Source organism: Pelobates fuscus, chromosome 1, assembly GCF_036172605.1.
Source record: "Pelobates fuscus isolate aPelFus1 chromosome 1, aPelFus1.pri, whole genome shotgun sequence".
Classification (NCBI taxonomy): Eukaryota; Metazoa; Chordata; class Amphibia; order Anura; family Pelobatidae; genus Pelobates; species Pelobates fuscus.
Genome location: NC_086317.1, coordinates 482,630,102 through 482,702,190, shown reverse-complemented (window position 1 = coordinate 482,702,190; position 72,089 = coordinate 482,630,102). Strand labels below are relative to the sequence as shown.

The 72,089-nt window shown below is 40.7% G+C and overlaps 1 protein-coding gene across 1 annotated transcript; it reads right to left on the bottom strand.

The window, feature by feature from the left end:
- Nucleotides 1-11,869: 11,869 nt before the first annotated feature.
- LOC134585904 (olfactory receptor 5AC2-like) lies at nt 11,870-58,428 on the bottom strand. The gene is made up of 4 exons (XM_063441390.1): nt 58,336-58,428; nt 18,771-18,888; nt 16,787-17,649; nt 11,870-11,947 (listed from the first exon to the last, which is right to left on the bottom strand). The coding sequence occupies exons 1-4, from the start codon at nt 58,426-58,428 to the stop codon at nt 11,870-11,872; spliced, it is 1,152 nt and encodes a 383-aa protein (XP_063297460.1).
- Nucleotides 58,429-72,089: the final 13,661 nt, after the last annotated feature.

The window sequence follows — 72,089 nt, the reverse complement described above, 5'->3', positions numbered from 1 at the left end:
ATGATAGGAATTGTTGTGTGTAATTATACATATTGATTATTGATATTGATTGTTGTCAACTTCAGGGAGAAGGCACGTGCTTTATCCCCCAGGCACTAAGCCACTGTGCCTAGCCAAGTAGTTGACATGTTTGTTTTTCTTTTTCTTTTTTTGTTTGTTTCTACCTTTTTTTCTCACCCGTATTCTGAAATTTGTGTTTACAGCATGTTTTGTAAGTGACTTTGTAAGTAGCGTTTTGTATAATTTGTATATATTGTACTTCATTTCAGAGCCTAGTGAGTGGCTCATTTTTCCCTTTCATCAGGAACCAAATTCATACATTCCAATTGTTAGAGAATTACTCTTTAACATGAATCCCACAAAATAAAATAGATGCTTACTCCCCTATAAACCTACATGCAAATCTATTTATTTAATGTTCAAAAATTGAATATCCCCATTAAAATATTATAGTCCCATTATAATATAGTCCAAGGAGCAGATATAGTTTGTCTGTAAGAGACACACTTTAGAAAAAATATTATCCCCTGTTTCTGTTCACTGATATCCCATACAATTTAATGCTACCTCCCTTAAGAAATCTAAAGGTGCATCAATACTAATCAGTATGAATGTGTCATCTCCATACACACCCAAGAAATTGATGATCAGGGGCGATACGTCTTTGTAGTAGGAGCCATACATTTTTAAACATATTGTTACTAATGTCTACACTCCTAAGACAAATCAACATAATTTCCTTCACGAGACTCTTCATAAACTTTCTAAAATCCAACAGGGGATGACCATCCTATGTGGATTGATGTAAAATTATTGACTCTAAGTTTGATGGGACACTTTCACAAATGAACACCAGTTATAAACCACTCCAATGCCTGAACAAATCATTATACTCAAAAAGAAGCCCTGCGTTCAGACTCCCACTAACCATTCACCTTGCTTGCTTCAGCTTCAGGCAAAGACATCTATAATGAGACAGAGAGGGGCATTTTGGATTAACCCTTTAAACATGTATTTTTCAATAAGTGTCAGCACTAATATTTTGATTAGCATCTGATAATTATTAAAACTTAAGTTTTAAGTTGGGGAAGGGAGTTCTATTGTAGGCCAAATAAAGAAAGCTAAAAACATAGCTGACTTTTTCAGTTTCAAATATTGTAGCCTAAAATGTGATATTAACTTTAAATTCATTTTTAATTTCATACAATTCCTATTTTAGTGAACTACGCTCAGAATTAAAGCACAATTTTGTGCTCACATAATTATTTACTAAAGTGATTATTCAAAGTAAATTTCAAATATCAGGCTAATTCTCACTTTAGTAAATCACCTTCCAACAATCTCAGTCACTATTTTTTCTCGAGATGCTTTCCAACAAATTGAAGCTATTTTATTTGGTTTTCACAGATTTTATAGGTTAAACATTTTCCTACTGTTCTGAATAATTTTTATTTTAAGAGATTCTGTCCTTATTCCATAAATGAGCGGGTTCACAATGGAAGGGGTTACAAATCCAGTAACAGAGAAAAGGACGTGTCCATGAATGGAGAGGGCATCGCTGTTAAGTCTGTAGCGCAGAAGAAGAAATAAAGTTGCAACCATGTAATTAGAAAAGGCAACCAGATGGGTTACTAATGTACGGACCGCTTTCTGATACGCTTCTTTGGAGAACTTCAGACAGATCCAAAATGTCTGTATATAGCAATAAATGACAATCAATACAGAAACAATATTTATAAGAAAAGCCTCCACAGCACCAAATATATTATTTATAGAAGCATCACCACAAGCTAGCCTTATCAGGGACATATTGTCACAAAACACATTGTTAATATTTGTTCCACATAAAGGAAGTTGTGCTGTCATTATCACAGGAACAAAGACAGCTATAACAGCAACAATCCAAATGACAGCTATATATTGCAGAGATTTCCCATGTGTCATTAATACTGGGTATCTCAAGGGTTCTCCAATAGCCAAATATCTGTCCTGTGCCATTAAAGTAAAGGTAAATAATTCTACTGCCGCAAAAGTGTGCATACAAAATGATTGAAGTAGGCACCCAGCCAAAGAGATGGTTTGATATCCACAAAGCAAGTCGATCATTAGTTTGGGGAAAAAAATAGTGCTTCCGAACATCCCATTGAGGAGGAGATTACTGGTGAACAAATGCATTGGTTCATGTAGTCTTGCATCTGCCCAGATAACGAGCACAACAGCAGAGCACAAGATAACAGTGATCAGGTATGTTCCAAGAGAAATCACAAAATACACAAATCTCAATTTCTCCATCTCCACAAGTCCAAGAAGTATGAAATTAGTGCTGGTTCTAGACACATTTTGCATCTTTCCACAAGGATTTTAAGTTTTTCGTGTTTTCCTATTCTATAATTTTGTTAGTGTAATGTTTTTAGACGTATCAAATTGTTTTTTTTAGAATGTTTATCAGTTTGCTACAATATGTTGCAGCTACTGAGTAGAGTTCTATATGAGGCCGGATTTTTATAGTATTTTTTCATGTTAAATTATCCACTCTGGGAATTTCAGTTAACCTTGTCCCTGAAGTAATTAAAGCAGCTCGTTCCATTGCAGGTTTGATTTTAAATTAATCCTTTTTTGTCTCTCTACTGCTCCCTGATTGTTTTTTACTTTTTAATTCACCTTATTGTTTTAGCTATACATAAGATGTATACATAAGAGTCCTATGGTGTGCATCATCTTTGACAATTTGGGGCAGTGGCAGAGATCAATAAAATACATTTTCAGCCTCAAATTAATTTAACCACAATCCATTAGTCAAACGAATTCCATTTAAGGGCAACCTGCAGGCATCCTAGAGAGAGGAGAACAAAATATAAAAAATCCATATATTGAGATCTGGCACAGAGAAGAAAAGATAATAAATATAAGTAAAAGCAAATGGCAAGGGGTAAAGTGTATTCCGTAATGCCGACGGCATGCTATACCATTTTGTGTCACTTGGGCAACATAGCACGTTCTAATGATTGGCACCCAACCCCGGCCCGGCCCGAATACTCACCCTTCATAGCGATTGCCTGAAAACCAAGTCAGTCCCCTGGCAAAATTTTCCCATGATCGTACTGACACTACGAACACATGTCTGTATCAGCTTGATTGGCAGGTTCCCTACAGGGGGACTTGCCTGGTCTTTCAGGCACAGCCCCCAACATTTAGTTAATAAAAATAAAGTAATTTAAATAATACATAAAATTGATTTGGAATAAAAAATAAATATATGTATATATACAAATATCCCCCCAAAAAACTGCACTCCAGGGGGCGTGGTTTTGACTGCCGACCGAGATGGCCGCCTAAACGCAGAGCTCCGCACCCGAGACCCATAAAAAAGCACTGTAACCTGCTACAACCAAGGCTGGTGACCTGAAAAGCGGCCTCACACACGACAGAACCGGACCCGTTCCCTGTACACGGATGTCCAACCGCAAATCGGCAAAGAAGGGCCAGAAGGAGGCAATATCTGTAGCGGACATGCTGACTACTCACAGGCCTACTGCACGAGGCTCGCAAGCCAGCACATCTCCCACGGAGGCGGACGGCCCTGCAACAATGCCCGATACTGTCAGAGATGCCTCCAGCACCGCAATATTAAAATCGCTGGCAGAAACTAAGGGGTTTTTGGCGGCAGAAATAGCCCGCTCCACGGCGGAAGTGAAAGCGGAGATTGCCGCCATTGGGGCCCGCACCTCGGCCATAGAAAAACGCATGGCCCAAGTAGCCACTGCCCACAACGGAGCAACGAAACTTACCAACGCCATGCAACTCCGGATTGCGGACCTAGAACTGGAACTGGAAGACCTCTCAAACAGGGCTAGGCGCAACAACTTACGGATTAGGGGCCTGCCTGAAACGGTGGAGGATGCAGACCTGGAAGCCATCTTGGTGGCATGCCTCCGCCAGGGACTGCCCAACATCCCTGATCAGCTCTGGCACGTAGAAAGAGTACATCGCGCCCTGAGAGCCAAGGGACCAAGCAACAGCCCACCCAGGGACGTCATAATGAAGTGGCACCATTTCAAAACGAAAGAGGCGATCCTTAAACAGAGCCGACAACAGCCTTACACGTGGGAAGGTACGACACTCCAACTCTATCAAGATGTCGCCCCGTCCACGTTGCAGCGCCGGAAGGAATGGAAGCCGATCACCGACTTGCTGAGAGAAAAAGGGGTCCGCTTCGCATGGGGCTACCCCTTCAAGATCATCGCGTTCAACGGCCCCAGACCGACGGTTCTACTTCCGACAGCAGACGCCAGGGCATTTTTAAGAGACCTTAACATTGAAGCTCCAGACGACCTGCAGGTGCCCACACACGGCGCAGACGACATCGCCCTACTGCCCGTATCCTGGGAAGAACTGAGCAATAGTTCCACTTGATCCCGCGACGGCGGGAGATAGACACTCCAGGGGACTCATATGCACGCAAGCTAACCATATCTTTAATGTTTTTCTTCTTTCATGTCCAAAGTTTGCATGTTATACCTGTTTCAGCTAGCATAGAATAGAATTGATTATTACTGTGAGTAGAAGCGGAGACCGATTATGCCTCACAGGGGAGGGGGACACGAAGGGGGAGGGGGAGGAGGCTCGGGGGACATGTTGCCACCGGGGACACTGGTGTGCCGGCCTGGAGCACAATAAATATGGCTAACACACCCAGTGAGCAGATAGAGAAGCCCGCCATGGGCCGTTTGAAAGGGGGGACAAGGTGGGAGGGCACGTCCACATAGTGGGGCACACCGACTGGGGCAGCAAGAGACCAGGAGGAAGGTACACCTCTGAGGCCCTTAAATGACCCACCACCCAGATATCAGGCCACACCAGACACCCGCACTAGCAACCTATGTAGACTCCCATATACAGCAGGGGCGACCCAGCGCTCAGACCGAGCGATGTAACTACCACACAGGCTTCTGGGCTCCCTGTAGAGGACTGGACAGACAGGGGGCATACCGGACGTTGAGGCATACGCACCCCATGGGATGACACCAGCAGAAGGAAAGACAGAGAGGGCACAAACCACCCCCCCCAAAAAATACAAACAAACAAAAAAAAGGGGACGGACATAACCTGGAGGTTGGGGCCCCGCTGCCTTGTGGGTCAGATGGGCAAGTGCTCAGAGAGGGATGAAATCAGGTGACAGTACTGAGGCTGACCCGCTTTGTGAACTAACATCCCACCACTAGCACCCCCCCCCTGCACAGGCTGACACCCTACCCCGGAACGATGAGGCACAACACATAACGAGGACACTGTGACACCCCAACACCCCCACCCCCGACAGGAGGCTGACCGATCAGATGGAGCAGCATTGGTTGTAAAAATATTCATATGGGTCTCGCCAGGGTGCTAGGCAGCTGAGCCTCCACCCCGCGAGAGGAACACACCTCAGCGCGGTGGGAGCACACCCCACTGGCTCCTGGCGATAGGTAAGACCCGGATTTGTTATCTAGAATTGTCAAATTATTGATAAATTTGCAGTACTAAGTACCTGAAGAGTACTACTTTGTATATAGTTCTCTCTTTTCTTTTTCTCTCACCAGATAGTGGACTGACTACAGCCTACTACCGTCCCTGTATATCTTGGACACCTTCCACCCAACCTACCCCCGTACCCAATCCCCCCCCCCCCTTCCTTCCCCCACCAGCCAGCGGAGGGATCGACACTCGCTGGGGACAGACAGTTGGTGAATCTCTAAAAAACACGCCACTGAACCACAACTGCCTCACCAAGAGACGGGTAAGCCGCAAATCGCACCCGACACTAACAAAACATGGAACTCAAACTAACATCCTTGAATGTTAACGGGCTGAACGCCCCTAACAAGCGCAGGCTCCTTTTAAGGGAAATTAACAGGCAACGCGCTGACATTACCTTCATCCAAGAAACGCACATACCACGCGCTGCAAAGATACAACTAACAAATCACATTTACACAAAGGCCTACGCATCCAGGGCACCATACAAAAAAAAACGGGGTAGAAACACTCATACACAAATGCTGTCCCATGCAAATCAACGAGGTACAAACAGACGCGGAGGGCCAGTATGTGGTGCTTTCGGGAACAATGCACACTAATGTTTACCACCTTATAAATATATACGCTCCGAACACCCCTTCCCCGCAGTTCTGGACAGATCTAGAAACATTGATTAGGAAGCTCCCGAGGGGGATACTCATCCTGGGGGGGATTGGAACGCCACACCCTGCCCGGCCTCCGACAGAAGTGGAGGACCCCGCCTCCCTAGGTCCCAGAACAGGGGGGGACAGGACAAACTCTTGCATAACTTCATGCGACACAATGGGCTGCTGGACCCCTGGAGACTCCAGCACCCAGGGGAACAGGAATATACATTCTACTCGGCGGCACACACCTCCTACTCCCGAATAGATTTCTTCCTCACAAACCAAATAGGCATGCATTGGATTCAATCGACGGCGATCAACCCCATATCGTGGTCAGACCACGCAGATATAGCTCTCACTCTCAAAACCCCAGGCATCCACACGTCGTGGAGATGGAGACTGAATGCATCACTACTTAGAAACCCACAGGTCAAGGACGAAATCCAAAAGGAAATTACACAATACTTCCAGACCAACGCTACACCAGACATCTCCCGACGACTCTATGGGCAGCCCACAAGACAGTAATCCGCGGACTCCTCATAAAAACAGCCACCCGACTAAAACGAGAACGAAGTAAACGACTAGCAGACCTCCAGACACAATTGCGCAAAATAGAACTGCGCCATAAACAAACAATCACCCACGCCACAACCAAAGAACTGAAAGACACTAGACACCTAATTAGGGAACTGATGCTTGACAGTGTCAGTAAAGAACTCACCAAAACCAAACGACTTTTCTACGAAAAGTCCAACAAAATGGACACACTCCTAGCTCGAGCCCTCAGGCCTAAGACCGCAACCACCATGATCACCGCCCTGAAAGACAAACAGGGTAAACTACTCACTACCCCCAAAGACATAAACGACGAATTCACGAACTTCTTCACGGCGGTATACAACCACTCTCCCATGCTGACAGCGCATAACGAACACTACACTACCGTTGTAGACACATTCCTAGACCGAGCCCTGCTCCCACGCCTACCGGCAGACATAACAGCACCGCTACAAGACCCCATCCACGAAGAGAAAATAGAAAGGGCGATCACAGGCCTGAAGGGAAACAAGGCACCGGGTCCAGACGGATATGACGGGGCGTACTACAAAATATACAAGAAGACTTAGTACCCCATCTAGCCAACATGTACACGCGGTGGACGGAGGGAGACGCGCCCATCAAGACTTAGCAACGGCAAATATCGTACTGATCCCCAAGCCTGGCAGAGACGACACACAGGTAGCCAACTATCGTCCAATTTCACTCATCAATTTCGACATCAAGGTCTATGCTAAAATACTTGCAAATAGACTAAACCCCATACTAACCAACTGTATACACGCGGACCAAGTGGGCTTTGTACCCACTAGGCAGTTATACGAAAACACAAGACAAGCCACTGACCTTATCTGGTGGGCAGGGGAACATCGGACGCCTTCTCTGGTCCTTTCCCTGGATGCGGAGAAGGCGTTCGATAGAGTCCAATGGCACTACATGTTTGCGCTTCTGCGCAGGTTGCAGATGCCTGAATTCTATATAACAGCGGTGAAAGCCCTATACACTAACCCGAGGGCACAGACCGTGATACCAAACGCAACACCGAGACTATTTAAGCTTACAAATGGCACACGTCAGGGATGCCCCCTCTCCCCGCTCCTATTCATACTGGCCCTAGAACCCTTGCTACACCTCATAAGGACACACCAGCAGATAACGGGCATCAAAATAGCCACGGAAGAGTTCAAGGTGTCTGCGGACGCGGATGACATACTCCTCACCCTCACTAACCCAGCCAGCTCGACCGCACTACTGGACGACTTCAGCCAGGTATCGGGATATAAGATAAACCTCGACAAGTCGGTCGGCATGCCGCTAGGGATGACAGCGACGGATATCACAAGACTCCAACAGGCGATGAACCTAAACATATGCCCCAGACCAGTTAAATACCTAGGGGTTAAGCTAACCGCCAACCCCAATGACCACCAAAAGAATAATAAACACCCTCATGAGAGATCTCGACAGGTGGCACGAAAAACCCATCTCGTGGATTGGCAGATTACACAGTGTCAAAAGGAACCTCCTCCCCCGACTGCTATTCATCTTCCAAGCACTCCTGATTAAGGTAACTAAGGGGGACTTAAAACCGTTGCAAACGGATAGACGACTTCATCTGGGCGCGCAAGCGGCACAGAATAGCAAGACAGACACTATACACCCCCAAAAGCAAGGGCGGCTTAGGCCTGCCCAATCTCTATCTCTATTACCTCTCCGCCCAGTTAGCGCAAGTCATAGAATGGCACTCACCACCTGACAAGCACAGATGGGTAGACCTAGAAACCGGGCTCATGAATACAGACCTCCCACAATACTGGATATGGGTACCCCGCACAGACAGACCTGCACTAAGCACAACCTGCCCAGCCATCCTGAACTCCATCAGGATATGGGACGCCACAACACATAAATATGCTCTATCCCACCCGACGTCTCCCCTCACCCCATACCTCAGAAACAAAGCTTTCCCACCCGGTCTCACGGCTAGGGACTTCCGAAACATTGAGAATACGGGCATTCAGAGGTATCATCAGCTATACCAGGCGGGCACATTCCGATCCATTGACAACCTAAAAACGCTGACCCCCTTAAACACCAAAGACTATTTTAGGTATATCCAACTTAGAGACTTCGCCAGAAAACCACACATTCGCAAAGCAGCTATGGCCAGAATGACCTTCTTTGAAACACTGTGCGTCGTGGAAGCACCACGGACCGGCCTCATAACGCAATTGTATACCCAACTCAGTGCACCAACAACTGACACACAGACACCCACGTACGTGGCACAGTGGGAAGCGGAACTGCAAAACCCACTAGAAAACGGGGACTGGCAGGACATATGGGAGGCGGCGGCGAAGTCCTCCATCTGCGTCCTACACCAGGAGCAATGCTATAAAACACTCATGAGGTGGTACACCACACCAGTCAAACAATACAGAATGGGGAAAACAACAACAGACACATGCTGGAGGGGGTGTGGGGAGAAGGGAACCTACCTCCACATGTGGTGGGAGTGCCCTAAAGCGAAAAGCTTCTGGGAAAACATCGCCACATTACTGGCAGCAGTACTACACAAACCTATACATCCTGAGCCAGGGACATTCCTCATAGCAAAACCATTAGACGACCTCACACACAGAGAACAAAAACTACTCAACAAAATCAACCTAGCGGCTAGGAGAGCCATGGCACAGATATGGCTGCACACAGATATGCCCCACATGGACAGAGTAACACAGAACATAAAGGAAGCCCATCTCATGGAAAAGCTCACGGCGCAAGTCAGGGACACCTACCCGCTATTCATAAAAACTTGGGAGCCATGGGAAGACTACACGAACCGCTGAGACCCATGAACACCACATCGAGACTCGAGTTTTACCGGATAGAACACACACAGTAAAACACTCTAACTACCTGTGGCAAACCCCCATGGGACAGTGGTGATCCCTCCCTGGTCCCCCTACCTCCCCCTACCACCCCACTTGACCTAGTACTACTTTTCGTCTTACCCCTCCCTCCCTTCCCCCCCAAACCTAGTGACCGATCAAGCATGCAACAACCCATCTTAGGGAGCAGTGGCCACACAAAAGTGAGCCCTAAAAACAGAGACACTAACCGCTCAACTAACGTACGCACAAGGCTTATCACAGAGACATAGAGACGATGTCTAATATTGCTGTTAGCACACCATAACACGCCATAAGAGCTACGTATCATCCCCTATACTCTACCCCCCTTAGCACGAAACATCCAACATGATCGAATCACTAAAGACATAGACGAGGTAGAAAAAGGCACGCATCGCATAGGCACTGAACAGCCACCTGCTCCACGGAGCAGCATGACCACCTTTTGAAAATTATATCACCCGAAATGTACCATGCACTACTTCTACATAAATTTCCTTTACCTCATGCTATGCCCTTATATGTTATTTAACAAAAAGATCTAATACACCTAACAAGCTGGTGAACCATTATAGCAATAAATTCTTCTTTGTTATAAGCAGATGAAACCATTTAAGCGTCAATGTTGAAGACAACTATTTAGCTACAGCATGATTTTTGTAATAGACAGTTTCTTACAGCCTAGTGCAGCTAAATCGGTTAGAACCTGAATAAACCAGCATAGAAAGAAATTTAACTGTTTAAACTATGTACAGCAACACCTTGCCATAATCTACCGAACTACTGATCTTATTTTATTTTGTTTGTTTAAAAAAAAAGTGCAGTACCTCTTGACTACATGTACCCAATGTTTAAAATGCTATGTAATGACGAACATACCACTGCTTACGCCTGTACCTAACTCTGCACTCAAAAATAAACAATTTTTTTAAAAAAATGCACTCCAGGATAGAATCTCTGCCTGGTGCTGATCTGTAATACATGTATGAAGTATTTTTTTGAGATAACACTCCAAGGACTTTCATCACAGTTGTGGAAAAAAAACAACTTAGCTTTTATTCAAACTTATACAAAATAAAATAGTCGGCTTACATCTTAAACTTTCATCAGGTTTTATATATATATTACACATATACAGGAAGGCTGAGCCTGTAGTTAGAGCCTGTAGTTGTGGGAGGTGTTACCCAGCCTATAAATACACAGGTCGACCCTTCCTTTGGGCCTATACTGTCTGGTTCAGTACAGAACCATCTACTTCCAGTTTAAAGCTCATCAACACAAACTACCTAAACTCCAAACAAGTTGATCTTGACTTCATGCGGCCTATGCAAGTATTAATTTGACTCCTCTCAAGTAAAGAACAGCCGCCACCCTCGAAGCTCATGGGCCAGCAATGCATCTGGCCCGCCCATGATTTTTCCTGTTAGTGTTCAAACATTTTTACAACAAAACCATAAGTTTGTTCATTTGGCCCACGTTAGAACATGCTATCAGTGACATTCAACATGTATTCGGCCCACATATGGCCTTTCACTAACTAGGGTGGCATTCACAGTTCAGTCCATATTCGTCCCTCATTTGGATATGTCAATTTTCACTACCAATGCAAATTCGGCCTATTGCAATCATACATAGCATCACAGTGCTAACTCATTTAGAGTCATGCATTTTCCTTACTGCATTCGACCCTCAATTGGCCATATCGATGTTATCATATGCAATTCAGTTAGATACCCTACATTTTAATGTATAATAAGTGCTATGCCATATTCACTTTTTCATATTTGCAGCTTATTATTGTTTTCCCATTTGACCTTGGTTATACTTGACAGCTTTGAGCAGATCAGCATTTGCCATTTATGTTCACCCGGCCTCTTCCAGCCTCCATACCTATATGTATTCTATATGTTTGCCCTCTGGGTATCCAGGCACTTATTGGGCCTACATTGTTTAGTAATTATGTGGCTAGGCGTTGCAAATGAAGGTCTAAACTTGGGCCTATACATGTGGTTATCATTTATGGTACTGTCCAACCATCCATCTATCCCCCAATCCAGCCATCCACCCACCCATCCAGCCATCCATTCACCCACCCACTCATCAATCCATCCACCCATCCATCAACCTATCAATCCATTTACCTATCTATGCACCCATCCAACCACCCATTCATACACCCATCTACCTACCGACCAATTCACTCATTTAACGACCCCCCATCTACCCACCCATCTATTCATCCATCCATTCACTTATTCTTCCATCAATGGTACGATGTTGCACAAATGTCTCAACATTATCATCTCTAACCTGTATATGACCAAGTTGGTCATATACACGTTATGATATGGAGCAGGTCCACCATTTTGGTTCACTGTTTCTGAATTGCAGCTGCCCAACAGCCCAACCATTAATCAACCCATCTCATATAATTTCATATACCCGCTATTTCTCATACTGCTATTTCTCATACTGCCCTGAAATGGCCACCCACTACCCATGAATCGCAATGAGCTATCTTGGCCTTCTACACCCATGGAATGATACATGGCCCTCACTAAGACTTCACTACATATGTTTCATATGGCCTTTGGTAGGCTTACCGCCGCAACTTAATTTTGTATTTCTGCCTTTTGGAAATGGCCCAGTTATAATAAGTTTAAGTATATCACTCAGTGTAAAAATATAAAAATAATAATACAATTTAAAAATTTAAAAAACTAAATATTAAAAGACAGATTGAACATCAGGTTGACCAGATCAAACACCAGAGCATCACTACTATCCAATGCACAGTCTATTTCTACAACCTTGGTATGATTAACCTTAATTTGTTCATCAATAGAAAAGAAAAAAGTGAGCTGTGCCTTTAAGTGATTTGTGCATACATTGATGTGCATATACTCATACAAAAAAGTTTTGCAAATGTGAAAACTTTATACACTATATAATGTATTAACAAAGTGACCAAGTGATACAAGTGACCAAGTGCCGGGCAAGGGGTTGACTTTGTGACATTGGCTTCTTACGCTCAAACATGTACTTGACAGACACCTGACTGTGGGTAGATGAGCAGGAACTGCTCAAGGCGAGAGACGGAGGGGCTGATGGTTGAGAGGGGGCAAGGAGGACAGCAGTGGTTAACGTGGCTGAAGATGCTGGACCAGGAGGAGGATGGCGGCTTTGAGTTTGTGTGCTGCTTGTACTCATGTGTTGATCCCATAGGCGTTTGTGATGTGCGATCATGTGCCTTCACAAAACAGTTGTACCTAGGTGGGTGTTGGACTTCCCACGACTCAGTTTCTTTTGGCACAGGTTGCAAATGGCATCGCTGTTTTCAGAGGCAGACACACAAAACAAATGCCACACTGCTGAGCTCTGCAATGACGGCATTCTGGTGGTGGCGTTGATTGGCGTGCTGTCTGGCTGACCCCTGGTGCCAAAGCATGCTGTCTGACTGTGCCACTAGCTCCTTGCGACGACCTCCCCCTTCTTCCAACTCGTCTCCTCTTCCTCTCTGTCTCCTCATCTGAACCTTACCCTTGTTCTTCTTCTCTTTTAGCGGGCACCCACGTGACATCCACGGACGCATTCACTTGTATCTGGCAACTCACCAAAGGAAGCAGCAGCGGGTACAACATCATCATCATCAAACCGTACGTCCATGTGTGTAATGCTGCCTGACTGAGACATATCCCTGTAATCTACATCCTCTGGCAATAATGGTTGCGCATCACTCATTTCTTCCAACTGATGTGTAAATAACTCCTCTGACAGATCAAGTGAAGCGGCCGTGGTGCTAGTGTTGGTGGTGGCGGCAGGTGGGTGAGTGGTAACTTGAGAGGTGCCTGAAGCTAAGCTGGAGGAGGATGGTGCGTCAAGGTTCAGAGCGGAAGCTGTAGAAGATTGGGTGTCCTGTGTTAGCAAGTCAACTATTTCCTCAGAACTTTTCGAGTTCAGGGTACGTGGCCTCTGAACACTGGGCATTATTCTAGGGCCAAAGGGAATCACAGCACCACAACCACGACGGCCCCTGCGGGGTGACCTGCCCCTGCCTGTAATTTTTTTTTCGATTGTGGTAGTGGTACTATGCGTGCAAGCTACTGTGACAACAGATATGAGTGGCACTGTGCACTGGCAGAAGCTGGCAGAGTAGACGCTGTAGGCCTGACACACACGCTTGCAGACAACTAAGTGCTTTTCAATCTATTACAGTAAAAAAAAATGTATTTCTTTTAAATGTACACTACTGTTACACCAGATATGAGTTGCACTGGTGTGACACTGTGCCCTGGATGGCCCTGAAACGCACACTTGTGAAGGAAACTGACCGCTATTATTTCACAGTCAAATTTCTAGTTTTTTTTTTAATGTACACTACTGTTACACCAGATATTTGTTGCACTGGTGTGACACTGTGCCTTGGCAGGCCCTGAAATGCACATGCGTGAAGGAAACGGACTGCTATTATTTCACAGTCAAAACATTTTTTTTTTTTTAAATGTACACTACTGTTACACCAGATATGAGTTGCACTGGTGTGACACTGTGCCCTGGCAGGCCGTGAAACGCACACTTGTGAAGGAAACTGACTGCTATTATTTCACAGTCCAAAAAGTTTTTGTTTTTTTTTAAATGTACACTACTGTTACACCAGATATGAGTTGCACTGGTGTGACACTGTGCCCTGGCAGGCCGTGAAACGCACACGTGTGAAGGAAACTGACTGCTATTATTTCACAATCAAATTTCAAGTTTTTTTTTTTAATGTACACTACAAGCTATGTTCGCCAGGAACTATTCGCCAGCGAACTATTCGGGACATCTCTAGTTATACTGCCGTAGCACACCTAAGGATTGTACACTAAGCACTAAATGCTCAAAGTGTGTGTCAAAAAGGCAGATAAAATAAAAAAAAAAAAAAAAAAAGCGAAAAAATGATCCCACCCTAAGGTTCAAAATGGGCCTTTTAAAATACCCTGGGGTGTCTTCTTTAAAAAATGGTAGGCCTTTGTGGGGGAAGTTTGAATAAGCAACCTGTTATTAGACCCCAAAATGAGAGATAAACCTATCACATTCATCTCTTAAAATTCTACTGTGAAAATTTAAATAGTCAGGTCGCCTATATGGCACTGTAGCTTCACGAAACACTGCCAAAGGCATACATTGGGGATATTGTTTTACTCAGAAGAGTTAGCTGAGCATAATTTGGAGTGTTGATCATAGTGGAACATATCAAATATACATAATGCCCAGCACAAACGTAATGCTTAAGTAAAAAAATGCAAAAAATATTGCTTTTTACCACAAACTTTGACAAATAATGGTGAAAAAATAGTGACATGTTAAGGCTTAATATATGCCATATGAGATACCCTGAAGTGTCTTCTTTCACAAATGGTAGGTCTTTGTGTGGTTATTGAAACAGTCGAACTGCTATAATGCCCCAAATTGAAACATAGGCCCTTCAAATCCGTGTCTCAAAATTCTACTCTAAAAACTGAAATGGTCAGGTTTCCTATATGGCATGGTAGCGTCGCAAAATAGTGTCAAAAGCATACATTGGGGGTTTTGTTTTACTCAGAAGAATAAACTGAGTATAATTTGGGGCGTTTGATCATGGTGGAACATATCAAATATACATAATGCCCAGCACAAATGTAATGCTTAAGTAAAAAATGCAAAAAATATTTTTTTACCACAAAGTTTGACATATAACGGTAATAAAATTACTAAATGTAAAGTCACAATATATGTTATATGAGATACCATGGAGTGTATACTTTCACGAGTGGAAGGCCTTTGTGGGGTTATTGAAACAGTCAAACTACTATAATGCCCCAAATTGAAACATAGGCCCTTCAAATCCACTTCTCAAAATTCTACTATTAAAACCAGAAATGGTCAGGTCTCCTATATGGCACTGTAGCATCACAAAATAGTGTCAAAAGAATTAGGGATTTTGTTTTACTCAGAAAAGTTAACTGAGTATATTTTGGAGTGTTTTATCATGGTGGAAAATAACAAATATACAATATGCCCAGCACAAATGTAATACTTAAGTAAAAAATTAGAAAAATGTTTTTTTTACCACAAAGTTTGACATATCACGATAAAAAAATGATGACATCTTAAGGCACAATATATGCCATATGAGATGCACTGGATTGTCTACTTTCATGAATGGAAGGCCTTTGTGTGGTCATTTGAACAACCAAATTACTATAATTCCCCAAAATAAGATATAGGTCCATCAAATCCATCTTTGAATTTTCTAACTGTAGAAACTGATATAGTCTGGCCTCTTATATGTCATTGTAGCTTCCCAAAATAGTGGCAAAGGCATACAATGGGGCTATTGTTGTACTCAGCAGATGTAGCTGAACACAAAGTGGGATTTTGACTAGGAATAGCACACAGCAGCTTTACAAAATACACATTGCAAAAACCTTGTTATATGTGTGTATGTCAAAAAACAGAAAAAAAAACAATTGTACTACAATATTTAGCAGAGATTGGTGGTGAAATGGCAATAAAAGAAGTGTCTACTTTATATAAATATATACTTGTGTGTAGCTATTTTGTTGTCTGTGATGGCTAATAAACTTACAAGTCAAACATACCAATTTCTAAAATTGTTTCACATTGACATTTTATATTACTCCTTGTATTTTGTGACCTGTAACTTTTAAAATAAGCTGAAATCCTAGACATACTATGCACTTTGTAAATCAAGAGATATAAATTAATTTATTTTGAATTACTTTTCCTAAAATGGATAAACTATTATTGCCAAAACTGTGAAAATAATTTGTTTTTCATGTTTTTGTCATTTAAAAAAAAAATGTAAATAAAAAAAATAGGTTTTATATATGTATGTCACATCAAATTAAAGCCCATTTTGTCCTTTAAAAAACTATATATAATGTGCTGATGCAATAAATGAGAGAGATGCAAATTGCAGTTGAACACAAACAGCAAAAAAGGCAAAAATAGCTTGTGTCCTTGAGGGTACGTCCAGCTTCTGAAGCTGCGTGCTTAAGGTGTTAATGACTACATAAGTTAGAGTTAGGTAATGTGTTTCCATATAATATAAATACATTTTAATCTTAGTGTTTCTGATCTTAACCCATAAATGACCGGATTTACAGCCATACAAACAATGCCAGCCGCTAATGCAAGGACGAGCTGCACAGAACTTGAAACGGGTCCACCATTTATTTTATACCGAAAAACAATAAATAATGATCCAATCATAAAAATAGAGAAAGCAATGATGTGAGTGGCCAAAGTATTGATTGCTTTCTGAGATGCTTGTTTAGAGATCTTCATACATATTAGAAATGTCTTAATATAGCTATAGATTATTATGAGAAAGCTGGGGAGAATTAAGAAAAGAGTCATGGTGGTTCCCCAAAGCATAGTTGCAAAAGCATCACCACATACTAGTTTATAGAGAGACATTGTTTCACAGTAAACATTAGAAATTTCAAATCCGCACATAGAGAGCATCATAATTCTTACTACAGGCACAGATTCAAAAATCAGGCTAAAAACCCAAATGACACCAGTGACTTGAAGTGCTTTTTTGTTTGTCATTAGCGTTGTGTACCTTAAAGGATTCCCAATGGCTAAATATCTATCATAAGCCATAATGGTAAACATAAAAATATCTACACAAGCAAAGCTCTGGATGGCGAAAGCCTGAACAAGGCATCCATTATAGGAAATAAGTTCCGAGTCAGTAAGTAAGTCATTCATTAGCTTCGGGAGAAAAGCTGTGCTCATACAATTTGCATTAATAATCAGATTACAGATAAAGATATACATCGGCTCGTGGAGACTCGGCTCAGTCCATATAGTGAAAGAGAGAAGAGGACACAGGAGCATTGTAGTTACATAAATCCCAAGACCTACCACAAAATACAGATATTTAAATGCCTCCATCTCCCGCAGCCCAATTAGTATAAAAAAGGATGGAGAAGTGGTGGTATTTTCCATTTTCCAAAGTTCTGTTTATCAGAGGATTCTTAAACAAATTATAGTATTTACAACAGGGTTTAGAACTAACACATACTTATTCTGAAACAGAGATTCAGTTTGCCTACTGAGAATGATCTACCTCGTCCTGTTCTTTTATAGCCTATTTCCGATGGACTAGATCTCTAAAGACTTGTCCTGTGCAGAAACCTGATCGTTTAACCACAAAGGATATGTATTTTAATTTGATTGCCTTTCTGTTCCTCGTGGACTTAATTAGTAAATTAAGAGTAAACGAGTAATGATAGTAAGGAAAGAATGTATAATATATCAAATTAATCAACGTGATAAAAAAATACACACACATTATAGCGCATTATACAATAGTTAAAAAAAGCAAACAGGTATCCGCTGTCATAAATATCTGATATATATTGTTTTGATAGGCATTCTGCTCAAACTAATTTACAGTTAATCCCAATTCCAAATTTGGATGGAATTTTTTCCAAGATATGTACAGGGGGTCAAAAAGTGATTTCTCATATATGTGTAAAACTGAGGTTCTATGAGTTTATGGGAAGAGAGGTCACGGTTTAGACCAGGGGTGCCCAGAAGGTAGATTCCCAGATGTTTTAAAACTAAACCTTCCATGATGCTTTGTTATTTAAAGGCATTCTAAAGGTATGGAAAGCATCATGGGAGTTCTACAACATCTGGGGATGTACCTTTTGGGCACCCCTAGTTTAGTCAGTTTTACTTTAACCGAAAAACAAACAACTAATCTACTGCAAAGTTCTTCCTGGGACATATGTGAGTGTATATAGAGAGTTATAAAGTAAAGGTTTTACAGAGTTAATCTAACTAACTTTACTCAATCAAAGTAAGTAACTTTACTCAACTCAATCAAATATTTTTTTCCAGCTTAAGAGTAAAAGATTGTGTTTTTAACATTCTATTGGTGAGCATGGAAACAATTCAACCTCGCGAGAGGAACCTGGTGGAAACAGCAGAGCTTCCTGGCTTTCTCCTCTCTCCCTCCCCTGGCAGCTGCCAAAGTTGAATAACAAAGAACCAGGGAGGAAGATCTTTGATTTCCCCACCGTTCTATCATAGCACACAGCAGGGCTGGTATCGGGCCTTGTATAGCACTGACCCTGCAAAGGCTGGCAGGGGAGATCCTCTGATCTCTCTTGCCTGCCCATGGCCATCGGGGTCCACCGGCATTTGCCCAATGGCCAGTTGGGCCTGCCATCATACCAATTCCAGGCTTCCTGTTGAAAAATGACGCAAAAAAATAAGGATAAAAACAATAGGAGGAGATCAAGTGTCAGAAATAATGTAGAGCGGGCCCTGGTGCAAGAAACCTTTTTGGTCCCCCTATAGCACAAGGGTGGCCAAAGGATAGATCCCCATCTGTTGTACAACTCCCGTGATGCTCCCGTGATAACTTGTGATTGGATAACTCGAGACAAGGTGCTACAGCTATTAATGAAAATTAATGTAAATAAAGCTCCGGGGCCTGACGGTATCCACCCACGATTACTTAAGGAGCTAAGTGGGGAAATAAGTGAACCTCTGTATTTAATTTTTCAAGATTCTTTTGGAGGAAGGCAGATGTTGTTCCTATATTTAAAAAGGGTTCAAAATCCTTGCCTGTAAATTATAGACCTGTGAGCTTGACTTCTGTGACTGGGAAATTATTTGAACGGCTATTAAGGGATAATATTCAGGAATTCATTGGGAAGAACTGTGTTATTAGCAATAATCAGCATGGTTTTATGAAACATAGGTCATGTCAAACTAACCTAATTGCATTCTACGAAGAAGTAAGTAGAAGTATAGATCAGGGTGTTGCAGTGGATGTGATCTACTTGTATTTTGCCAAGGTATTTAATATGGTTCCTCACAATAGGTTAGTCTTCAAACTAAAAGAAATTGGTCTAGATGAATATTCTTGTTCTTGGGTAGAACATTGGCTTAAGGATAGAGTACAACGAGTTGTCATTAATGGTAAATTTTCAAGCTGGACAAAAGTGGTAAGTGGTGTCCCTCAGGGTTCTGTTTTGGGACAGCTTCTATTTAACATATTTGTGACAAACTGCCCTTTGCCACTGGGCATTGGAGAGGATTGATCGCTAGCCTCCTGCCCTGCGACTATGGCCCTGGAATGTATTGCCCTTTAAGAATTGTATTTGGGCATCATGGATTTTTATTCTACTGTTTCTGGCCCTTTAACTGTGTTGTACAAAGAAAGGGTTTGTACTTTTAAACTGGCACTTCGGATGCAGTCGAAGTGCCGAAGTAGTCGAAGTAGTCGAAGTGGCCTCCATTAGACAGTCGAACACGTGGCGGTGGCCATTTTAATGCAGTCGAACGCAGTCAGCGGTGTGTGCCGTCAAATCTCTGGAACGGAAATCGGACACACATTTGAACGAATACCGCTGACCTGTACCTTTCCCTGCCCTTCGACACTGCAGCTGGAGACTAAGTCCCGTTCGAAGATTCGAACACACGTTTGAACGGGACTTTGTCATTTTGGCGTAAAATAGACCTCCATTATACTATTGAACACTACTAAAACGCGACCCCGGTTCCACTTCGATACTTCGACAGAAGTCGAAGTGAGTCCGACGATTCGAACGCCGCCTTCGGATGGGACTTTGTTATTTTCAGGGCAGAAATAGACCGACTGCACAGCCTGAATCTGTGGAACTGTTTTGGGCATGCAAACAGGCGTGCGGTCGGTCCAAAGAGACTTTTTAATATTTCTGGAACCGCTGAACGGATTTTCACGAATTTTGAATATGTTGTTCCACAAGTTGTGTTGTTCATAAAAAATAAAGTTTTATTCATGTACGATGTAAAATGAGAAAGTTATAAAAATGTATAAAAAGTATAAGTTTTAGCTTGGAGATAATTGAGTAGATACAGTAAGAAACTCAATTATCTCCCAAGCAGAGGGGAGGGAATTTGTGGGTTGTAACCATTGTTTGATTGGGTAACGTCTCATTGGTTGTGAGTGTCTCCCTTGCAGGGGAGCACTGCATAAAAGCAGAGTACCTGCCATTAAACAGAGATCTTCTTGACCCTCAATACGTAGCCTTGTCTCGTTATTGGAGGGAACTGCTATATCACACTGGGGATTGCTATGCTCTGCATACTCCCTTGAGCTTTAATCACTTAGCTCTTGTTCCTGATACGCTCTCCTGGAGGAGAGTTCTTCCCCACACGGTCCTGGAGGACAGAAGCTGATTGCAAGGTGGACGGAAGACGACGCGGCTCCAGTTAAGCTACGGCGGTTGTGGAGTCTGCGGTGGTTGTGGTGTCCAGTGCGGTGCTTGTGGTCCTCGGCGCAAGCTAGGAAGCATCCATTAACCCCTTAACGCCGTTACGGCGTGCTATGCCGTCACGGGTTAAGTGGGCTTTAACGCCGTTATGACGGCATAGCACGCCGTAACGGCTTGCAGCCCCAGGAGGTAAGTTATACTTACCTCCGCCGCGATCCGCTTCGGGAGGACTGCCTCACAGCCCAGGCAGCCCTCCCACGGCAAATGAGGCCCCCGGGGGCCATGTGATCGCTCTCAAAGAGCGATCACATGGCCCCCTATAGCTGGCTGTGGATATGCCAGCAGGGGGACTGTTTGAAATATCAGACAGTCCCCCTGCTGGTGGGAAGAATTAAAAAAAATAATTAGACATGTGTAAAAATAAAATAAATGCATTTTTATATATATATAATATGTATATATATTATATATATAATATATATACATATTATATATATGTAACGTCATACAAAGTGTATTTTAATATTAATATAAGTATATATATTAATATTAAAATACACTTAGAATGACATTACATATATATAATATGTATATATATTATATATATAATAGATGTACATATATATATTATATATAAATACGTATAATTAAAATAATAAATTAATTAAATAATAAAATAAATAAATTAAATATTGAAACAAAATTTAATATAAATTATATATGCATATGTAATTTCATTCTAACTGTATTTTGTTATTAATATATATATATCGGTAACAAAATACACTTAGAATGACATTCTATATATACTATCTATATATAAAATGCAAATAACCGCAAATATATATATATAGATAAATACATACAATTACATAAAAGATTACATCAGTATACACGTAGAATTTAAATACCTATAAATGCATATATATTAAAATTCTACATGTATATTTAAATAATCTTTTAACATAATTATGTGATTTGATTAATTAAAATTTGATTGACATGCATGACAACACAGGGAGAAAGTGCAGAGAATTTAATTAGCAAGCACTATATTTGACCCTGTAACTCTCCAAGACACCATAAAACCTGTACATAGGGGGTACTGTTTTACCCGGGAGACTTCGCTGAACTCAAATATTCGTGTTTCAAACTGGTAAATTGTATTACAACGATGATATTTTAAGTAAAAGTGACGTTTTTTGCATTTTTTACAAGCGAACTGCACTTTTATGGTCTATATTATTGTTGTAATATGTTTTACTGTTTTAAAACACTAATATTTGTGTTTAGTGAAGTCTCCTGAGAATAACAGTACCCCCCATGTACAGGTTTTATGGTGTTTTGGAACGTTAGAGAGTCACATATAAGGCTTGCATTTCATTTTTTTCACATTGAAATTTGCCAGATTGGTTATGTTGCCTTTGAGAGCGTATGGTAGCCCAGGAATGAGAATTACCCCCATGATGGCATACCATTTGCAAAAGTAGACAACCCGAGGTATTGCAAGTGGGGTATGTCCAGTCTTTCTTAGTAGCCACTTAGTCACAAACACTGGCCAAATATTCGTTTTTTGCTTTTTTCACACAAAAACAAATATGAACGCTAACTTTGGCCAGTGTTTGTGACTAAGTGGCTACTAAAAAAGACTAAACATACCCCACTTTCAATACCTTGGCTTGTCTACTTTTTCAAATGGTATGCCATTATGGGGGTAATTCTCATTCCTGGGCTACCACACCATCTCAAAGGTAACATTACCAATCTGGCAAATTTCAATTTGAAAATGTAATGTTCTATATTTGACCCTGTAACTTTCCAAAACAACATAAAACCTGTTAATGGGGGGTACTGTTGTACTCGTGAGACATCGCTGATTACAAATATGTGCATTTTTTTTGCAGTAAAACCTAACAGTATTATGACATTCACAGTTAAAATGTCAGACGGAAATGCAAATTTAAAAAAAAATCTTATTTTCTCACATTTTTTTTACTTTTATTCATAATAAATGATGTTCCATATATGAATAGTTAATGATAGATTAAAGCCCTGTTTCTCCTGAACAAAATGATATATAATAAGTGTGGGTGCATATAATTTGAAAGAGGGGAACTACGGGTGAACAGACACATAGCGCAAATTCCAGTTTTTGTTTACGTTTTGTTTTGATCAGAACGTGCACTATTGACTCCGTCCTGAAGGGGTTAATGGAAGGTGTCCGTTACAATATTTATAAATGATCTTGAAATGGGCATTACAAGCCATGTATCAGTGTTTGCAGATGACACAAAACTTTGTAAAGTAATAAAATGTGAGCAGGATATTGCCTTGCTGCGGAGGGATTTGGATAGATTGGGGGACTGGGCACTAAAATGGCAGATGAAATTTAACGTAGATAAATGCAAAGTTATGCACTTTGGGGTTAAGAATGCACAAGCAATTTACACCCTAAATGGTAGTGAACTGGGGATAACCACACACGAGAAGCATTTGGGAATTGTTATAGACAACAAATTAGGCCGCAATATGCAATGTCAATCTGCTATTGCTAAGGCCAGTAAGGTTTTATCATGTATAAATAGGGGCATAAATTCTCGAGATGAAAATATAATTTTGCCTCTTTATAAATCGCTGGTAAGACCACACCTTGAATATGCTGTGCAATTTTGGGTACCTGTTCAAAAGAAAGATATCACGGCACTAGAAAAAGTCCAGAGACAAGCTGCAAAATTGATAAAAGGAATGGAGCATTTTAGTTATGAAGAAAGGTTAAAAAATGTAAATCTCTTTAGTTTGGAAAAACGGCGCCTGAGAGGGGATATGATAACATTATACAAATATATTCGGGGCCAGTACATACCATTATCTGGAAATCTATTCAGAAACAGGGCTATACATAGGACACGAGGTCACACATTTAGGCTTGAAGAAAGGAGATTTCATCTAAGGCAAATAAAAGTTTTTTTACAGTAAGAGCAATAAGGATATGGAATTCATTGCCTGAAGAGGTGGTTTTGTCAGAGTCTATACAGATGGTTAAACTGCAATTGGATAAATACTTTCAAAAACATAACATACAGGGATATAATTTCTAATTAGTGGGGTAATAGCTGCTTGATCCAGGGAGACATATGACTGCTATTTGGGGGTCAAGAAGGAATTTTTTCCTAGTTTGTTGCAAAATTGGAAGCGCTTCAGACTGTGTTTTTTGCCTTCTTTTGGATAAACAGCAAAAACATATGTGAGGAAGGCTGAACTTGATGGACGCAAGTCTCTTTTCAGCTATGTAACTATGTAACTATGTAACTATGCTATGCCAGCTGGGTATCTACCATTTGCCTACCCTTGCAGGGTGGTATTCTTGTGTGTAGTGCTTGTGTTTGACTGCAGTTGAGGGAGGGGGAGGGGGTTTGTATGTAGTGTTGCCTTTTACATGCAGGTGTGCTTTTGTGTTTAGTGTTGGTGGTTGAATGAATGGTTGTGTTTGTATATAATTTTGGAGTTGGAATACAAGGGTGTGATACACTTCCACATGCATACATACTTACACAGATATACATACACATTAACACACATATACACACATATAAATACACTGACACATACACACACATGCAGGTACATACTGACACATACACACTGGCACACATATAGATACACACACTGAAACATACACACATACACTCAGATACACATATTGATACATTGATACATTCACACAATCTGACACACAGATACACACACTGACACATACACACCCTGACATACAGATACACATACATACACACTGACACAGATACACACAAACACAAACTGACACACTCATAGATACAAACACACATACATGTTATCATTTTTATATTTGCACGTATACGTTGTGTGCCGGTTTGTTTATGGTCCCGCTGCTGTGGCTGAGACTGATTGGGATGTGGGTCTGGAACTAGCTTTTTTTCTATTGTTTCTCCTGCGCCATCTCCTCTGTCTGCAATGTGACTCCCACTGTAATTATTAGGTAGTGACCTAATCTCACTTCCTTCCCAGCATTGCCAGTGTTAAAGGGCTGCAGTGCCAAACTAGGCCCAGTTCAGCTATACCCACCAGGTCACCCTAAGTGCATGGGCCACCCAATGGGCACCCCAAAGAGTGGGGGCCCCAGTGCAGCTGCCTTGGTGGTAGCTCCACCGTTGAGGAGACAATATAGTATATACTATTCACCCCCTATTGTCTCAAATTGTCTCAAAAAAGAGCACTATACCATCTCTGTACTGTATGCCTTAGAGTGTTCTCTTCAAAACAGGGGTTACATCTTGTTATCTTGTAGATAAATTGAGCAGTATCTTTTATTTTGTAATAAAAAAGAGATACTGCTCGATGAGGTTGTCTCACTTTTTTCATTTTAATAAAGGTGTGACTGTAACACAAGCTGATTTCACCTTGTAAGGCTTACAGTACAGAACCTGTATAAGGTTCTTGTCTCAGTGACTTTGGAACAATGTGTGGCTTGCATATTTAGTTAGAAAAAATTAAATATAACTTATATTGATCAATGTTTCAGTTTCATAATTAGAACTTTCATCAGGACATATTATATGTAATGTTTATTGCAGTTAAATAAAATGTTCAGAGCACTGATGTGTTAATATTGTAAGCAGTGTTGCTTCCACTTAGATTAAGAAATTGTGGCTATAGCGCAAAGACCTTGGTTACATATTGGTGCTAGATCCTTGTTCTATCTATACATCTGTTGTATAGAAAATAAAGGATTTATTGATATGCACTGGGTTCCTAAGAAATAAGGTAATCAAGATTAAAAATTCAAGTTCAATCTGAAAGAGTACATGACTGTAAAAAAGGGTTTAAAATGTTTTGTTTTATATATTTTGATAAACGTTTTGAAATGGTTGGTAGATTTTAGTTTGGTTTTGTGACTGGTCTTCTAAACAACCCAAAACATTAAAAGACTCTGCACCTGTCTTTATGTTAATTATCTGTAAAATAACTGCAATTTCTAACTCAGCTTTTGATAACGTTGTGACACGCAAATGCCATTTGCTGAATAGTGATCCAAGATGGCATATGTGACAGATGGTAATTGCGCAGTTCCTATATGGTGCACGGGCAAACAGAACAACGTATCTCACATTTTTCCTATTTTTTATTTTTTATTTTATTCTTTAACCCCTTAAGGACCGGACTGTTTTTGCGATGTTGTACATTTGCGACCAGGCATCTTTTTGACACTTTTGTGGTGGTTGTGTTTAGCTGTAATTTTCCGCTCTCTCATTTACTGTTCCCATACAAATTATATATTGTTTTTTTCAGGACAAAAGGGACTTTCTTTACATACCATTATTTATATAATCTCATGTAATTTAATTAAAAAAAAAATGAAAAAATATGATGAAAAATTTAAAAAAATAAATGTTTTTTGACTTTTACGTAAAAAATCTTTTACTCATCTACAAAAGCGAATGAAAAAAACTGCTAAATAGATTCCAAATTTTGTCCTGAGTTTAAAAATACCCAGTGTTTACATGCTTTTTGCTTTTTTTTTGCATGTTATAGGGCTATAGGTACAAGTAGGATATTGCGGTTTCAAAACCTATATTTTTAAAATGTATCAATAGTGACATTGTAACACTATTATCTGTCATAAATCGCTAACTAACACCCCACATGTACATATTTTTTTTAAAGTAGACAACCCAGGGTATTCAATATGGGGTATGTCCAGACTTTTTTAGTAGCCACTTAGTCGCAAACACTGGCCAAAGTTAGTGTTCATATTCAGGGCCGGACTGGCCCACCGGGATACCGGGAAATTTCCCGGTGGGCCGGTGCACTTGGGGCCACAGAGTGCAGCAGCCCTTCCTCTCCCCACACAGTACACACAGTGAGCAGCAGGCACTCCAAAGTGAAGTGTCAATGCTGCTCGCGAGTGAAGGATAAGGAGCAGGGAGGGAGGCAGTCCTGTGCCTGCCTGTCAGCCTTCACACACAGGAAGCATGTGACCCGGTAATCAGGCAGAGCAGGGCAGCCCACGCGGTTCCTCTGCCTTTTGCTTCCTGTGTGTAAAGTGCTGGCAGGCAGGGAGAGGACTGGGGCCAGACAGCTGCAGGCAGGGAGAGAAGTGGGGCCAGACAGAGCTGCAGGCAGGCTGCTTCTCAGCCAGGAGCTGAGCGAGCACGGAGCAAGGTAGGATTCATAGGGTGTTTGTATATTTGAGTGTGTAATATTGTGTGGGAGGTGTTTTTCAAGATATTATGTGAGTGTCAGTATGGAGTTCTGTATGTGTGAGTGTCAGTATGGGTCAATGTATGGATCAATGTATGTGTGAGTGTCAGTATGGGTCAATGTATGGATCAATGTATGTGTGAGTGTCAGTATGGGTCAATGTATGGATCAATGTGTGTGTGAGTGTCAGTATGGGTCAATGTATGGATCAATGTATGTGTGAGTGTCAGTATGGGTCAATGTATGGATCAATGTATGTGTGAGTGTCAGTATGGGTCAAGGTATGGATCAATGTATGTGTGAGTGTCAGTATGGGTCAATGTATGGATCAATGTATGTGTGAGTGTCAGTATGGGTCAATGTATGGATCAATGTATGTGTGAGTGTCAGTATGGGTCAATGTATGGATCAATGTATGTGTGAGTGTCAGTATGGATCAATGTATGGATCAATGTTTGTGTGAGTGTCAGTATGGGTCAATGTATGGATCAATGTATGTGTGAGTGTCAGTATGGGTCAATGTATGGATCAATGTATGTGTGAGTGTCAGTATGGGTCAATGTATGGATCAATGTATGTGTGAGTGTCAGTATGGGTCGATGTATGGATCAATGTATGTGTGAGTGTCAGTATGGGTCAATGTATGTGTCAGTATGGACCAGTGTATGGATCAATGTTTGTGTGAGTGTCAGTATGTGCAATGTATGGATCAATGTATGTGTGAGTGTCAGTATGGGTCAATGTATGGATCAATGTATGTGTGAGTGTCAGTATGGGTCAATGTATGGATCAATGTTTGTGTGAGTGTCAGTATGGGTCAATGTATAGATCAATGTTTGTGTGAGTCAGTATGGGTCAATGTATGGATCAATGTATGTGTGAGTGTCAGTATGGGTCAATGTATGTGTCAGTATGGATCAGTGCATGGATCAATGTTTGTGTGAGTGTCAGTATGGGTCAATGTTTGTGTGAGTGTCAGTATGGGTCAATGTTTGTGTGAGTGTCAGTATGGATCATTGTATGTGTGAGTGTCAGTATGGGTCAATGTATGGGTCAATGTATGTGTCAGTATGGATCAGTGCATGGATCAATGTTTGTGTGAGTGTCAGTATGGGTCAATGTTTGTGTGAGTGTCAGTATGGATCAATGTTTGTGTGAGTGTCAGTATGGGTCAATGTATGGATCAATGTTTGTGTGAGTGTCAGTATGGGTCAATGTTTGTGTGAGTGTCAGTATGGATCAATTTATGTGTGAGTGTCAGTATGGATCAATGTATGGATCAATGTTTGTGTGAGTGTCAGTATGGATCAATGTATGTGTGAGTGTCAGTATGGATCAATGTATGGATCAATGTTTGTGTGAGTGTCAGTATGGATCAATGTTTGTGTGAGTGTTAGTATGGGTCAATGTATGGATCAATGTTTGTGTGAGTGTCAGTATGGGTCAATGTATGGATCAATGTATGGGTCAATGTATGGATCAATGTATGTGTGAGTGTCAGTATGGGTCAATGTATGGATCAATGTATGTGTGAGTGTCAGTATGGGTCAATGTATGGATCAATGTTTGTGTGAGTGTCAGTATGGGTCAATGTATGGATCAATGTATGTGTGAGTGTCAGTATGGGTCAATGTATAGATCAATGTTTGTGTGAGTCAGTATGGGTCAATGTATGGATCAATGTATGTGTGAGTGTCAGTATGGGTCAATGTATGGGTCAATGTATGTGTCAGTATGGATCAGTGCATGGATCAATGTTTGTGTGAGTGTCAGTATGGGTCAATGTTTGTGTGAGTGTCAGTATGGATCAATGTATGTGTGAGTGTCAGTATGGGTCAATGTATGTGTCAGTATGGATCAGTGCATGGATCAATGTTTGTGTGAGTGTCAGTATGGGTCAATGTTTGTGTGAGTGTCAGTATGGGTCAATGTTTGTGTGAGTGTCAGTATGGATCAATGTTTGTGTGAGTGTCAGTATGGGTCAATGTATGGATCAATGTATGGGTCAATGTATGGATCAATGTATGTGTGAGTGTCAGTATGGGTCAATGTATGGATCAATGTATGTGTGAGTTTCAGTATGGGTCAATGTATGTGTCAGTATGGATCAGTGTATGGATCAATGTTTGTTTGAGTGTCAGTATGGGTCAATGTTTGTGTGAGTGTCAGTATGGATCAATGTATGTGTGAGTGTCAGTATGGATCAATGTATGGATCAATGTTTGTGTGAGTGTCAGTATGGATCAATGTATGTGTGAGTGTCAGTATGGATCAATGTATGGATCAATGTTTGTGTGAGTGTCAGTATGGATCAATGTTTGTGTGAGTGTCAGTATGGGTCAATGTATGGATCAATGTTTGTGTGAGTGTCAGTATGGGTCAATGTATGGATCAATGTATGGGTCAATGTATGGATCAATGTATGTGTGAGTGTCAGTATGGATCAGTGTACGGATCAATGTTTGTGTGAGTGTCAGTATGGATCAATGTTTGTGTGAGTGTCAGTATGGGTCAATGTACGGAATAATGTTTGTGTGAGTGTCAGTATGGATCAATGTTTGTGTGAGTGTCAGTATGGATCAATGTTTGTGTGAGTGTCAGTATGGATCAATGTATGTGTGAGTGTCAGTATGGATCAATGTATGTGTGAGTGTCAGTATGGATCAATGTATGTGTGAGTGTCAGTATGGATTACTGTGTGTGAGTGTCAGTATGGATTACTGTGTGTGAGTGTCAGTATGGATTACTGTGTGAGAGTGTCAGTATGGATTACTGTGTGTGAGTGTCAGTATGGATCAATTTATGTATCAGTATGGATTACTGTGTTAGTGTCAGTATGGATCACTGTATGTGTGTGAGTATGGATCATAGTGCGCCAGTGTATGTGAGTGTGTGGGCATCAGTACGTGCCAGTGAGTATCCATTAATCAAAAATCTGTGTTTATGCTTGTGTTTTTTGTTTTTTAAATGACATGTTGAATTAAAAAAATAAAATATAGCTTTGCTTTATCTATGTTATTTGTGAAAGTATTCTGCATAGATACATATGCACAAATGATATTATATCACTATATATGTATATATGTATGTATATAAATCGCAAGCATCATTTTAATAATTATTATGTTTATAATATATAATATTTTCATGCATAATACACTTGGAAATTACACACACACACACACACATACATATATAATGTATGAAGGGTTTGACATTTGCCAAAGGGTTATTACTAATAGTTTTAATTTTAAAAAGTGAAAATCTAAATTTCATAATTTAAACTAAAATAGCGGATTTGAAACAAAATTTTAACTTGGGTATAGTGACAGCTTGACTATTGTAGCCTAAATTTAGCAATTTACATTTTCATTCACAAAAATATTAGTTTAGTGGATAACCCTGCCTACTCCCAGTCTTTCATTCCGTGGTATCAAACTACATACAACGAAGAGTGCGCTCATAGGAATGAGGACTAACCAAAATAAGATTAATTTAAATCAGACATGCAGCAGCATTCAGTCAATGTTTCATTCCCATTACTGGACCTTTCAAAATTATAAGGATGAGACGTTGAAGTAAGATGTTGCACATCTGATTAGAATAAAACAGCTCTTTTGTTTATTTTAAGTCCTGTGAGTGCGCTCCTTCTTGTTGGTTAAATAATTGTAACTGTATATCTGTTACAGCTGGCACAATTTATGATGGGGCTGGTATAACATTTTTCCAGGGCTGCTTTTTATTCCCAGTCCGGCCCTGTTCATATTTGTTTGTGTGTGAAAAAAGTAAAAAACTAAATTGAACGCTAATTTTGGCCAGTGTTTGTGACTAAGTGGTTACTAAAAAAGACTGGACATACCCCATTTGCAATACCTTGGGTTGTCTACTTTTGCAAATGGTATGCCATCATGGGGGTAATTCTCATTCCTGGGCTACCATACGCTCTCAAAGGCAACGTAACCAACCTGGCCATTTTCAATGTAAAAATATGACCCATATATTTGACCCTGTAACTTTCAAAAACGCTATAAAACCTGTACATGGGGGGTACTGTTATACTCAGGAGACTTTGCTGAACACAAATATTAGTGTTTCAAAACTGGAAAATGTATCACAACAATTATATCATCAGTAAAAGTGCTGTTTGTGTGTGAAAAATGCAAAAAAAGTCACTTTTACTGACAATATCATCGCTGTGATATGTTTTACTGTTTTGAATCACTAATATTTGTGTTCAGCGAAGTCTCCCGAGTAAAACAGTACCCCCCATGTACAGGTTTTAGGGTGTCGTAGAACGTTACAGGGTAAAATACAGTGATAGCAAATTAAATTCTCTGGACTTTCGGCCTGGGTTGGCAGGCAGGTCCCTTAAATTGCAATCAATAAAATAACTTAATTATGTAAAAATATTACATAAATACGCACGTAGAATTTAAATATATATGCATATTTATATATTTGAAGTCTACGTGTATATTTATATAATTATTTATGTAATTTTGTATATGGACATATGAATAGTTCGTATTCTTTTTATTTATTTATATATACATAGATATATATACAATTTCATTCTAAGTGTATTTTGATATAAATATATATATATTAATATCAAAATACAGTTAGAATAAAATTTCGTATAGATATATAATTTTTTGTAAAATTTTTATTATTATTTTTAATTTTTTTAGTTTAATTTAAATTACTTATTATTTGTAGTTTATAATAATATATATACAATATATATAGTTATTATATATATTATATATATACACGTGTGTAATTTAATTATACGTGTATTTTTATATTAATATATGTACATATTAATATAAAAATACACTTAGTATGACATTATATATATGATATTTAGACGTATATTATATATATATATATATAATATACGTCTATATATCATATATATATACACATATATAATTATTATTTTTATTTATTAACTTTAAACTTTATTTTTTTTATGATTTTACACTAAGCAGGGAGACTGCCTGTCAGCACAGACAGTCTCCCTGCAGGCAGAGACTAGGACACCTATTGTGACCATGTGGTCGCCCTGTTGGGCGATCACATGGCCACAGGGGTCCTAAACCGCCATGGGGAGACTGTCTGGGCTGCAGGCAGTCTCCCCACACCGGGAGCACCGCCGATCGCCGCCGGGGGAACGACGGCGATCGGGTAAGTACATTGGACCGTTAGGACGGTTCAGGACCGTCCTCGGTCGGCAATGCAAAAATGCCGATGACGGTCCTGAACCGTCCTCGGTCCTTAAGGGGTTAATGTACAGAATAAAAATAGATAAAAAAAATTATGGCAGCCCAGTTTTTCCTCTTCAATTTCACAGTTTAATCACAAATTCCTCAAAGACAATAATCTGATACTATTTAACTTGAACTTCACTCCCCCATTCTATCATCTGCTACATTACTTCAGAGCTAAATCTCTTTGAGAGGTCTATTTTTCTGTGCTGTAGTAGTTAAAGTTCACAGCATGGCCTTGCACCCCCAATTAAGGTAATTAGTAAAACTACATTAAAATGGCTTGATGTCTTACTTGGAATCTTTTGGGCATAGTGTTGTATAATTCGTCTCTCACCACCAATACATCCAATTGGTATTCCTTTTGAGAGAAATCCACTCTGCGTTGTGTATTAATAGTGAATGTAATATCCCTGTGTCACCTCTTCCAAGAACTAACATATATGTTTATCCCCTTATCCAGATAAATATATGACTAGCACTACTAGTCATCAACAGCTTCTTCTCATCCTCCGCAATATCAGTCTACAAGATATTGCTCTCTCCTGGTGCTCCTCCTACCTCGCCCAACGCTCTTTCAGTGTTTCTTTCTCTGGCTCTGCTTCTTCTCCCCAACTCCTCTCTGTTAGTGTCCCCCGAGGTTCAGTCCTTGGTCCCCTACTGTTCTCCATCTATACTGCCTCCCTTGGTAAACTCATTAGCTCCTTTGGCTTCCAATATCATTTCTATGCAGATGACACGCAAATCTACCTGTCCTCTTCTGATCTCTCCCCATCCCACTCTTGACTAGTGTCTCTGACTGCCTCTCTGCTATTTCTAACTGGATGGCTGCCCATTTCCTTAAACTAAACTTGACCAAAACTGAAATTCTGGTCTTTCCTCCCTCAAGTGTTGTTACTCCTGTGTCTGACTCCCTTCAAGTCAACGGTGCTACCATCAGTTCCACCACGCTAGGTATTCTCTTTGACCCCGACCTCTCCTTCAAGTCTCATGTTCAGTCTATTGACAAATCCTGTCGTTTCCATCTCAAAAACATTGTGCGCATACGCCCCTACTTAACGCCAGATGCGACTAAGGTGCTGGTCCATTCCACTGTCCTTTCTCGCCTTGACTACTGTAATCCGCTTCTCAGTGGTCTTACGTGCTCCCAACTTGCACCGTTACAGTCCTTAATGAATGCGGGGGGAGGCTCATCTTCCTGTCCGCCCGCACCTCCCACGCCTCACCCTTCTGTCAGCCCCTACATTGGCTTCCTATAAGATATAGGGCTCAATTTAAAATTCTGGTTCTTGCTTTCAAATCTCTACATAATGCTGCTCCCACCTATCTATCCTCCCTTATACACAAGTATGTTCCGTCTAGGCCCTTACGATCTGCTGAGAACCTACGTCTATCTTCTGTCCATACTTCCACCTCTGATGCTCGCCTTCAAGATTTCTCGAGGGCTGCACCATTTCTGTGGAACTCGCTTCCCTCCTCCTTTAGATGCTCATCCAGTCTCCACTTCTTCAAAAAATCATTAAAAACCCACTTCTTCATAAAAGCGTATCAATTAAACTGTTAATAGCTCCAGACCGATTCCTCTTCTGCAACTGTCATTAGTCTAATACTATACTTACCTTTTTGTGTCACTTTACCCCACTCCCTCTAGCATGTAAGCTCATTGAGCAGGGCCACCAACCCCTCGGTTACTGTGTCACTATACCCCACTCCCTCTAGCATGTAAGCTCATTGATCAGGGCCCTCAACCCCTCTGGTCCTGTGTGTCCAACGTGTCCAGTTACAACTACATGTCTGTTCGTCCACCCATTGTAAAGCGCTGCGGAATTTGATTGCGCTATATAAATAACATAATAATACTAAGGTATTCTACCTGATACAAATAAACAGCCAACACCATAGTTCTTACCAGAGAGACATGTTTACTCAATATCTGCCAAGTTAAATATTACAGAAGAAGAATGTTACAGAGTTATAGTATTACAGAGTTACAATACATTCATAACACTCACACATTCCATCTATCTAATAATATCTGCTACATTGTGTATGTGCTGTGAGATATGTGCAGTGTATGTGTCTTACCAATATGTAAATGTGATAAACTTTCCCAAGGTTGTAGCAGTGTATTTCAGGTGCTGTATCTTTCCAACTATCTAAACAGAAACTCCCTTTGAAGATAATTCCTGACCTCCCATACACACAGACTTAATCAGCACATATTAAACATATATATATATATATACTCATAATATTTTCCCCAACACTCCCCCACTTGGATAAGATCTAATAAGGAGATTATTCACATACAACCCCGCCACCCACTCTGATTTCTGCATATTAAAAATCAAGGCAAGACCCACACATATATTTTATATCCCTAAAATGGATGTGAGCTCTAATTTTTCGTGCTTTGTATGGATTTTTTTTTAGTTCTTTCCTCCCCACTTTCTTTTTCCTCTCTGGAAAACTGGTAGCTCCCATTAATTCTCCGGAGCTAGGCCATGCAAGGATTATCAGCTGATCACTCTCAGACAATTATTATTATTATTAATATAATTGGTATTTACATAGCATCAACTAATTCTGCAGCACTTTACAATATTATGAAAGGGGGGTTTTACAACAAATGAGACAATTACACAGCGACACGGGAACAATACATAAATGAGGTCCCTGCTCAAATGAGCTTACAGTCTAAAGCCAATGATATAAGTCCTACACTACGAGACTCAGATCAGGAAGAGAGCTTTCAGCTTTGCCCGGTGGCCCCCTGGTAAGAAATAAACCAATTCTAAAACGTTTTGACTAATTAAATTGGGGGAAGAACTAGGACAATCCTGTCACCATAACACCTATAGTGCACTCTAGTGTTTATGGTGCTTGGAGTTTGAGGGTCTCAGACGTCTGTTTTAGGGACAAACCACCACAGAGAGTGAAAATATATAATATATATTTTTTATTTAATAAACATGTACCTTATCAGTAAATCATTCTCCTACATGACAGCATAGAAAAACAGAAAACAAATCAATACATGTTTGATATAACTTTATTCAGATATCTAAATAAAATGAGGAACACGTAAAAGATGCATATACATTTTAATGTGATTAAAAACGGTGCAAGAGTGTGCTATAGGTGACTTCAAGGTGGCTATGAATTATGCTGTGAAGAGGGTGACAACTAAAACAGGAGGACTGTAGTCAATTAGTTATGATAAATAATGAATAAAATTTAACTCACTCCATAAGTCCTCATATGCTGAATGTTGCCACTATAGTGGGGGCAGAAACATCTCTAGTTAGAGACAGACGGTTGTAGTGCTTTAATGAGTTGGGTATATGGCTAACTCCAAACTTTTTACACTGGTTCACCTTTTCCAAAAGTTTCCTGAACAACTATTAATTTAACATTACACAGTAAAATTTGACTAAGAGGCTTCTTGGCAAATTTATATAAAGAAGAACATGGTGCTCTATCTGCTAAATTAATCACGTCCTTTTGGATAAATGATATGTGAACCTAAGCTGTTAGTTGAACTTCTTCAATTTCAGACATGGAAGAACTATTCACTTCTGTTACAATATATCTCATTATTATTATTTTCTAGTAGGAGATATATACTTGTGCATGGCAAAAAAATCACCCAAATCAAACATTTTTACAAATAAAATGAATTTTTTTGGGGACACTCAAATTGTGGACAAATGTCTTTTCAGTTCAGTTCTTACACAAAGAGCAGCATTTTCACAGTTTAAGTGAGAAAGAGTGACCATTAGAGAGAGAGAGAAACAAACAGGAGGGCAGTAAAAATAAAATCTATATTTATTTATTGTATATTCATCAAATATTTGAAGATAGATTTCTTTTTTTTACTGCTCCTCCTGGTACCACAGTTGGAATTTAGAACCATGACCTGAAAGGAACATGCTTGACCATTGCATGTTACTGTTGGTTTGTGATTTGGATCCATTTCCACTGATTACCCAAATTATCCAAATTTAAATGAATTGCTGTTCGAAAAAGTCTAATATATTTTATTTTAGAAGATTAACTTTTCAAAACCTTCCTCTTTTTTTGCACCCCTCTCTGTGCCTGATTCCAGGCCCTATAACCTTGCACTTCAGAAAGCCAAAGGAGGAAGGATTTAGAAAATAAATGGCTTAATCTTATGAGTACAGCCATAAGAATAGGACCTGCCAAACATAGTATACATTGGCCTTGTGGCAGGCTTATGTGATGTTTTATCATATACTGTAGCTAAATTTCCATTATATTTGCCTAAATCATGTGTTTCTAAAAATAAACTATTTCATTCTGCGTGTTTTGAAGCTGTTCTGTATTTCCTTATCAATATTTATCTAACACTAAAAAAAAAACATTTTTTGAAAGCCCAACTCATTGAATCGTCTCCCACCAAATTTAAGGCCATTTTAAGAACTCTGTTTATGTTTAACATGTATAGTTAGTGTGGAAAGATGAGATAAAAGCTACGCTTTTGACCTGAAAGAGGATTCTGCATAATATTTTAGTTGTTCCTCTAACTGTACTCTTCTGGACCGAGATCTTGAGTGTCCCATCGTGAATCTGCTGAAACCACTCTCCCAAACATTGGTGTTACAGCCCAAAGTACTCAATAGTACAGCAATTGTGACCATTACAACCTTCAATTTCAACCTGCTTTCCAGCTTCTGTTTTAGATCCTATAGGATTCACAACCCATTGTGGTTTTTACTTATAGAATTATAGAACTAAGCATTCTATTTGACTTCTAGAATTATCATCACATTATTAGTTTTACATAGTATGTTTATTTTTGACAGAATATAAAACCCCACTGGTTTGAACAATTGCCATGTTATTATCAAATACAACTAAACAAAGAAGTTAAGAGTGTGTGTGGAATTGAAGACAGGTCAAAACATTTTATAAGTTAGGTGGCCAAATTTATATTTTTGAAAGAGCATTTCAAAAAATCCAATCTTGAAAAAAATTTCAATGATTTACCTACAAAAGCTTACAAAATATTATTAAATTGAGGTCTATAGTCCCTCTAATTTTAGGACGTGGATTTGTCAAGTAAAGAATTCCTCTAAATTGCAGTAATTGGTCAGTCAGTGACTCATATTGTCCAGTAGTACTTAGACTCATTCGGCATCTATTCAATGCATAGCTCTCAGAATTTATCTCTTGGTACAATGTTTCCATATAATATTAATACATTTATTTCTAAGAGTTTCTGTCCTTAACCCATAAATAATTGGGTTTACAGCAATACAAACAATGCCGGCAGCTACTGCCAGTAGAATTTGCACATTACTTGGAACAGGGCCAATATTTATCCTATACCGGAAAATGATGAATAAAGATCCAACCATGAAAATGGAGAATGCTATTAGGTGAGTCAGTAATGTATTCAATGCTTTCTGAGATACCTGTTTAGAGATCTTCATACATATTCGAAATGTCTGTATGTAACTATACATTATTACCAGTACGCTGGGAAGATTTATGATGATGGTCAAAACAGTTCCCAAAACAGTATTTGCAAAAGCATCACCACAGGCAAGTTTAAAAAGAGACATTGTTTCACAGAAAACATTATTAATTACATATCCACACATCGTAAGTGTCATGGTTCTTATTGCAGGTACACACTGTAGCACTAAACTAATAATCCAGGTAAAGCCAGTGATATGAAGAGCTTTACTATTTGTCATGAGCACTGGATACATTAAAGGATGACCAACGGCTAGATATCGATCATAGGCCATAACAGTGAATGTAAAGATTTCAATGCAAGCAATAGTCTGGAGGATATATGCTTGGCAAAGACATCCATAATAAGGTGTGATTTTTGAATCTGATATCAAGTCACTCATTAGTTTTGGCAGAGAAGCTGTGCATCCAAATTTCCCGTTAATAATCAGATTACAGATGAAGATGTACATCGGCTCATGGAGACTTGGTTCGGTCCAGATTGTAAAGAGAAGCCCAAAACACAAGATCATGATGATTAGATAAATCCCAAGAATTATCACAAAATACAAATATTTAAACTTTTCCATCTCCCAGAGCCCACTGAGTATAAAATAATTTGGAAAAGTTGCATTTTCCATCTTCCAATTTCCTTTTTATTTAAAAAAAAATCAAAAAACAAAAAACAAAAAAATATGAAAGTTGCTAGTGGTACAGTAGCAAGAATGTCTTTTGGTACGAACACAAGACCACGTGTGACTCCGGAAATGAGTGCGCCTCTTGAAAATATTCCGTTGCTCTCTTTGCTTCTTATAGTATATTTCTATGTCTTGTCTGATCCCTTGTGATTTGTACAGAAACAGGATAATTAAACCCCAAAGGAAAATAATTTGTTATGACTATGTACACTCTCCTGAACTTAATAGATGACATGAGTGATTTATTACTGAAATCTAGAAAGCAACCATCATTATAAATCTTATTATTCTTATTATTTTCTTTATAAAAATAATAAAAAAATAATAAAAATAATAAAAATAATACAGCACTATACAATGGTTAAAGAAAAGCAAACTCTATTTGCATGCTCTACTGAACTACCAGTTTAATGAGATTGGATTGAAGACGGATGGAAGATGATAAGGTTTTCAAGGATGCTTACCCATATTAATGAAATTGAGAGAAATTGGTAGGTGTAAAATATTCATAAAGCCATGTGAATACTGGAGACAACTTCGATACCTCATGGTTAGTAGTTAGTAGTATAGCCTGTTCCTCAGGATAGGCACCTGAAGAAGATGTCCAGAACACTGAAACACATTGTATACTGATCATGTGAACTTTGTACTGAGATACTTCATATTCTTAAATGTAATGTTTTTTTTTTTTGCTGTGTAAACACATGCTTTTGATTTCACTTTAATGAATGTTGCCTCTCTCCTGTTTGACATCTGAGGACACAAGCTACTACTAATCCTGACTGAAAACAAAGGTATCACACTCAAGCTGACTTTAGCTGATCCAGTTACAGAAAAGACTGAGTGTGACACCAACTTTTACCATTTTTATCCCAAATACTTTGTGTTACAGCTGTGCTACGCAATTACCGTGTTCTGTTTCTAATTTGTCTACAGTGACACCCATTCCAGTCCATTGATTGGGTATACTTATACATTTACTAAAGTCACTTTATTACACATATGGTGTATGCCACTGACACTTTTAGGGTATTTTTATTGCATACATTGGATTTCATGTTTTGTTTTTACTATATATTGTGTTGTTCACTTTAATTAATAATGTGCTTAAATTGATTAACTGCCCAGGGTCCATGGTGTCTAGTGGTGGGGACTCCTTCTTGTTTCTTTGTACTTGCCTGCTCCCTCCCCAAGTACCTTCCTGGTGTATTACAATATGAAGGAGCTGGCTGGTGCAGGCAAGTACAGACCAGCTCCTTCACAGCTACAACCCTTGCCCAGGATTTCAGAAATTAGTGCAGGTGATATGCTAATCCTTGGGACTATCTGCAATATTATTCAGTTAGGTAAGTTAGGTGGCCACCATGCCCCAATGAGTCTGAGGCCTTAGACGGCCACCTATTTTGCCTAACTATAGAGTTGACTGTTTAGATTTACAAAAAGAAAAAAGGTGTAAGAGAGCACTGAGAATGGACAACAGCTCAGCTCTCAAAATGGTATTAGCTCATCTTGTGCCATTACAAAAAGAACCAGGCCATTTGCATATCAGAATGATTGCACGCAAAATGGCAGAACAGGTAAAAAATACAGGCCGGCTCTCTTCTGCATGAGAGATACAGCAACCCCAGACGATTGTTTCAACCTTGTTAGGCATTATCAGTGAGGTATAGCCGATATCTCTCTAGGCACCAGGAGCATGGGGTTCACATCTGGATTACCCTTCAAACTTAGGGAGAGCAAAAAAATAGGGTGCAAGAGAATACTGAGAATGGACAACAGCTCAAATAGTCTGCCTTTTGGTGGTTTTAACTCATGTGCCACTACAAAAAGAACCAAGGCAATTTGCAAATTAGACTGATCCCACCCAAAAGGGTGGTCCAGATCCAAAATACAGGCCAGCTCTCTCTGCACAAAAGATACAGCAACCCCAGACGATGGTTTCAGCCTTGTTAGGCCTCGTCAGTAAAGAGTAGCTGATACCCCTCAAGGCACCGTGAGCAAAGGGTCAGCATATGGACTCTCTGTAATGGCACAAGTGAGCAAAAGGCTATTTTTCAGACCTGAGCGTGGATTTACCAAAGGGCAAGCTCTTGAGGTTATCAATGCTTTTGTCCTCAGAGTATTCATATTCTTTGTTTTCATGTTTAGATTTAGCCCATGTTCAGCTCTTCACTGCCATGCTTTTTTAAATGGCAGCTGCAGGGTATCTGCAGCCACAAGTGTTTAACCACACAGTTGTTCACACTTATGTTAGGGGGTGAATGTAAATTTTGATCCCTGACATAGACAATGTGCAAATGCAGAACAAAAGTCATAAATCAATTGCCAAACAGCACAAATCCTAAAAAAAGAAGTTCTAGTGATTGAAGGGAGGTAAACTTAAAGGAGTTCTTGATATTGGAAGGAGACAAACTTCTATAATGCACATATGTATTAGAAACGACCAATTCTCAACAGGTCAGCAGTAAAATATTTAAGTATTTCTTTGTTCACGTGGAATGGAAATCACGTTTTGATAGTTACCATCATGGTGCGGTTGCAGCCGACACTGTGGATCTCTGATTTCGTAAAGTTTATCTTTAGATTGTAGAGACAACCAAACTAGTCAAATTCTTGGATAATAGCAGAGAGGGACGTTTCTGGGTCTTGTACTGCAAATAGAAGATCATCAGCATAAGTGGAGATCTTGCTCTCTCCCAATTGTCCCCATATGCCCATTATATCGTGTTGAGAAACGGTTCTAGGCTGAGGATAAATAGCACGGGTGACAAAGGGCACCCCTGACAAGTGCCGTTACAAATCAAGAATGGATAAGATAAGGTTTCATTTACATAAGCTCTGGCTGATAGGTTGGCATAGAGAATCCTGAACCATGCCATCATATTCGGGCCAAAGCCTGGTTGCTGTAATGTTGGCAAAAGAAAAGACATATTCACCCTGTCAAATTCCTTCTCCACATAACCAGTATTTTGGGAGAGGACCACTTTTGGGCAGTGTGAATCAGATTGAGGACCTTAGCAGTGTTGATTCGAACCAGCAGAGTTGATTCGAACCTCTCTATTACTGATGGATCCAAATTGGTCTGGGTGTTTCTGATCGGGCAGCAAGGGTTGGATGAAAAGACCTAGAATCTTTGCGAAAAGCTTCAGATCAGCATTCAACTGAGAGAAAGGTCTACAGCTGGAACATGTGGTGGAGTCTTTTCTACTATGTGGGCCAACAATGTGCTGGGGTCCAACTGTCTTCCATCTTTGATTTGGTTAAGCATATTGACCATATGTGAGACTAGTTCCTTAAAGTATGTTCTGTAGTATTTAGCAGTAAGGCCATCCTGTCCAGGACTTTTCCTGTTTTTAACTAATTTCAGGGCAAAGTGAGGTCATTCATTGTAATTGGTTCTTCCAGAGTGTGCATTAAATGTATGCCCATCGTGAAGTAAAGGTGTTTGGTGAAATATTCTTGTTGTTGAGTTAGTTTATCTGTTTCTACTTTTTTGCTATCTGGACTAGTATAGGGTAAGTTGTAAAGAGCTTAGTAGTATTGCTGAAAGCCCTATGTGATAGATTTTGGGGTGATGTGAGTGGTTCCACTCTGGGAAATTTTAGGGACAAAGCATCTCTGTCTGACCTTTCTCAGTGTCCTGGGAAGCATCTTGACACTCTTGTTACTGTATTTATAGAATGCTTTCTGGGTGAGGCAAAATTGAAATGTGATTTGTTGCATCAAGCGTCAGTTGAGGTCTGACCTAGCTGTAGTAAGTTGTAAATAAGTGACTTCATCTAGCATGGGTTTAGGCTGCGTTTAAAGGCTAATGATCTTAAGAAGGAGCTCATATATTTCTCATGAGCGTATTTTTTGCACCGGGCTCCATGTTTAAATTAAAAGACCACAGGTGGTACACTTATGTGCGTTCCATACAGAGTGTGGAGTGGAGAAAGTTTGGAAACAAATGTTACAAGTGGGTTTGCACATCTGTTTGGATATGGGTGTCACCTAGTAACGATTCATTTAGTCGCCTTATCCATTGTCATTGGTACAGCGAGAGGGAGGTTATACTTATTATAACAGGATTCTGGTTGAACCATGACATTGGTGCTATCCTAGCCGTGTGCAAATCATCCAAGTGTTGGTGTTGGATGAAGAAATAATCAATGTGTGAGTATGAAGCATGAGGTAAGGAGAAGAATGTGTAAACTTTGTCTGTAGCAATCTGACAGTTGGAATTCATGTAAGAGTTTTCTCATTGCCCCATGGGACATGACCCGGGAGGGAAGAGGAGCCCGAAGAGGTGTCCACCCTGGGTTCCAGCAGTGTGTTAATGTCTCCTCCCAGGATGAAGGTAGCTTCTCCGAAGGATTCTAAAATTTGCAGGACTGTTGCCAAGAAGTGTTTTTCCCCTTATTATAGGTATAGATTAGCAAATATAAATCAGGAATTGTAAATCGTGCTTTTCAGGAAAAGATATCTACCCCCGGGTTGGATAGTTTTGCCTCCTTTTGGAATAGTAAAATAACCCAGAGGATACTATTAGTTTTTAGAACTTAGGAGTCCTACTCATCATGAAATGTCTAACTATGTAATGTGTCGACTCCTCAAGGCACTCAGTCCAGGCAGAGCATCTCCGCTTCCAGCACTCTTATTCCCCGCGGACGTATCATGTATGTCCCCGGTCCTTAAGGACTGTTTGTCAGAGTTAAACTCCATGCTAACCACTGGCTGGCCTCTGGCTCAGTGGGCACATACATTACCCATAATCATAACCGAGGTTAGGTGAGGGATCAGCCCCGATCATCCTTTCCACTGGACCAACCCTGATTGACAAGGTACCTTTTCTGCCGTACACTGTGAAAAGAAACACAAGTTATAAACACAAAGAAACCATAAAAGATGACTAAAAATGGAAAGAGGGAGGGAGGGAAGCTGTTCCAAGCTGTGATTATGAAGATGGCTAAACCTCTTACAGAAAATGACCCCTACATATATGAAACCTACCCCTTACCCAGGGCCCCACCAATTTACTTACTTAAGACCACCTCTGCCCGACACTCCCCCCTATCACACATGCCCCTATTCCTAGCTAGCCCAGTGCTGTATTTAGCCCAAGGTAAACGAGGACGCATTAACCATTAACCATACCCCACTCGGACTTCCCCGGTGTTTTTCCCTGTCATGGGGGGGTCCTGCTGGCCACCTTATGGACACCCCCCCGGAGTGCAGCTGTTTTAGAATCAGAGGCAGCAAAGCTGCTGCCTCCCTTGTGAGCCGCTTGCTGATGCCACTTGACCCGGAATATGGCGTCATTCCGGCTCCCGCATCAGTAGACGGCCCGAGAGGTGCGAGGGAGCAGAGTAGGGAAATCTCAGCTCCCTCACCATCTCTGATTCTAAGACAGCCGCACACCTCACAGCAGCCCCACTGGACCCCAGGGACAGATTCTAAGACAGCCGCACGCACAGCTCTCACAGCAGCCCCACTGGACCCCCAGGTAGGAAGGCTGGGTGAATAATTTTATTATAATAATTATTATAATTAAGCATTATAATAATATTTATAATTAGTGTGTGTGTATGTGTGCCTGTGACTGTGTGTATGTGTAACTGTGTGTGCATGTGAGTGTATGTGTGTGTCTGTGAATGTGTGTGTGTGTCTGTCAAATCAGCGAGAGTCTGTTTGTCATTGAGTCTGTGTGTGACTATCAGTGTGTGTCTTTCAATGAGTGTGTCAGTGTGTGTCTGTCAGTGTGCTGTGTGTATCTGTCAATGAATGAGTGTGTGTCAGATCAGTGAGTCTGTGTCTGTCAGTGATGTCAGTGTTTTTGTCATTGAGTGACTGTCAGTGTATGAGTGTTTGTCTGTAGGGGAATGTGTGTTTGTCAAATCAGCAAGTCTGTGTCTGTCAGTGATGTCTGTGTGTTTGTCATTGAGTGTGTGTGTGACTGTCAGTGTATGAGTGTTTGTCTGTTGGGGAATGTGTGTTTGTCAAATCAGCGAGTCTGTATCTGTCAGTGACGTGTGTGTTTTAACCCTTGGGGGGGAGGGGAGCACAATGAAGTGGGGCACTGTAGGTAACTATAGTGTCAGGAAATCTTTCATAGCTCTATAGTATCCCTTTAAAAGGAGTAGGAAAAGGTGGAGTCTAAAAAGAAAGTGGTGGGATCTCAATCAGGAAGAGGTGGGGCAAATTTAGATTAGGGCGTGTCCAGGTTTAGGGAGTGCCTATGGCAGCACAAAACCAAAATACACAGTGAGACCGACATAGAATACTCTGCAGGACCAATGCAGAGGAAGTCATCCAAATATTGGAGGATGGTGTCACACCCGGACTTCTCCTACACTACCCACTCCATGAACATTAAAACATTCAAAACAAAAACATGAGATCAAGCACCCCATGGGCAAGCAGCCGGCCTTAATGAAAGTAAAACTTCTGCCCCAGTCCCATCCGGCCCGTATTTGCACATCCAGAAAAGGGGTCTGCAGCAAGGCAACTCCCCCCTCCCCCCCCGCTGCACTCCCATTGTGCCAGAAACCCCTTAATGCTTTTCACTAGACTATGCCACCCAATTTGCAAAGTAGTGCCAGCGCCCCCTCCACCCACCACTCCACTCACACTGGTATTGGACAGGTACCCACCAGGTGGCACAGGCATGGACTGGAGCAGCGGAGCAGAGCCAGGAGGAACCTGCAAGGCCAATACTAACATCCAGTGGGACAGCAACTGGTGCAGGAGCACAGAGGCCTGGAGGAAGACCCGGTCTGGAGCAGCTTGTAAAGGGATGACAGGTGAGACACCAACCCCCGAGCAGCAACAGGCCCACTCCAGGGGGGCAATACAGAAGTGGATCGCCCTGTAGGCCCAGGGGACACTGAGGGGGAAGATTTACTAGAAACCGATGAGGGGGCACCCCCCAGCATGCCCAGAAATCCCCACCCCCCCTGCATACATGGAGGTGCCCAGAGCCTTTTGTGACAATCCCTGTGGCCTACTTTCCCATCCAGAGGCCTGACTGGCACACTCTCTATCTGATGAGTGGGACACGTGTTGGCGGCCCGTGGTGGAGAAGCAGGAAAGTTGGGAGCCACACCCACCATCGCTCCTGCGTGAGGCGGGACTGCGACTACTATCAGGCTGAACCGGCCACCTAGGTTAATCCAGGCCCTTCGACCGAACTCAGGCTGCAGTCTCCCCGCAGCCCAAGAGGGAGTGGATGCCCCAACCGTGGGGGTCCTAGGGCCGGACTTAAGCTCTGGCACTTGGTGGACACCTGGCCGCCCGGAAAGGGGCTAAAATGGGCAGGTGGTCGCGCTTGATGCCGCGGACTGCCATTGGCAGGAGCGGCCGTCACAGCAGCAGCCTGCAGGTAAGCCAGTTGTGATTGCAGCTGAGCCCTGCCTTCCTGAAGGGCCTCAGCCCTAAGAGCTGAGCCCTGCCACCCTGAAGCGCCTCAGCCCTATGATAGTGCCAGGACACTATCAATATCCATGGAGGCCCTGGCCGCAAAATAAGCACATTAAACATCAGCACAGGTAAGCTGTTCCAAGCTGTGATTATTTAGATGGCTGAACCCCTTACAGAAAATGGGCTCCTATATATGTGCAACCCACTTTTTACCCAGGGCCCCACCCCTTTTACTTATTCAAAAACTCCCCTGCCTTGAATCTACACTCCCCTCACTCACACATGCCCCTTTTCCTTGCTAGCCCTTGGCCTGCCTCCTCAGGGTCTGGAACAGTTTTAGAGGGTGTAAAACTATTTCCTTGTTTATGTGTGAGGCTGGACTAGGAATCGAATGCATTACTTCCAATATACCTGCTGACATACTATCACAAAAAAATGCCTTGCAGGTGGATCAGGGGCTGTATACAAGAGTTCATGCTATCAATCATAGGATGGATACCAGACTGAAGGAGACAGAGTGAAAACGTTGCAAAGAACATGTTACAATTTCACATGCCCTTAACATCTCTTTTCCTCAGCCCTAAATTTAACTCCTCACAAACCCTAAACAAACCCTTTACAAAATTCCAAAATGTAAACACGCAAAGCCAAATGCTGAAAAAAATTACCTTAATCCTAGGTTTAACTCTGCTTTCAAAATAAACACCCATTTACCCCAAGATGAAATTTAAAGGATCACTATAGTGTGAGGTAAACAAAGCAGCTTACCTTAAACCAGCACAGGGCTCCCTCGGCGCTGGTGACCTTTCCTCCCCCGCCGACGTCAGCTCCTCCCCCGCCGACGTCAGCTCCCCCATCCGACATCAGCGGAGCTGAATGCGCATGCGGGGTAAGTGCCACGCGCATTCAAAGTGTCCATAGGAAAGTGTCCATAGGAAAGCATTTCTTCATGCTTTCCTACGGACACTCTGCATGATGGAGGCGAAATGTGCCGCCAGCGTCGCAAATGCGCCTCTAGTGGCTGTCGGAAGACAGCCACTAGAGGCTGGATTAACCCCAAATGTAACCATAGCAGTTTCCCTGCGTGCATTTATAAAACTGCAAATACTCACTACACTCACAGATTTAGGCCAATACAGTACAAGTAGAAATATGCACATACTTACAAACAGCCATATACAAAAGATAATCACAAAATAAATTATTACACTTTATTTATTTTGAATTAAAAACATGTACACATTAAACAAAAAGCACAGATATAATATAACTTGTAGCTAGTCACCAGTGGGGTACCTCAGGGTTCTGTACTTGGACCCATTCACTTTAATATTTTTATTAGTGATATTGCAGAAGGTCTTGATGGTAAAGTATGTCTTTTTGCTGATGATACTAAGATATGTAACAGGGTTGATGTTCCAGGACAGATAAGCCAAATGGCAAATGATTTAGGTAAACTAGAAAAATGGTCAGAGTTGTGGCAGCTGACATTTGATGTGGATAAGTGCAAGATAATGCATCTTGGACGTAAAAACCCAAGGGCAGAGTACAGAATATTTGATAGAGTCCTAACCTCAACATCTGAGGAAAGGGATTTAGGGGTGATTATTTCTGAGGACTTAAAGGTAGGCAGACAATGTAATAGAGCAGCAGGAAATGCTAGCAGAATGCTTGGTTGTATGGGGAGAGGTATTAGCAGTAGAAAGAGTGCTCATGCCATTGTACAGAACACCAGTGAGACCTCACTTGGAGTATTGTGCGCAGTACTGCAGACCGTATTTTATCTTTCAGAAGGATATTGATCATTTAGAGAGAGTTCAGAGAAGGGCTACTAAACTGGTTCATGGATTGCAAGATAAAACTTACTAGGAAAGGTTAAAGGATCTTAACATGTATAGCTTGGAGGAAAGACGAGAACGGGGGGATATGATAGAAACATTTAAATACATAAAGGGAATCAACACAGTAAAGGAGGAGACTATATTTAAAAGAAAAAAAAATAACACAACAAGAGGACATAGCCTTAAATTAGAGGGGCAAAGGTTTAAAAATAATATCAGGAAGTATTACTTTACTGAGAGGCTAGTGGACGCATGGAAAAGCCTTCCAGCTGAAGTGGTAGAGGTTAACACAGTAAAGGAGTTTAAGCATGCGTGGGGTAGGCATAAGGCTATCCTAACTATAAGATAAGGCCAGGGACTAATGAAAGTATTTAGAAAATTAGGCAGACTAGATGGACTGAATGGTTCTTATCTGCCGTCACATACTATGTTTCTATGTTTCTATAACCTTACTAGAGATTAAGACTCAGATAATAGTCTATCACTTACTCCTTACTCAATATGTTTTCTGCCAGCAGAGGGAGCTCAAGCCCCAATAAAAGATAACAGTGTTGAGTGAACTCAACAAGGTTATTTTATATCTTGCACTCTTTTTCAATAAATGCCTTTTTTTCTCAACCTCACTTGTTACTGTCTATTCTATTTCTAGCTAGATGCTATCACCTTACTCAATATGCTTTGTCATCAGCAGAGGGAGCTTTAGCCGAAATAAAGGCTAGAAGTACCGAATGAAGCTGCAGTGAGATTCAATAAATGCCTGATTTGATCAGTAGAGGAGCTCCAACCTCACTGAGCTGTTTGAATACAACAAGTAGCAACTAATCACTTGGATATTGCAGAACATTAAAGGGACTCTCCAGTGCCAGGAAAACAAACCGTTTTCCTGGCACTGCAGGTCCTCTCTCCCTCCCACCCCCCATCCCAAGTTGCTGAAGGGGTAAAACCCCTTCGGTGACTTACCTGTATCCAGCGCCGATGTCCCTCGGCGCTGTGTTAGGGTCCGTCCACGCTCCTCCACCGCCGACGTCATCCGGCGGGGGAGACCTATTGGGCATGCACTGCAGCTGGTGGGGGAGACCTAATGCATTTCAATGCTTTCCTATGGGGATTTCAGCGACGCTGGAGGTCCTCACATAGCGTGAGGAAATCCTGCGTCGTTATAGCACACTTTTCGTGACTTTTAGTCGACAGCCACTAGAGGAGGAGTTAACCCTGCAAGGTAAATATTGCAGTTTATGAAAACTGCAATAATTACACTTGCAGGGTTAAGGGTAGTGGGATGCCCCTTCAATTTGTAGATGTATTTAGAAGTTATAGGTTGCCATGAGGTTCTGTGATAACTGAGCAGCAGGAGATGTAGTCAATGCCCAATTTCTATAATATGAGAAAACAGGGGGCTGGCTGCACTCACCTGAATATGCATAAATAGGGTGCTGCTGGGAGCCAATTTATACAATAAAAAAAGAAAATCCAGTGCACTCCATTATCCCCTCAACAGCAACTTCAGTGCTGACGGATTCAGTTAGTTTTTTGAGGTTTTTTTAAAACACCTAATTCAGGCAAAAAATAATGTGGGTTTAGTTACAGTATGTGATCATACATTGCATAAGTCTACCACAACGTCAATTTACCACATTCCCATACCTCAATTCCTATAATAGTCTGGCATGTTCCACTAGTGGTATACCTATTACCCTATATATATGCCTACTATCTTGATAGTGATAATGGAACCCCATGAAAATTTCCTACAGAAAAAGCCCACTGTCATAAATGAGCACATATATGCCTACTACCTTAGTTATACTAATGGAATCTATGAAGAGAGCACACATGAAAAAAAAAACCACATTAAATTGTTCACAGAAAAAACCCACTGTCATAAATGAGCACAAGAAAAATGCCCATACTGAAAAATGCCCATATGGAAAATATTAATTATATTTGATATCAAAATATCCACATACATAACGAGACCCAATCCGGCCATCGGGCACACCTGGAAAATGCCCGGTGGGTTTCAATGGCCATGAGCCGAGAATCAGCCTTGCTGTCTGCCTTCTAGAGATGAAGGAGAGTAAAGATCTCACTTACCGCCACACTGGCACTTTGATGCAGGGGAGTGAGAGAAGGAGTGTGTATGGATTGAGTGTGTGTAAGGGTGCAGTGTGTATGTAGGGTGCAGTGTGTATGTAAGGGTACATTGTGTGTGAGGGTGCAGTGTGTATGTAAGGGTACATTGTGTGTAAGGGTGCAGTGTGTATGCAGGGCGCAGTGTGTTAGGGGTGCAGTGTGTATTTCAGGGTACATTGTGTGTGAGGGTGCAGTGTGTATGTAAGGGTACATTGTGTGTAAGGGTGCAGTGTGTATGTAGGGTGCAGTGTGTATGTAAGGGTACATTGTGTGTGAGGGTGCAGTGTGTATGTAAGGGTACATTGTGTGTAAGGGTGCAGTGTGTGTGTAAGGGCACATTGTGTGTAAGGGTGCAGTGTGTATGCAGGGTGCAGTGTGTTAGGGGTGCAGTGGTATTTCAGGGTACATTGTGTGTGAGGGTGCAGTGTGTATGTAAGGGTACATTGTGTGTAAGGGTGCAGTGTGTATGCAGGGTGCAGTGTGTAAGGGGTGCAGTGTGTATGTAAGGGTACATTGTGTGTGAGGGTGCAGTGTGTATGTAAGGGTACATTGTGTGTAAGGGTGTAGTGTGTATGTAGGGTGCAGTGTGTTAAGGGTGCAGTGTGTATGTAAGGGTACATTGTGTGTAAGGGTGCAGTGTGTATGTAGGGTGCAGTGTGTATGCAGGGTGCAGTGTGTATGCAGGGTGCAGTGTGTATGTAGGGTGCAGTGTGTATGTAAGGGTACATTGTGTGTAAGGGTGCAGTGTGTATGCAGGGTGCAGTGTGTATGCAGGGTGCAGTGTGTATGTAGGGTGCAGTGTGTATGCAGGGTGCAGTGTGTATGCAGGGTGCAGTGTGTTAGGCGTGCAGTGTGTATTTCAGGGTACATTGTGTGTGAGGGTGCAGTGTGTATGTAAGGGTACATTGTGTGTAAGGGTGCAGTGTGTATGCAGGGTGCAGTGTGTTAGGGGTGCAGTGTGTATGTAAGGGTACATTGTGTGTGAGGGTGCAGTGTCTATGTAAGGGTACATTGTGTGTAAGGGTGCAGTGTGTATGTAGGGTGCAGTGTGTTAAGGGTGCAGTGTGTATGTAAGGGTACATTGTGTGTAAGGGTGCAGTGTGTATGTAAGGGTACATTGTGTGTAAGGGTGCAGTGTGTATGCAGGGTGCAGTGTGTTAGGGGTGCAGTGTGTATGTAGGGGTACATTGTGTGTGAGGGTGCAGTGTGTATGTAAGGGTACATTGTGTGTGAGGGTGCAGTGTGTATGTAGGGTGCAGTGTGTTAAGGGTGCAGTGTGTATGTAGGGTGCAGTGTGTGAAGGGTGCAGTGTGTATGCAGGGTGCAGTGTGTTAGGCGTGCAGTGTGTATGTAAGGGTACATTGTGTGTGAGGGGTATTGTGTGTGAGGGGTCTAGTAAGCTTTAATAGACAGGGTGCATGTTTTGCATTTTTCATATATTTATTTAGAATCTTATATTTTATAATATAATACCAGCATTTAACACATAGCCCAACAGTTTGTGAACATATTCAGTTTTGGTGAAACTCAGTTGTTATTAATATTATATTAAGTTCTAAACGTTTCTGTAATTTCTTCTTTTGTATACCATCAATGGGACAGGAAGGATAGGACAGAAGCAGAAAACTTTTTATTTTTATTATTATCTATAACATGTAAGTCAGATTGAATAAAAAAAAAAAATAGTGTCCTTTGGGGTTTTACACGTAGGACAAATCTTAAGAGATCCCTTTTCTCTTTAGAACATGTCTATATAAAGCCTAGATGGAGCTAATGAGTTCATTTAATTGACACAGAAAGTTCGGTATTGGCATAGTATTGCACTGCCTTATGTTGTGGATTCAACTTTATTTTTTTATTTTTCTTATGCAAAATTATTTTCTGTTTGCCATTCTATGGAATTCTACACCAAACAAAACCGGCAAAATCTATCTTTACAATTCAAAGACATTTGCTATATTTTTATTTCTTCTTTCTAGCTTTTTTCTGACAAAATAGAAATGGAAAATGTGTCTCTGATAAATGTCAATGTTACACTTGTTGGGCTTGTGGAGATGGAACGATTTAAATATCTATATGCTGTGTTCAGTCTTGGGGTATATGTAACCAATATGTTATTTTGTTTAATGATTGTTTTCATTATTTGGACTGAACCAACACTTCACGAGCCGATGTATATTTTTATCTGTAATCTGATTATTAACGGGATGCTTGGAAGTACAGTTTTTCTCCCCAAACTAATGATTGACTTGTTTTCTGGATATACAACCATCTCAGTACATGGCTGTCTCATTCAAGCGTTCTGTATTCAGAGTCTGTCTTGCGTTGAAATGTTTACATTTGCAATTATGGCTTATGACAGATTTTTGGCTGTTGGTCATCCTTTGAGGTATTCAAGTAGAATGACAAATAAAAAGGCCTTCATAGGCACATGTGTGATTTGGACAATATCTTTCGTAATTCAAGCCATCGTTGTGATATTGACTGCCCGGCTCTCTATTTGTGGCACACGAATCAACAATGTCTATTGTGAATCAATGTCCCTTGTTAAATTGGCCTGTGGTAATACGTCCCTAAATGATATATTTGGAACTTTTGTGGCTCTCTCAGTTGCATCTTTTACTAACATTGTAACAGCATATGGCTATGTTCAAACATTTGTAATATGCTTAAAGATCTCCAAAGATGAATGTCAGAAGGCCATCCACACGTTGGTGACACACCTGATCTCGTTCTCTCTTTTTATGTTTGGGACATTATTTGTTATTTTTAGACACCGGCTCAATCTTGGAGAAGTGTCCAATATTGTGCACCTTATTCTGTCTGTAGTTGGGCTGACTATTCCCATCACCATTAACCCAGTCATATATGGATTACGAACAAAAGTTATCAGAATTAAAATGACTCATTATATTCATAAATTACACATTAGTCGAGACTAGTCAGGTCAAGTTTTACAATTTATTGTGTTACTACAAAATTGTATGTACAAATTACACTACATCTATACCATACAGGATCTATTTGTGAACTAAAAAGACCTACCTATGATTATTTAAACAAAAAATAAATATAATCCTGTGTGCACATCACCTTATTTTTTCTATAAATATTTCTAGCTCAATCTTGAGAATTTACTAACCAAAAATATGATTAAATAAAGGACAGATTTATCTTGGCATTGTTGGTTAAGTCATCACAGATTAATAGGTAACTTAATTTATATTGACAAATGTTGATATCTCACTTGATATCTCACGTTAAGCAAGAGAATTACAAAATCTTTGATAAAAAATTTAAAAAGTGTAAATGATATATAATCCCTGTAAATTATTATTATTAGGAAGATCAGATTAATTAGTGGAATATAATTAAATTTGCTATACATGAAATTAATATATAATGTAACTTACTGTGGTTAAAGTAATTGTGTATTTGACTGTATGTCTATTTTCCTTTATTAAACATTTTACACAATTGTACCTTTACCAACTTGTGTCTTTGCAAATTTGAGTTTCAATTTTAGGGTTTTACTGGGGGTCCAAAAATTTTAAGTTAAGTCATGGACTTGGGAAAATAAATAAAGAGACACAGTTGAGACACTGATTTAAACAAACCTGAAATGGAACGCATTACATATTTCTTCACCCACCTGATATAATAAAATGCCCAGTTCTGGCAAGTCCTGCCATCATTCATTTACAACATAATGATTCAGATCTCTACACTGTTTGGGAAATGGCAGCTGCAAAACAAAAATGATTTTGACTATTTTGTGGGGCATTGGGATTCTGAGTATTTTTCTGAATGTTACTGGGTTATTTAAATAAGAAAAGTGAAGTTAATTAATAATTAACTTATAATAGTGGCATTTCTGTATCTTGTCTTCTTTTTCTTCCTACAGACTCTTTTGGTTTTGGCAAACGTCTACCAATAGTCAATATATCTCCATAAATATCTGACTAGTTAGTTTATTTAATTGTATTCACTGAATCTTTTTTAACCCCTTAAGGACCGGACTGTTTTTGCGATGTTGTACATTTGCGACCAGGCATCTTTTTACACTTTTGTGGTGTTTGTGTTTAGCTGTAATTTTCCGCTCTCTCATTTACTGTTCCCATACAAATTATATATTGTTTTTTTCAGGACAAAAGGGACTTTCTTTACATACCATTATTTATATAATCTCATGTAATTTAATTTAAAAAAAAATGAAAAAATATGATGAAAAATTGAAGAAAATACACGTTTTTTGACTTTTATGTGAAAAATCTTTTACTCATCTACAAAAGCGAATGAAAAAAACTGCTAAATAGATTCAAAATTTTGTCCTGAGTTTAAAAATACCCAGTGTTTACATGCTTTTTGCTATTTTATTTGCATGTTATAGGGCTATAAGTACAAGTAGATATTGCGGTTTCAAAACATACATTTTTAAAATGTATCAATAGTGACATTGTAACACTATATCTGTCATAAATCGCTGAATAACACCCCACATGTACATATTTTTTTTAAAGTAGACAACCCAGGGTATTCAATATGGGGTATGTCCAGACTTTTTTAGTAGCCACTTAGTCGCAAACACTGGCCAAAGTTAGCGTTCATATTTGTTTGTGTGTGAAAAAAGTAAAAAACTAAATTGAACGCTAATTTTGGCCAGTGTTTGTGACTAAGTGGTTACTAAAAAAGACTGGACATACCCCATTTGCAATACCTTGGGTTGTCTTCTTTTGCAAATGGTATGCCATCATGGGGGTAATTCTCATTCCTGGGCTACCATATGCTCTCAAAGGCAACGTAACCAACCTGGCCATTTTCAATGTAAAAATATTTGACCCATATATTTGACCCTGCAACTTTCAAAAACGCTATAAAACCTGTACATGTGGGGTACTGTTAGACTCAGGAGACTTTGCTGAACACAAATATTAGTGTTTCACAACTGGAAAATGTATCACAACAATTATATCATCAGTAAAAGTGCTGTTTGTGTGTGAAAAATGCAAAAAAAGTCACTTTCACTGACAATATCATCGCTGTGATATGTTTTACTGTTTTGAATCACTAATATTTGTGTTCAGCGAAGTCTCCCGAGTTAAACAGTACCCCCCATGTACAGGTTTTAGGGTGTCGTAGAACGTTACAGGGTAAAATACAGTGATAGCAAATTAAATTCTATGGACTTTTGGCCTGGGTTGGCAGGCAGGTCCCTTAAATTGCAATCAATAAAATAACTTAATTATGTAAAAATATTACATAAATACGCACGTAGAATTTAAATATATATGCATATTTATATATTTGAAGTCTACGTGTATATTTATATAATTATTTATGTAATTTTGTATATGGACATATGAATAGTTCGCATTTTTTTTATTTATTTATATATACATAGATATATATACAATTTAATTCTAAGTGTATTTTGATATAAATATATATATATATATATTAATATCAAAATACAGCTGGGAATAAAATTTCGTATAGATATATAATTTTTTTTAAATTGTATTATTATTTTACATGTTTAAACCCTTAAGTCCGGCGGGCGTATATTTACGTCCTTTTAAAAGCGGCTCTAAACGCCACAGGACGTAAATATACGCCCGCCGTTTTTTTTTTTAACTTACCCGGTCGCCGGTGGTCCCACGCCGGCGATCGCGGTTGGGGGGACTCCCAGGGAGCCCCCCCGTGGCAGATCTGCCTCCTCCGGTCCCTCCCGGTCATGTGAGAGTGAGGTCCTTGCGAGGACCTCACAATCACATGGCCGGTATAGCTGGCTCAGGCATTGCCAGCAGGGGGACCAACTGCAATGACAGTTGGTCCCCCTGCTGGCTGAAAATAAAATAAAATAAAGTTAAAAGTGTAAAAAAAAATATATATATATATACTTAGATCATATATATATATTATATATATATGATCTAAGTATATATATACACACATATACACACATACACATACACCGTCTAGGTGTATTTTAATATTAATATATATATATATATATAATTATATATATATATATATATATTAATATCAAATTACACGTAGACTGATACTGATTAAATATATATATAATTATTGTTATATATATTTATAAATAATATAAAAAAAAATATGTAAATACGTAAAAAAATTAAAAAAAAATAATAATTAAAAATAAAATATTAAAAAAAATATAGATGTGTTTTATTTCGTTCTAACTGTATTGTGATATTAATATATATATATTTATATCAAAATACACGTAGAACGAAATAATATATATATATCTATATACATAAATATATACGTATATATCACTATATATATACCTATATATAAATAAAAATATTAAAAAAAAAATATATATATATACGTATATATACACATATGTATATATATATATTAATTCTACACATATATTTATGTAATAATTTTACATAATTAGGTATCCTAATTAATTACAATTAGCGGGACCTGCCTGACAACCCATGCCGAAAGTATAAGGAATTTAATTTGCTAGCACTATATTTAACCCTATAACTTTCCAAGACACCATAAAACCTGTACATGGGGGGTACTGTTTTACTCGGGAGACTTCGCTGAACACAAATATTAGTGTTTCAAAACAGTAAAATGTATTACAACGATGATATCGCCAGTAAAAGTGACGTTTTTTGCATTTTTCACGCACAAACAGCACTTACACGGACGATATTACTGCTGCAATACTTTTTACTGTTTTGAAACACAAATATTTGTGTTCAGCGAAGTCTCCCGAGTACAACAGTACCCCTCATGTACAGGTTTTATGGTGTTTTCAAAAATTACAGCGTCAAATATAAGGCTTGTGTTTCATTTTTTTCACATTAAAATTCGCCAGATTGCTTACGTTGCCTTTATGACCCTATGGTAGCCCAAGAATGAAGATTACCCCTATGATGACATACTATTTGCAATAGTAGACAACCCAAGGTATTGCAAATGGGGTATGTCCAGTCTTTTTTAGTAGCCACTTAGTCACAAACACTGGCCAAAATTGGCGTTTTTTGCATTTTTCACACACAAACAAATACTAACGCTAACTTTGGCCAGTGTTTGTGACCAAATGGCTACTAAAAAAGACTGTACATACCCCATTTGCAATACCTTGGGTCGTCTACTATTGCAAATGGTATGCCATTATGGGTGTAAATTTATTTCCTGGGCTACTATACAGTCTCAAAGGCAACGTAACCAATCTGACAAATTTCAATTTTAAATGTAACACGCTATATTTGACCCTGTAACTTTCCAAAACACCATAAAACCTGTACATAGGGGGTACTGTTTTACACGTGAGACTTTGCTGAATACAAATATGTGTATTTTATTGCAGTAAAAGCAAACAGTATTATGACATTGACAGTTAAAATGTCATGTAGAACTAAAAAAATAAAAAAAATCTTATTTTCTCCCATTTTTTTCATATAAAATTATGTTTCATAGCTAAATATTTGATATTAAATGAAAGCCCTGTTTCCCCTGAATAAAATGATATATAATAAGTGTGGGTGCATTTAATATGAAAGAGGTGAATTACGGTTTGACAGACATATAGCGCAAATGCCAGGTTTTGTTTACATTTTGTTTCGTTCACAACTTGTACATTTGGCAGCGGTGTTAAGGGGTTAATTTAATTTAAATTACTTATTATTTGTATTTTATAATAATATATATATACACAATATATATAGATATTATATATATTATATGTATACGTGTGTAATTTAATTATAAGTGTATTTTTATATTAATATATGTACATATTAATATAACAATACACTTAGTATGACATTATATATATATATATATATATATATATATATATATGATATATAGACATATATTATATAGGTATAATATATGTCTATATATCATTTATATATATACACATATATAATTATTATTTTTTTATTAACTTTAACTTTATTTTTTTTTCTGATTTTACACTTGCAGGGAGACTGCCTGTCAGCACAGACAGTCCCCCTGCAGGCAGACACATGGACACCTATTGTGACCATGTGGTCGCCCTGTTGAGCGATCACATGGCCACAGGGGTCCTAATTCGCCATGGGAAGACTGTCTGGGCTGCAGGCAGTCTCCTTACAACGGGTGCACCGCCGATCGCCGCCGGGGGAACGACGGCGATCGGGTAAGTACATTGGACCTTTAGAACGGTTCAGGACCGTCACTGGTCGGCAACGCAAAAATGCCGATGACGGTCCTGAACCGTCCTCGGTCGTTAAGGGGTTAAGCATCTACCTAGTTTAAGCATTAAATTGGGTCACTCATGTCTGTCTCACTCACCTGACTCTCACCTGACTCTCACCTGACTCTCACCTGACTCTCTCTATCAGGTTCAGACTGGTACAAAAATTTGGCACAGACATTAAAAGGCGTAGCAGGCCTAAAGCGAGGCCAAAGGTAGGGCATGTTGTGTAATAACCAATGCAACATGCATGCTTCTCCAAAGAAGGTATGTCAGTTTGATGACCCTCAGGACAGTCCATGCACAGAGGCCTGGATAGTTTCTGCATGTGTTTGTTTAGCACAGCACAGGAAAATTGAACAAAAGGCTTGTTCTGCATATGCTTCTGAGCTGCAGGATGTGACAGGGGTACATGGGCTGCAGGATGTGACAGGGCACATGGGCTGCAGGATGTGAAAGAGGTACATGGGCTGAAGGATGTGACAGGGCAGATGGGCTGCAGGATGTGACAGGGTACATGGGCTGCAGGATGTGACAGGGTACATGGGCTGCAGGATGTGACAGGGCACATGGGCTGCAGGATGTGAGAGAGGTACATGGGCTGCAGGATGTGACAGGGCACATGGGCTGCAGGATGTGAGAGAGGTACATGGGCTGCAGGATGTGACAGGGCACATGGGCTGCAGGATGTGAGAGAGGTGCATGGGCTGCAGGATGTGACAGGGCACATGGGCTGCAGGATGTGACAGGGTACATGGGCTGCAGGATGTGACAGGGCACATGGGCTGCAGGATGCGAAAGGGGCACATGGGCTGCAGGATGTGACAGGGCACATGGGCTGCAGGATGTGACAGGGCACATGGGCTGCAGGATGTGACAGGGCACATGGGCTGCAGGATGCGAAAGAGGTACATGGGCTGCATGATGTGACAGGGCACATGGGCTGCAGGATGTGAGAGACGTACATGGGCTGCAGGATGTGAGAGACGTACATGGGCTGCAGGATGTGACAGGGCACATGGGCTGCAGGATGTGACAGGGCACATGGGCTGCAGGATGTGACAGGGCACATGGGCTGCAGGATGTGACAGGGCACATGGGCTGCAGGATGTGACCGGGCACATGGGCTGCAGGATGTGACAGGGCACATGGGCTGCAGGATGTGAGAGAGGTACATGGGCTGCAGGATGTGAGAGAGGCACATGGGCTGCAGGATGTGAGAGAGGTACATGGGCTGCAGGATGTGACAGGGTACATGGGCTGCAGGATGTGAGAGAGGTACATGGGCTGCAGGATGTGAGAGAGGTACATGGGCTGTCTGGTGAGTGAGGGGGGCATGGGCTGGCAAAGAATAAATAAAAAAAACACTTACATTTACTGTAAATTATTAAAAAAAATAATAATCATACAGAAAAAAAACTGCTCTTAATTATTCCCCTGCCTTACCTTTGGCCTTGGCAAGGGGAATTGATTTCCCTGTTGGTCTGATTGTTGAATTGCCCCATACACAATAGAGCCATTATACATACACACACTAGATTCTATATACACACGCAAACACTACAGCCAGTGTACACACATACAGTGGATTCCCTATGAAAACACTGCATGCACTGTACACATACACACTGAATCCCATACACAGACATACATACTAGGGATGTGCATGGGCAAAAAAAATTTTTGGTTTGGTTCAGAAATTCAGGTAAGTAAAAAAATGTGTCTGCTTCGGCAAATCGGAAATTCGTTCATTTCGGCACTTCAGCAATTCGGCACTTCGGACATTCGGCACTTCTTGTCCATAAGGGATGTCCATAAGGGATTTGGCTGTGGTGGTTCACTGGTAAAACTTTTTGTAATACACTGAAATATTTATGAAAGTCAGGTTTTTGTACAAGAAAAGCCTCTATTCTGGGCAATTTAGAGTGTTTTTTCTTACAATTTACCAAATGTCCCAGACATTAACTTCGCCAATCTCTTCATTATATTTAGCTGTGTTAAGGGTTAGTCATGTAGTTTTTAGCCTGCTGAATGTCTTATAAAGATGGCTTTGTTTGTCCACTGTCATGTCATATAGATAAGCAAAAGTAAACTATGGCAGTCCATCTAATAAGAATTCCACAATACTCTGGGCATTCTTCATTTAATATTACGTCCTTGGAGAAAAAAGAGTTTATGAATGTTGACTTGGCAGCATCCTCTATGAATAGATGCCTTTGTACTGGTCTAGGGTACTAAAGAAGTAGCCTCCAGATAACCTAGAAGATTTTTAATTCAGTGTATAAGGTATACATCTGTCACAGACTTATTGTTCAATCTCCTGTAATCTACACCATTCTGACAGTAATCCAAGACTAAAGAAGAAAATGATGAGTTGTTGGAAGGTTAAATTACATGTAATGCTAACATTAAATCATCTGCCAATTAGAAGTTCAAAAACTGTGTTAATGTAGACCTAGCAGCACCTTCTTATAGCACAGTGTGTTTACTTTAGAAGTTATATATTGGTATGTTAATTGAACTTTAATCACACACAGTGGGCTGCTGCTCTAGTATACTATTAACAGAGCAGGAGTTACAGCTTAGTAAACACACTGTACAATAAAGACAGTTCAAATAACAGTTCCTTCTCGTGTGTGGTCATCCCTAATTTACTACCATTTAGGGTGCAAGTTGCTTGTGCATTCTTGACCCCAAAGTGCATAACTTTGCATTTCTCTACGTTAAATTACATCTGCCATTTTAGTGGCCAATCCCCCACTCTATCCAAATCCCTCTGCAGCAAAGCAATATCCTGCTCACATTTTATTACTTTACAAAGTTTTGTGTCATCAGCAAACACCAAAACATGGCTTTCAATGCCCATTTCAAAATAATTTATAAATATGTTAGAAAGAAGCAGTCCCAAAACAGAACCCTGAGGGACACCACTTACCCCTTTTGTCCAGACTGAACATTTACCATTAATGACAACTCATTGTACTCTATCTTTAAGACAATGTTCTACCCAAAAACAAGAATAATCATCTAGACCAATTTATTTTAGTTTGAAGACTAACCTATTGTGAGGAAACATATAAAATGCCTTGGCAAAATCCAAGTAGATCACATCCACTGCAACACCCTGATCTATACATAGAAACATAGAATGTGACGGCAGATAAGAACCATTCGGCCCATCTAGTCTGCCCAATTGTCTAAATACTTTAATTTGTCCCTGGCCTTATCTTATAGTTATGATAGCCTTATGCCTATCCCACACATGCTTAAACTCATTTACTGTGTTAACCTCTACCACTTCAGCTGGAAGGCTATTCCATGCATCCACTACGTTAAGTAATACTTCCTGATATTATTTTTAAACCTTTGCCCCTCTAATTTAAGTATGTCCTCTTGTTGTGGTAGTTTTTATTTTTTTAAATATGGTCTCCTCCTTTACTGTGTTGATTCTCTTTATGTATTTAAATGTTTCTATCATATCCACCCTGTCTCGTCTTTCCTCCAAGCTATACATGTTAAGATCCTTTAACCTTTCCTGGTAAGTTTTATCCTGCAATCCATGAACCAGTTTAGTAGCCCTTCTCTGAACCCTCTCTAAATTATCAATAAATTATCAATATGAAGGATAAAAAAACGGTCTTCAGTACTGCGTACAATACTCAAAGTAAGGTCTCACAAGTGTCCTGTACAATGGCATGAGCACTTCCCTCTTTCCACTGCTAATACCTCTCCCTATACAACCAAGCATTCTGCTAGCATCTCCTGCTGCTCTATTACATTGTCTGCCTACTAGTGATGTCCCGAACAGTTCGCTGGCGAATAGTTCCCGACGAACATAGCATGTTCGCGTCCGCCACCGCGGGCGAACTCATGCGATCTTCGGTCCGCCCCCTATTCTTTATGATTGAGTAAACTTTGACCCTGTACCTCACAGTCAGCAGACACATTCCAGCCAATCAGCAGCACACCCTCTCTAGCAGACCCTCTCACCTACTGGACAGCATCCATTTTAGATTCATTCGGAAGCTGCAACCATTTTATTTTATTTTTTCAATTTATTATTATTATTATTATTATTTTTTTGTGCATATAAATGTTACAAGCAGATACTCCCCACAGACACTCTGTATTACTGCAGATACTCCCCCCAGGCACTCTGTGTTACTGCACATACTCCCTCCAGACACCCTGTGTTACTGCAGATACTCCCCCCAGACACCCTGTGTTACTGCAGATACTCCCCCCAGACACTCTGTGTTACTGCAGATACTCCCTCCAGACACTCTGTATTACTGCAGATACTCCCTCCAGACACTCTATATTACTGCAGATACTCCCTCCAGACACTCTATATTACTGCAGATACTCCCTCCAGACACTCTGTGTTACTGCAGATACTCCCCCCAGACACTCTGTGCTACTGCAGTTACTCCCCCCAGACACTCTGTGCTACTGCAGTTACTCCCCCCAGACACTCTGTGTTACTGCACATACTCCATCCAGACACCCTGTGTTACTGCAGATACTCCCTCCAGACACCCTGTGTTACTGCAGATACTCCCTCCAGACACCCTGTGTTACTGCAGATACTCCCTCCAGACACCCTGTGTTACTGTAGATACTCCCTCCATACACTCTGTATTACTGCAGATACTCCGCCCAGACAGTGACACAGAGCAGAATAGGGACTGTTCCCCCTACATAGGGTCACTTGGCAGGTATGGATTGACACCTATCCTAAGGATCCCTGATACACACTGACACAGAGCAGAATAGGGACTGTTCTTCCTACATAGGGTCACTTGGCAGATATGGATTGACACCTATCCTAAGGATCCCTGATACACACTGACACAGAGCAGAATAGGGACTGTTCCCCCTACATAGGGTCACTTGGCAGATATGGATTGACACCTATCCTAAGGATCCCTGATACACATTGACACAGAGCAGAATAGGGACTGTTCCCCCTACAAAGGGTCACTTGGCAGATATGGATTGACACCTATCCGAAGGATCCCTGAGACACACTGACACAGAGCAGACTAGGGACTGTTCCCCCAACATAGGGTCACTTGGCAGATATGGATTGAGACCTATCCTAAGGATTCCTGATACACACTGACACAGAGAAGAATAGGGACTGTTCCCCCTACATAGGATCACTTGGCAGATATGGATTGACACCTATCCTAAGGATCCCTGATACACACTGACACAGAGCAGAATAGGGACTGTTCCCCCTACATAGGGTCACTTGGCAGATATGGATTGACACCTGTCCTCAGGTACCCTGATACACACTGGGGGGGACCTACTGTCCTCCCCCCGCCCCCACCCCTGCACGGTGGGTGGGGGCCATAAAAATAATGAGGGGGGGGACGTACTGTCCTCCTGCCTGGCCCCCACCCCTGCACGGTGGGTGGGGGCCATAAATCACAATGGGGGAGGACCTACAGTCCTGCGCGGTGGGTGGGGGCCTTAAAAATAATGAGGGGGGCCTACTGTCCTCCCCACCAGCCCCCACCCCTGTGCGGTGGATGGGGGCCATAAATCACAATGGGGGAGGACCTACTGTCCTCCCCCCGCCCCCACCCCTACGTAGTGGGTGGGGGCCATAAAAATAATGAGGGGGGACCTACTGTCCTCCCCCGGACTCCTCCCTGCGCGGTTGGTGGGGGCTATAAATCACAATGGGGGGAGGACCTACTGTCCAACCCCCCACCCCCAAAAAAGGTACCCCCTACCTACCCCCCTCACACTAAAAAATAGTGAAGGGGGAATAAAATAACTAACCTGTAAAGAAAAATTCAACTTACTATTTGACGTCTTCTTTTTTCTAAAATATTCTTTTTTCAGCCCAAAAAAAGGCCAAATAAAAAGCCATAAGAACCGACGCAATAAAAAAATAAAATTAAAAAAATCCATCTTCACCCATGGAGGGCTAGGCGCAGACTGAGCTCTGCAGGGCAGGGGAAGGCTTATAAAGCCTTGCCACGCCCTGCAATTAGGCTAAGAACACTCTGATTATCTGGTTTAAGCCAATCAGAGTGCTCTTTGTCATTTTACACAGCGTGGGAAAATTCCAAAGAACGTTCCCACGCTGTGTAAAATGACACAGAGCACTCTGATTGGTTAGATTCCAAGCCCACCAATCACAGTGCTCTGTGTCATTTTACACAGAACCACAAACAGAAATGGGATACGGCTGTACAGTCTATAGAGAGAACATATAAAGAAAGAACAATAGTGTGATACAGTATATACAATGAATTGTGCGCTTTAAATGGATGCACTCACAAGATGGTAGAAATAGAAGAGCATTCAAAGGTGCCTCCCCAGATAATATGGGGGGGATACTGGTTTCCCTTGTTAATGTCAAGCAGCCAATGGAACACAGGACTCCAGATGAGTAGTAGTAGAAAAAAATCGATAATTCCAAAGAACTTTTCCACGCTGTGTAAAATGACACAGAACACTCTGATTGGTTAGATTCCAAGCCCACCAATCAGAGTGCTCTTTGTCATTTTACACAGCGTGGGAAAATTCCAAAGAACTTTCCCACGCTGTGTAAAATTACACAAATCACTGTGATTGGTGGGCTTGGAATCTAACCAATCAGAGTGCTCTGTGTCATTTTACACAGCGTGGGAAAGTTCTTTGGAATTTTCCCACGCTGTGTAAAATGACAGAGCACTCTGATTGGCTTAAACCAGCCAATCAGAGTGTTCTTATCCTAATTGCAGGGCGTTGCAAGGCTTTATAAGCCTTCCCCCGCCCTGCAGAGCTCAGTCTGCGCGGAGCCCTCCATGGGTGAAGATGGATTATTTTTTTTGCGCTAGTTTTTTTTTTTTTTTTATTGCGTCGGTTCTTATGGCTTTTTATTTGCCCTTTTTTTGGGGCTGAAAAAAGAAGACGTCAAATGGTAAGCTGAATTTTTCTTTACAGGTTAGTTATTTTATTCCCCCTTCACTATTTTTAGGGTGAGGGAGGTAGGTAGGGGGTAACTTTTTTTGGGGTGGGGTGGTGGGTGACTAGGGGCTTGGGGACCCCTAGTCACCTTTCATTGGGGGGGAATTTTTATTTAGGGCCCACACCCACCACTCAGGGGTGGGGGCGGGTGGGGGCAGGTGAGGACAGTAGGTCCCCCCCTTATTGTTTTTTTTAGGGCTCCCACCCACCCACCGCTCAGGGGTGGGGGCCAGTGGGGGAGGACAGTAGGTCCCCCCATTGTGATTTATGGCCCCCAACCACTGTGCAGGGGTGGGGGCCGGGGGGAGGACAGTAGGTCCCCCCTCATTATTTTTATGGCCCCCACCCACCGCGCAGGGGTGGGGGCAGGGGGGGAGGACAGTAGGTCCCCCCTCATTATTTTTATGGCCCCCACCCACCGCGCAGGGGTGATGGCGGGGGGAGGACAGTAGGTCCTCCCCCCATTGTGTTTTATAGCCCCCACCCACCGCGAAGGGGTTGGGGCCGGGGGGAGGACAATAGGTCCCCCCCTCATTATTTTTATGGCCCCCACCAACCGCGCAGGGGTGGGGGCAGGGGGAGGACAGTAGGTCCTCCCCCCATTGTGATTTATGGCCCCCACCTACCGCACAGGGGTGGGGGCCGGGGGGAGGAGAGTAGGTCCCCCCCCCAGTGTGTATCAGGGATCCTTAGGATAGGTGTCAATCCATATCTGCCAAGTGACCCTTATGTAGGAGGAACAGTCCCTATTCTGCTCTGTGTCAGTGTGTATCAGGGATCCTTAGGATAGGTGTCAATCCATATCTGCCAAGTGACCCTATGTAGGGGGAACAGTCCCTTTTCTGCTCTGTGTCAGTGTGTATCAGGGATCCTTAGGATATGTGTCAATCCATATCTGCCAAGTGATCCTATGTATGGGGAACAGTCCCTATTCTGCTCTGTGTCAGTATGTATCAGAGATCCTTAGGATAGGTGTCAATCCATATCTGCCAAGTGACCTATGTAGGGGGAACAGTCCCTATTCTGCTCTGTGTCAGTGTGTATCAGGCATTCTTAGGATAGGTTTCAATCCATATCTGCCAAGTGACCCTTATGTAGGAGGAACAGTCCCTATTCTGCTCTGTGTCAGTGTGTATCAGGGATCCTTAGGATAGGTGTCAATCCATATCTGCCAAGTGACCCTATGTAGGGGGAACAGTCCCTTTTCTGCTCTGTGTCAGTGTGTATCAGGGATCCTTAGGATAGGTGTCAATCCATATCTGCCAAGTGACCATATGTAGGGGGAACAGTCCCTATTCTGCTCTGTGTCAGTGTGTATCAGGGATCCTTAGGATAGGTTTCAATCCATATCTGCCAAGTGACCCTTATGTAGGAGGAACAGTCCCTATTCTGCTCTGTGTCAGTGTGTATCAGGGATCCTTAGGATAGGTGTCAATCCATATCTGCCAAGTGACCCTATGTAGGGGGAACAGTCCCTTTTCTGCTCTGTGTCAGTGTGTATCAGGGATCCTTAGGATAGGTGTCAATCCATATCTGCCAAGTGACCATATGTAGGGGGAACAGTCCCTATTCTGCTCTGTGTCAGTGTGTATCAGGGATCCTTAGGATAGGTGTCAATCCATATCTGCCAAGTGACCCTTTGTAGGGGGAATAGTCCCTATTCTGCTCTGTGTCAGTGTGTATCAGGGTCTCTGAGGACAGGTGTCAATCCATATGTCAAGGTGTCAATATGTCATATGTCAGGTGTCAATCCATATCCATTGTGATTTAGGAATGTTAGGTGATTTCTGCCCTTTATGGATTAAAACCAGACTCTGCATCAACTGTGTAATTTTCCATGGGTGTTTTGCCATGGATCCCTCTCTGGCATTCCACAGTCCAGGTGTTAGTCCCCGTGAAACAACTTTTCCATCACTTTTGTGGCCAGAAAGAGTCCCTGTGGGTTTTAAAATTCGCCTGCCCATTGAAGTCAATGGCGGTTCGCCCGGTTCGCCGGTTCGCAAACGTTTGCGGAAGTTTCCGCTTGCCGTTCGCGAACCGGAAATTTTGTGTTCGCGACATCACTACTGCCTACATTTAAGTCATCAGAAATAATCACCCCTAAATCCGTTTCCTCAGATGTTGAGTTTAGGACTCTATCAAATATTCTGTACTCTGCCTTGGGTTTTTACGTCCAAGATGCATTATCTTGCACTTATCCACATTAAATGTCAGTTGCCACAACTCTGACCATTTTTCTAGTTTACCTAAATCATTAGCCATTTGGCTTATCCCTCCTGGAACATCAACCCAGTTACATCAAGTCCATCTACCATCAAGTCCTTCTGCAATATCACTAATAAAATTATTAAAGAGAATGGGTCCAAATACAGATCCCTGTGGTACCCCACTGGTGACAAGCCCAAGCTTCGCATATACTCCATTGACTACAACCCTCTGTTGCCTGTCACTCAGCCACTGCCTTACCTATTCAACAATATTGGAATCCAAACTTAAAGGTTGCAATTTATTGATAAGCCTTCCATGTGCAGCAAAAGTCAAAAGCCTTACTGAAATCTAGCTAAGCAATGTCTACTGCACCACCCTGATCTATAATTTTAGTTACCCATTCAAAAAAATCAATGATATTAGTTTGGCATGATCTCCCTGAAGTAAACCCATGTTGTCACTGATCTTGAAATCCATGTGTTTTTAGATGTTCAACAATCCTATCCTTTTCTTCGTAGAATGCAATTAGGTAAGTTTGACATAACCTATGTTTCATAAAACCATGCTGATTATTGCAAATAACAAAGTTCTTCCCAATGAATTCCTGAATATTATCCCTTAATTGCCCTTCAAATAATTTCCCAGTCACATAAGTTAAGCTCACAGGTCTATAATTTCCAGGCAAGGATTTTGAACCCTTTTTAAATATAGGAATGACATCTGCCTTCCTCCAATCCTCCGGTACAATACCTGAAACAAAAGAATCTTGAAAAATTAAATACAGTGGTTCAATTATTTCCCTACTTAGCTCCTTAAGTACTTGTGGGTGAATACCATCAAGCCCCAGAGCTTTATTTACATTAATTTTCTTTAATATCTGTAGCACCTTGTCTCGAGTTATCCAATCACAAGTTATCTGCAACTTTTTTTTGCAGCAATCATTTGCATATCTCTTGCCATGGGATCCTTATTAATATATACTGAAGAAAAATAGTTATTTACAATTTCTGCCTTTTCCTGGTCTCCATTAACTAACAGGCCCATCTCTGTTTCCAGTGTACCTACTCTTTCATTTTTTGTGTTTTTAGAATTGATGTATTTGAAAAACTTTTTGGGGTTGGTTTTGCATTCTTTGGCTATCAATTTCTCATTTTCTAGTTTAGCCACTTTAATTGCCTTTTTTAATTGCCTTTTTGCAAGCATTATCTTATATAGGATGCCTCTCATTTGTCTGATTTAAATGCTTGAAATGCCTTTTTCTTATTTATAATCTCTTGCTTTACTTCTCTACTAAGCCACATTGGTTTCAATTTGTTTCTTTTATATTTATAACCCAAAGATACATCCTGAGAAATATTTGTTTGAATAGTTTCCATTTATCCTCAGTGTTTTTTTTCACTAAGGAGTTTATGCCAGTCGATATGTTGTAGAGCCTAATCCTATTGAAATTAGCTTCTTTTAAATTATACATTTTAGTATAACCCACGTGCTTTCGCTTTTTTGAGTTTATTTAAAAAAAGTTACCATATTGTGATCACTATTTCCCAAATGCTCCCCTACTTGAATGTTGGTTAAAAGATCAACATTGTATGTTATGACGAGATCCAGACAAGCATCCTTTCTAGTTGGTGCTTGTACCAGTTGTGACATAAAGGTGTCATTTAACACATTCAAAAACCTGATTCCCCTAGCTGAAGTACTAGTCACTCTATCCCAATTTATGTCCGGGTAATTAAAATCTCCAATAATTAATGTGTTATTTGCAGCTTTCACAATTTGCTTTAACAGCTATTCTTCCTCATTAATATTTACATTAGGTGATTTATAACATATCCCAACCAATAATTAATTTCCCTTCGTTTGCCTCAAGCAGATATCTGCATAGAAAGCTTCCACATTTTCCTTGTCACACTCCGCATGCCTAAGATTTGACTTTAACTCATGGTTGACATCAGGGCCGGTGCTAGGATTTTTGACTACACAGGCGAAGATGCATTTTGACGCCCCCTCCTGCCCCCCCCAAAAAAAATAAACAATGCATCTTCACCTCTGTGTCTCGTAGCCCCCTTTTGAATTTCTTACCCCCATTAGTGTTGCATATCCACTCTCTTGAATGTCTTACCCCTTTGGCCCCTTTGTGCCTTACACCCCCCTTTAGTGTGTCTCCTACAACCCCTCTTATGTATTTCTTACTTCCCCGCCAGCCCCTTTCTGTCTCTTTCTTCCCCCCCATCTATCTCTTTTTCTCCCACATAGACATAGATACAGGCACAAATACACAAACATACAGACACACAACCATACAAGCACACAGACATAATTATTCAGGCACACAGTTACAAAGATTTACAGACACACAGTCATAAAAGGCACACAATCAAACAAACACAGTCATACAATCTACACATACAGGTACATTGTCGTACAAACACAGACATACATTCATACAGACACAGGCACACACAAAAATACAGACACAGACATAAAGAAACATAGAGATAGGCATATAGAGACATACATACACAATGGTACAGAGACATACATACACAGACAGTCATAAAAAGAAATACAGACAAGGCAAACAGAGACATACATACACAGACAAACAAAGAACCCTGCACACTGATACCGTGTAAATGCTCTGGCCATCCACAGTGGTGGATGTTCCGTGTCAGGCGGACGTCGCTAGATCCACCAGTAAAGTCTTCAAAAGGAATAAACGCAGGCAACACTCCAATAGTAAGGATGGTATATTTATTGGTAGGTGAACCACCCCATAGAAAGTGTGATGTTTCAGCTCATGCAATAAGGCTCTGCTGAGCCGAAACGTCGCACTTTCTTTGGGGTGGTTCACCTATCAATAAATATACCATCCTTACTATTGGAGTGTTGCCTGCGTTTATTCCTTTTGAATACATACACATACAGTCATACAGAGACATACAGACTGTATGTCTCTGTATGACGGTCTGTGTATGTACACAGGATGGCTAAAAGATAGATCCCCATCTGTCGTGCAACTTCAACAATGCTTTGAAAGCTGGGGCTCTACCGATTCCCCATGCTTGCAGGATTGTATTTAGCATGGAGCAGTATTTGTGTGTTTGACTGTAAGCATGTGTTTGTATGGAGTATGTTTGTATGATTGTAGGGGTGTGTTTGTATGTAGTGTTTGCGTTTGAATGCAAGCATGCATTTATGTGTAGTGTTGGTTTTTGAATGCAGGTGTGTGTTTATATATAATTTTGATGTCTGATACAAAGGTGTGTTTGTATGTAGTGTTGACATTTGAATGCAGGTGTTTATTTGTGTGTAGTGTTGGTGTTTGAATGCTGAGATATATGCACATATACATATACACATACACTACCACACACGCACACGCACACACTGTGATACACATACACAAAGATATACACACTGACACACATGCAGATACACAAACTGATGCAGATACACAAACTGATACACATTCAGATAGACAGACACACAGATACACACACATATACAGATACACAAAAACACTGACAGACATACAGATAAACACACACTGACAGACACATAGATACACACTGACAGACATACAGATACACACATACACAATGATAGACATACACAAACACACAAAGACACACTAACAGACAGACATACACACACACACTGACAGACATATAGCTTCACACACACACTAACAGACAGAATATATTGTGGGAAACCGAGAACACTTTGAGATAGCCTGTAATCCTTGGCAAAACATGTCATTGTATTGCCTTATCTATTGTTTTCTTTTTTTATTTAGTGATTATTGAAATAAGTATTTTTTTTTTTTTAATCATATTTGGATGTTCCTGATCTATGCTGAAGATTTTATCTAGAGGATTCTCACATCAAATACTTAGTGGGAAATATACCACCTAAGCTCTCTTATATGTCCTTTTTATTTTTTATTTTTTATTATCAGCTCAAAACAGGGAGCACTTTATTCCGTTTTTTGTTTGTTTGTTTTTTTTAATAGTTTTTTTTTTCCCTTTGTCAAATAATTTAATAATAATAAAGACATTAATAAAATAAGGGAAGGTGAGGAAAGGGAAACAAAAATTAAAAAGTAATAGGAAGTGTAAATGTCCATCCAAATGTATATAAATTCACAGTATAATTATGCTTTAAACAATAACATATTTATCATACAAAAATAAATATGCCCATCATAAATAAAAGTATTGTACCATATTGTATTGATATCATAATAACATTTCAAATTATAAACAATATTTTTATTACATCTTCCCACTTATAGACCAATAATAATAAGCTGATCAAGAATTAGCGATGGTTGGTCTCAAAGCCATTTCACACCTTTTATTTTCCAAAACTAAATTAAGTACTTCTTTAACTCGTCGTCCCTGCGTTAATGGGCTTAAACGCCATACGGGCAGCCCTCCCACATGTGCTCACTCCCTCCCAAGCTGCAGCTCACGTTGGTTGGGCCTGCATGGCAACCCAGGCAAGCCCCCTGTGGCCAATCAGTGGCGATCCGCAGCTTGTGATCACAGTGACTGTCAGTCACTGCGATCACTGTTACAATGTGTCAGCCAATGATTTTAAATCACTGGCTGATGCATTGTCTCTGCCCCTCTCCTCACCTCACTTTGATCTGAGAGAGAGAGGCAGAGAGCATTGCAGATTGTACCTGTGGTGCAAAACA

Coding starts and splice junctions, on each gene's coding strand:
- LOC134585904 (XM_063441390.1), bottom strand. CDS start 58,428: ATGCCCTACCTTTGGCCTCGCTTTAGGCCTGCTACGCCTTTTAATGTC. Junction 18,889..58,335: donor AACCTGATAGAGAGAGTCAG/GTGAGAGTCAGG, acceptor ATTTTTCAACAG/GAAGCCTGGAATTGGTATGA. Junction 11,948..16,786: donor CTGGCATTGTTTGTATGGCT/GTAAATCCGGTC, acceptor GGTCATATACAG/GTTAGAGATGATAATGTTGA.